The 72,089-nt window shown below is 35.6% G+C and overlaps 4 protein-coding genes and 1 long non-coding RNA gene across 5 annotated transcripts in view; 3 read left to right on the top strand and 2 right to left on the bottom strand.

Annotated features, from left to right (window-relative positions):
* Window positions 1–534, bottom strand: part of LOC130723589 (glycosylinositol phosphorylceramide mannosyl transferase 1-like) — a 4,036-nt gene extending 3,502 nt beyond the window's left edge. Inside the window, exon 1 of the mRNA XM_057574696.1 lies at window positions 75–534. Within this exon, the coding sequence (XP_057430679.1) occupies window positions 75–289 (215 nt within the window). The 5' untranslated portion in view covers window positions 290–534. The remainder of the gene's footprint in view (window positions 1–74) is intronic.
* Window positions 535–10,106: 9,572 nt separating this feature from the next.
* On the top strand, window positions 10,107–11,872 carry LOC130724000 (probable aquaporin PIP-type 7a). Its single transcript, XM_057575157.1, has 4 exons — window positions 10,107–10,508; window positions 10,709–11,007; window positions 11,291–11,431; window positions 11,550–11,872. Exons 1-4 carry the CDS (start codon window positions 10,172–10,174, stop codon window positions 11,640–11,642), a joined length of 870 nt encoding a protein of 289 aa, XP_057431140.1. The 5' UTR covers window positions 10,107–10,171; the 3' UTR covers window positions 11,643–11,872.
* A 14,889-nt stretch (window positions 11,873–26,761) lies between these two features.
* LOC130725880 (eukaryotic translation initiation factor 3 subunit F) lies at window positions 26,762–30,552 on the top strand. The gene is made up of 6 exons (XM_057577069.1): window positions 26,762–27,121; window positions 28,158–28,237; window positions 28,679–28,908; window positions 29,700–29,821; window positions 29,894–30,007; window positions 30,187–30,552. Exons 1-6 carry the CDS (start codon window positions 26,891–26,893, stop codon window positions 30,274–30,276), a joined length of 867 nt encoding a protein of 288 aa, XP_057433052.1. The 5' UTR covers window positions 26,762–26,890; the 3' UTR covers window positions 30,277–30,552.
* An 18,001-nt stretch (window positions 30,553–48,553) lies between these two features.
* LOC130724394 (probable pectinesterase/pectinesterase inhibitor 20) lies at window positions 48,554–52,281 on the top strand. The gene is made up of 2 exons (XM_057575609.1): window positions 48,554–49,636; window positions 51,345–52,281. The coding sequence occupies exons 1-2, from the start codon at window positions 48,634–48,636 to the stop codon at window positions 52,034–52,036; spliced, it is 1,695 nt and encodes a 564-aa protein (XP_057431592.1). The 5' UTR covers window positions 48,554–48,633; the 3' UTR covers window positions 52,037–52,281.
* Window positions 52,282–60,006: 7,725 nt separating this feature from the next.
* On the bottom strand, window positions 60,007–61,477 carry LOC130722784 (uncharacterized). The gene is made up of 2 exons (XR_009014101.1): window positions 61,366–61,477; window positions 60,007–60,277 (listed from the first exon to the last, which is right to left on the bottom strand). It is a non-coding gene; the product is annotated as an uncharacterized LOC130722784 (long non-coding RNA).
* Between the last annotated feature and the right edge of the window lie 10,612 nt (window positions 61,478–72,089).

The raw sequence follows: 72,089 nt of genomic DNA, 5'->3' as shown, positions 1-72,089 counted from the left end.
GGAAGATGAAACCTATTACCAAAACAAGAACAACGAACTGATGAATTAACTACGAAAAGGAACGGCTAACGAACCTGGAAAGAGGAAAGCGAGGATGAGGACGAGAGCGGTTGGCGGTGGTGGAAGAATTGGCGGCGGCGAGGAGGAGGAGGAGGAGGAGGAGCGTTAACGCAATGCAGAAGCAGAGCAAGAGATTGATCCTCCTCGCTGATTTGACGGTGGAGATCGCGAGTAGGCGGAACCTCTGCTCCGTGCGACGGTTGAAGAAGAAGCAGCAGCTCCCTCTCATCACCGCCGAGGGGACTCGTCGCGGAAGCGGAAGCCGAAGCCGAACCCTCCGAGTCGACTCGTCCGTATCAGCAGCGAGTCGACGACGCGCCGTTCATCGAGCGGGGAGAAATGTTCCGGTGCGGCGGAGGTGCAGGGAATGAAGAAACGAGTTTCTAATGAGTCGGTTAAACTGAAAATGCAGTGCTGTGTGTTTTGGTGTGTTGAAGCGTCGTTCTTCGAATCTGAGAGACATGAAAAATGATGAAAGTTCGGTCCCGTTGGTTGGGTAATCAGGTGAGGTGCCACGTGTTATCTTCATCGACCGTTTAAATTAGAACTGTTGTAGGATCTGATCTGCCGTAGTCCATAACGGCGAATGAGGATTCCATTTTCAAAGCTTCTGCTTACGTGTATTAGGACCGCATACGGATCGGTAGGGTGCACATGAGTTTGGTTTGATGAATTTTGGTCAAAATAAAATTCGAACCGATCAAAATTGTCTGGGTTGGGTTGGATTTCACGAATTTCTTCTTCGAACCCGATCCGAACCAACCCGACGAAGTTCGGATTGGGTTGGATGGATTGATTGGGTCACTATATTAAAATAATAATATATCTGAAATATTAAAAAATCTGGCAAATATTATTATAAATTCAGAAAAAATATTAAATATGTTATAATACTTTTTTTGAAAGCAAATATGTTATAATACTAAATAGCATGAAAATGACACAAAAAGTTTTACCAAATAGCATGAAATAATATTACATAAATGACATATAACCAAATATCATGAAAACATAAAACTCCATTACCAAATGACATGACATATAACCAAATATCATGAAAACATAAAACTCCATTACCAAATGACATGAAACAATATAACATAAATAGTACCTAAAAAGTGGAAAACAACACTAAATATCATGCCATGATACTGTCTCCAACATGCCAAATAATATATATAGACATGTAACAAATAACTACAAACAAATACTCTAAGTTCAAATATGACAAATAACTACAAATACTTAAGTCTCAAAGTTTCAAAAAGTCATCACTCCAACACTAGCACTCCAAGTATGAGTAAAATTATAAAAAAAATTATTATTATATGTATGGATTCTGGGTTGGGTTGGATGGATTTGAACTGAATCCGAAATCCGATCTGAACTTGGTTGGGTTGTAGTAAAATCCATCTGATTAACCCGATTACCCGATCCAACCCGCATTTTTTCTATTGGATCGGATTGGGTTGGACGGGTTCATTGGATCTACCCAGCCCATGTTCACCCCTACGGATCGGGTTTAGTGGATTTTAATACTCCCTTTGTTCTTATTTATAAAAACCAAACTAACATTTCACATCCCTTAAGAAAGCGGTTGATAGTATTAAATTTGTTCAAATTTATCTTAATTTTCCAAAATTATCTCAACTTATTTTTTTTAATTTCTATTTATCATTAATGAGTTGCATAGTGGAAAGAAAGAGAAAGATCTAACCACAAGGGGTTGCACAAGTGGTGAATGTGCATTTCCTTAAGGGATTTCACCTAGGCTTCTGGCCCGGGTTCGATCCCCTCTGAGGTAAAAAATAAAAACCTTTGTGGTCAGGGACATCACTACCGTATCCCGAGCCAGATTAGTCACGTGGGCCTCCTTTCCCCCGTGGAGACTGGTGGCCAAAGGACCAAAAAAAAGAAAGAGAAAGATCTATTAAATGAGGGTATTGTTGTCAAAACATAATTAATACATCTTGAAATTTGAATTGGTTCTTATAAAAAGGATCAAGCTACATTCTTCATTTGGTTCTTATAAATAGGAACAGAAGGAGTATAATCTTTTTTTTTTTGATAGGCAAAGAAATGCATTATTGAGAGTGCAAGAGGTACTCAACCCATAATACACAGAACAAAGAAAAAAAAGAAAAAAAGAAAAAAAATACATACCCAGTAAATACAACAAACAAATGCAGCCTACATGCTACCAATCTTCACCCCAATTACATGAACGAACCTTCCACTGACCAAACCCAATTAAATAACAAACAAATGAACAGCAAGAAACAGCCCCATCACCCAATATAACCTGATACGAAAAGCCAAACAGAACAGCAGTAGTGCAATGAATTTCAAGCCTTCCAAACACAAAATTGGGTTCGTAGACCACTCGAACAGTGAGTAAGAAAATCCACTCATATTTGCTTTATTCCAATGCAAAGACCTCCACTTGATAAGATCCATAACAGAAGAAAAATCATACACACCGCCCCTAAAAACAACGAAATTCCTCAGCAACCAAATGGACCAAATTTCAGCAAGCCAAATAGAAAGAGCCTCTTTTTTCTAATACTTATTCCAGCCAAAATCAAATTGAAACAGATGATCACGTGGCGATCTTGGAAGAACCGTTTGTATTCCAATCCAGCGGTAACACCCCCACCACAAATCAAAAGAAATCGGACATCCTAAAGCTAGATAAGCAGTAGTCCCCACAGCCGACCGACACAGCTTACAAACAACATCATCTTCCGCTTCCACAAGTTCTCATGTCTAGGAATTCTATCCAGCAAAATTCTCCATAAAAATGCCTTCACATTATTAGGAGCAATAGACTGCCAAATCCGACTAAAAGCCGGATCTGGGCTCACCGCCTCAGGTACCTGTAAAAACAAGTAAAATGAGTTAACAGTAAAAATCTCATCTGCACTTGGGAGCCAACTCCACTTATCTGGAACACTCTGAGAGAGATTGACACAATTAATATCCTCCACCATGGAGTTAAGCCACTCTTGCTCCCTTCCTCCTAAACCCCTCCTCCATCTAAAACTCCACTGCCACACCCCTGCACCCACTCCCCACAATCTTTGGCAAACTCATATTTCATCCTGGACAATTAAACAGTCTAGGATACCTATCACGAAGCCTTCATCCTGGATTTTAATATAATCAAATTCGAACGGATCCGATCCGAACACTTGAGGCAAGTTTTGTCCTAAAACTATTTGCGTTGGGATGGGTGGATTTCTATTATAATTAGGAGCTGTCCATGTTCGAGTCGGTTCGGATGGGTTGATCCGATTACTATATTAAAATAATGATAAATATGAAATATTAAAATTTGAAAAAAAAAAGTAAATTAACACGTAAATGTCAAATAGACAAATACGGAAATACCATGATTGGATTGGGTGAAGTTATGAAATATATTAGAATTATATATTTCAGATCCAATTTGATCCAACTGCACAAAAAGCTTTAGGTTTACCGACTTTGGCTCGAGCCACGGGTTGTGGGACAGCGCTATGAGTGACATATACCTAAAAATTGAAGTTTTCTCTTAATGCTTCTTATCCTCATTTACAACTATGTTTGTGCTACAAAACAATCAACCAACCATCCTCCCATTTACTTTGCTTTCTTGCTATGTTGTGTTTTTTTAAGTGTCCACTCTTATTTTAGTTGATTAATCACCAAGTTTTTGTGAAAATGAGCCTGACGTATCTTAACATCTTGTAACATTGCATTTTATTGCATATTACTTTAACACGCACCCACAACAACCAGATTGCAATCTAGCTACAAATTAGTATTGATTAAACTTATGTTCATTAACAAAATAATATACGTGTCATGGGCAATACTATATTTCAAGAATAAATCATACTTTAAATTATGTTTAGGAGGTGTTAATTGACAACTCAAATTTACTGTAGAACCCTCATTTCACAAGTAATTATTCAATCTATATATATATATATATATATATATATATATATATATATTTAGGCTTAAAAGCAGTTTATACCCCTCAAGTTTAACACAATTGCGATTCATACCCCTGTGAATTTTTAGTGCGAAGTGTAACCTACATGTTTCAGAAAGGTGCAAAACCTACTCCTCCGTCAGCCTTCCGTCTAAAACTTGAAAAAAGTGCTGATGTGGCATTTTTTAATTTTTTTTATTAAATTTAAACTTAAAATATTTAATTAAAAATTTCAGGTACCAAACAAACTAAAGAAAATAATAATTTACGGATGAATCATCTTCATCTTCTCCACACCATCGAAACCCACCACCTCCACCACCAAATCACCCTCTCACCCAACACCACCACCACCACCAAATCCCCCTCTCACCCAACACCACCACTACGACCATAAATCCCAGCTATCCACGACCCACCATCAAACCCAGCTACCCACGACCATCAAACCCAGCCGCCCATGACCACCACAACCCACCATCAAACCCAGCCACCCACGACCCACCACAACCCACCATAACCCCAAAACCCACAACCCACAAACCCAACACTAAAAAACCCAAATTTGAATGGGGAAGAAAGGGATAAACGTGTAGATCTAAAGGAAAACCACAAATCCATCAATTTTTGTTCTTCCCCCTTCAATTTCGCAGTTCAAATTCGTGATCTGGGTTCTGAATGATGATGATGGTGTGGATGATGTTCTTGGGTGTTGTTGTTGGGAAAATTGGGTGTTCTGGAAAATTGGGGAAAAGTGGTGGTGTTGTTGTTGTTTGATGTTGATGATGTAGGTGAAGAAGAAGAAGAAGGAATGAAGGTAGGCTGTGTGAAGAAGGTGGCTGCGTGAAGAAGAAGAAGGAATGAAGATGAGTGTTTTTTTTAGTTGGTCCTTAAATTGTTTTTTTTTAGTTTTTTTTTGTCCTTGAAATCTTTTTTAGTTTAAATTTAATTAAAAAATGAAAAAAAATGTCACGTGAGCTTTGACCGTCAAAAAATAGACGGAAGACGGACGTAGGGGTAGGTTTTGCACCTTTATGAAACATGTAGGTTACACTTCGCACTAAAAATTCACAGGGGGTATGAATCGCAATTGGGTTAAACTTGAGGGGTATAAACTGCTTTTAAGCCATATATTTAATATTTTGAAATTAAAATCTTAACTTATAAATGGGTTTGGAGAACCAAGCTCATAAGAGAACACCGGGGAAGAATGATTCGAGCAACAAAAATTTAACCAACAAGCACTATATGCAACCCCCAAATAAAAAGAACCAAGGGAATCCCACCAACAACACTTAGGAAAAAACATTAACCAAGGGCAAGGGATCTAGAAATAAGTCGAAAGGGACCAACCACTAAACTACGCTTAAAGCTACGAGACTTAATCTTCTCAGTAATGCCTTGTAGGGCCTCTTCGTCAAAATATTGTAAACACATCCACATTATTTCTCGATGACCAAAGTCGCCCTCGCCTTCGTCAAAACACTTAGAGGACCCTTGAAAATCGAAGGTTTAAAATGCTCCTTCTGATTACACAAGGGACCCAAAACACCCTTCCCAAAGCTAGAAGAAGAATAAGACTCCACCTCCATCCCAACAACCTTATTATTCACGTTCCTCGGTCGCCCGTGGGGTCGAGAAGACGTCACTATAGGACACCGACCTCTAACAACCCCTTCCCCTTTTCTGGCACTAGAAAAATGATTGAAGGCTTTAGAAGAGCCAAAATATTGTTGCCTAGAGGAACTCAATGGAATATTGAGAATCCATTATATTCCTCTAAGCTCTCATAGAAACTTATTAAGTTTCAAAGATATACGTCAAAACGGATACCACATTGTGACCATGAATAAAGAAAATGAGGAATATCTTTGCGTAACAAGAGTAATATCAGAAAGAAAATGCACACTTGAAAAGTTACTTGCATTCTCTTCTGGTTTATACTCTTGTATTAGTATTACTGAAACAAATGCTACTATAAATCATAAGTTTACGGGTTTTTCTATTTAACATGATCGGTTAGGCCATCCTTGTCAATAATGATGCGAAAAATAATTACAAATTCATGTGAAAATCCATTGAAGAGCCAGCATATTCTTCAGTCCAACAAATTTACATGTTCTTCTTGTTCCCAAGAAAAATTGATTATCCGGCAATAACCGACTAAGGTTGAGAGTGAATCACTTATACTTTTAGAACATAAACAAGGCGGGATTTGTGGGTTGATACAAGGCAAGTTTTTTGTTTACATGTAGTAGCATTGCTATTTCATGGAGATCTACAAAACAAACTATATCAGCCACATTAGCTAATCATGCAGAAATATTAGCATTACATGAGACAAGTCGAGAATGTGTTTGGTTGAGATATGTGATTCAATGCGTGCTTGAGACTTGTGGTTTGTCATATGAAAAAATGTCGCCAACACCTATTTTTGAAGATAACACTGCATGTATTGCTTAAACAAAGGTATGATACATCAAGAGAGATAGAATGAAGCACATATCATCAAAGTTCTTCTTCACTCACGATCTACAAAAGAATGGTGACATATAGCATCTAACAAATTCGCTCGAGTGATGATTTGACAAAATTACTTACGAAGGCTCTCCCGACTGCAACATTTGAAAGACTTGTGCTAAGTATTGTAGTTCGTCGACTCTAAGATCTCAACTAAAATGCACTGTACTCTTTTTCCCTTAACGATTTTTTTCCATTGGGTTTTTAATAGTAAGGTTTCTAATTAATGAGGCAATGTTGTACTCTTAATGGATTTAGTAAATGGATTTTCATACAAACTTGATCATAACAACTACATAAACCAAATTTGTAAATTTTTTATTAATAATTAATTTTATATATGAAATCCAAGTATTTTTTTCATTTATATATATGAAATAAAATGATGTCCCCGTAGGATAGCTCAAGTGGTAGGAGCTGGGGGACATAGGGTTGGGTAGGGCGGAGGTACAGGGATCGATTACTGGCTGGTGCAATTTATCTTTCTGATGTATCAAAAAGAAATAAAATGATATATGGAGAAATATTTATTGAGATAGACTAACCCACTTGACGTGATTTCAAAATTTTAGAGGATTAATCTCATAACTACCAACGGTAGTTTTTTTGTGAAAAATTTTAGAGTTTCAATCAATTGTGAAAAAATATAAACACCTAGCTATAATTTTACAGTGAAAAATCAATTATAACGTTTACAAAGGGGCATCCAAAACACAATACAGAGTGATGAATCAAACAACATAAACTGTCTGAGTGGAATGCTAGCTGAATTGTTGTTCAGGTCCCTAGAAGGGAATAAAAGAGCACAATGCTAGTTGTCGGGATCAGCCAGCAGAATTATTGTTCAGGTCTCTCGAAGGGAATTAAAGAGAATAATGGGAACACGCAGCAATGTCGTGATCATCAGGTCCTTCGTTGAACACCACAGAGACAGATATAAAGGTGCAATGAGGGCCATGCCACCCTATTTCGACCAGGACGGGACTGATGCATCTACTACACAGTGAGAAGTGGCTTATGCCAGACCATATTAATGATGAAGAAATTAAAATGATCACAAAACATTTGTTTTTATAAACTTTTATGCTCATTTTTTTTTCATTTCACTTTCATCAATTTTTTATTTTATTTTTGTATTTTAAGATCTTTCTATATGAGTATAATTTATTGAGGTGTGGTACCGAATGATAGTTCAAGTGGTAAGAACAAGAGGCATAAGGGTTGAGTGGGTTGAAGGATGAAAGGTTCAGAGTTCGAACCCCGGCCCAAAGAGAATCAACTATATAAAAAAAAATTGGGGTGTTAACCTAATAAAATTTCCGGTTTATTAATGTTATCCGGACAAGTCATTCAGACTATTCAAGGAACAAAATTGTTCCCAGAATATTCAAATTATATTGTTTCATCATTTTATTATTTACAACAACTTTTGTATATGTTTAAGCTCGTATATTATTTGCAATTAACAGATATACTCCTATAAACTATTTTTTTGGGTAAGCACAGATATATAAACTTAATCATTGTCTCATCACGCAGATAGAAACAAAATATATAAAGGACGTGAGCACGAAATAAGATAATTATATTGGTGGACGCCCATGTGCCGACCATGTTTTCAAAATGATTTGCAAATACTACTATGAGAAGAAATGAATGATTTGGTGGATATGGACAGAAGAACCTGATTTTTCTATGATGGCATGGGTTTGAATCAAGTATTAATATTAATGTAATATAATTAAGCTTATCATGTAAGAATTAATTGGAGTTTGTAGGAAAAGTTTATTGAAATAAGTTTAATAAATATTAAAAAAATATTTATAAGATTTATATAAAATTAAATAAGATTGTCAAAACAAGCTCTCAAAAACTATTTTTTATTTGCTTAACTAAACACTTAACAAAGTTCTCACAAAGGTTACAACTTACAAGTTAGGCTAAGGGAAGAAGAAGAAAAAAGTTATAGAGCTCCAAACGAAGTACACCATTATACCAAGTGTGGAATTATTTAATAAGAAACTTTGTGCTTTTTCTTCTGATGGGCTTAGTAGTTTTCTATTTGAGCCATGTTCTGAGTCAGAGATAATGTTTCATCATCCCAGTTATAGCAAGGTTTAGATCACCTTAACCTTGTTTTATATTCGGTACTTTTTCAGACCCTCTAGGCATAAAGCTTTCTTTTCTGTTTTTTTCTTGTGAATTTCTAAAATGGGGGAATATCAGTTATATTTGGAACTGGGTAGATCTCGTCAACATGTTGTCCCGACCGATCTTAGGAAATTCTTTTATGTTTTTCCAAAACAATTATTCAGAAACTGCAAGCTGGTCTTCATTAAGTAGCCAAGTCGACAAGTGGATATTAGATCCATTTAATTCTTCCTACGAGAATTTTAAAAATGTACAAGTTCGTTGTTAAGGATCGAGATGCCTAACCTTTTCTAACATACAGTGGGTGACAGTTAGTACTAGCTACTTGAGTTAAAAAAAAATATATAATTGCAGTAGTTTAAAATCGCTACAATTATATATTTCACTTTTATGAATTTCTCAAATAATGTTTAATTATGTACTTTAATTTGATCTATTTTCTACTAGAAATACTTTCTTCCTTGTAAGGTAATAATAAATAGACTTTTTATATTTTTCTTCCATGTTATTTCATTATTTTTCTTTTTATCTATTTGTATTTTCTATTACATTATCTATCTTTACTCATTTATCTATCATCTTCATATCATCCAAGTATAAGTGTACTTAAAGAGTGAATGTAAATAAATAAATAAATAAAAGAGTGAATATAAAATTTTCCTAACAAATATTCATTCTTTAGGACACGTGCAAATTCAAAGTCTCAAAGTTAAACGTGATTTTAGTTAACCGTATTATTTGGTCGATCGATCATATCAGCACCGCCCAGCAGTCATGGAGCGCCTCCCTCTGTCCTTATCATTGAATTTTACTCTTCAACTTCACCACCCCCTCCCTTCCATTCCAAATTCCATCATGCATTTTCTGTTCTGTTCCCATGCATGGTGCTGAGAACATGGTGGGCCTCGCAAATGCATGGCTAGAATCACGCCAGCTAGGATGGAACCACTTCTTTTATTGTTCAGCCAATCATATCCTTCCAAACAAGTCCCTGTCAATGGTGTTAATGAATGCAACGGAAAACGATTGGACGGCCAAAAGATAAGAAACCTAATCATATAAAACTCAAATATAATACTAAATCGGTAGTCTATAGTTAGCTTAACTCCTTAATATTTGAGTCAATAGTTTGATTTTTGTGCGGTAATATACATGAATATTTGTTGTGAGAGTGATAACCATTTAATATAATCTCAGCATTGAAAAGATTAGTCTCGTAACAATCTCAATTATGAAATACATTCATAAAACCTAAAATGAAAATTCAAATAGTATTATGTTATGCGTTACCCCTAAAAAGGACCCACCACCAGCCACCCTCTATCCTCTACTCTCACTTCTTAATTGTCATTAACATGAACCAACTCTCCTTATATATAAAGCATCACATTACCCTCTTTTGTGGCATCAACATCAGCTAAGAGAGTGAGAAGAAGTTAAAATTAGAAAAGGGAGAACGACATGGAGGGGAAGGAGCAAGATGTGTCATTGGGAGCTAACAAGTTCTCGGAGAGGCAGCCCATTGGGATAGCGGCTCAGAGCCAAGATGACGGCAAGGACTACAAGGAGCCACCGCCGGCGCCGCTCTTCGAGCCGTCTGAGCTCACATCATGGTCGTTCTACCGAGCGGGGATAGCGGAGTTCGTGGCCACTTTTCTGTTCCTCTACATTACCATCCTAACAGTCATGGGCGTCAATAAATCTGACACCAAGTGCAAAACTGTTGGGATTCAAGGAATTGCTTGGGCTTTTGGTGGCATGATCTTCGCACTCGTTTACTGCACTGCTGGAATCTCTGGTATATTTATTTATCAACTCTTTCCTTTCTCTTTCTCTTATAAAATAATCTACATCGCCACATATTCAAATGCACCCCACAGTGTTTAGGATAAATAGATTAGAAAAATAACACTTTATTGTTTTGAATTTTTATAGATCAAAGAGTCTGGACTATGTATGCAGTGTGTAATTAATGTTAATGTGATGTTTTAATTGCAGGGGGTCACATAAACCCAGCGGTGACATTTGGTCTGTTCTTGGCAAGGAAATTGTCATTGACAAGGGCGGTGTTCTACATGGTGATGCAGGTGCTAGGTGCTATATGCGGCGCTGGTGTGGTGAAGGGTTTCGAGGGGAAAAAGTTTTACGGTCAGCACAACGGTGGTGCCAACTTTGTCGCCCCTGGCTACACCAAAGGTGACGGCCTCGGTGCTGAGATTGTTGGCACCTTCGTTCTTGTCTACACCGTCTTCTCAGCCACGGATGCCAAGCGTTCCGCCAGAGACTCTCACGTTCCAGTAAGTTTCCTCACTTCTTAGTGTTTTATCGTTCAATTTAATTTTTTTTTTAATTTTAATCATATTTTTTATACATTTTTGCTATCTACATAGTAGTATTGTACCAAATAGCAAAAAGTGTTATTGAAATACATGTAAAATTAACACTTTTGAATGAATTAGCTATCCTGTACTAAATTATGTATGAGTTCCTATTGTTGAAAGAAGTTTTTACTATGGCAATGGCTCCAACTTTCTGAGTTAATTTACTAATTTGAAGTTTATGAATGAATGAAATGATTAGATTTTGGCACCATTGCCAATTGGGTTCGCGGTGTTCTTGGTACACTTGGCAACCATCCCAATCACCGGAACCGGTATCAACCCTGCTCGGAGTCTCGGCGCTTCCATAGTCTTTAACAAAGACCTTGGCTGGGATGACCACGTACGTTTATTCAAATCTCTCTATCTTACAAATTAATTTATAATTATTTCAAATTTAGAATTATCTGGATGAAGTTATTGATGAACCACATCGTTTGTCCTCTTTGTACCGTATGCAGTGGATTTTCTGGGTTGGACCTTTCATTGGAGCAGCTCTTGCGGCACTTTACCACCAAGTTGTGATCAGAGCCATTCCTTTCAAATCTAGTTGATTAATCAATCAAGCCAAGTTTAATAAGTTTCATTTTATCATCATCATGTTTTTCCTTTGTCTTTTTTTTAATGTAAAGAATTTTACATAATGTAATGTTATTAGGTGGTGCGTGATAATGGGTCAGTTTTCCTCTACTTTTAGGTTGGAAGACGGCCTAGTTCATGTGTTATGTATCTTGGTGATTGTGGTTTTGATCAAATAAAAATAACATCCTCTTCTTTGAGTTAATTTGTTTCTGTCCCACTTTTTCTTAGGCTTGTTGTGTTGTCGATCGCTACTGTAACTTGTGGCCTCTTTCAAATGAATATATGCCGTGTAACAAAAAAAAATGAATATATGCCGAGACTTTTTTACAAGGCTAGTTTTAATTTTTTTTTTACCAAACTAGTGCAACTTTTCATTTAATTACCAAAATAGTGTAAATCGCCACTTGAAGTGGCGATATCTCTTTTTTTTTTAATTTTTTTATGAAATCGTCACTAACAGTGCGACACCCTATTTATATTTATTTTTTGACTTTCTTTATTAGTGACGGAATCGTATCCGTCACAAAATCCTAATATTTAATATAAAAGGTATTAGTGACGGAATGTGAAGAAAGATAACATCCGTCACAACATTTCTAGCGACGGAATTCTTTTTGCGACGAAATATATTTCGTCTCAAAATCTTAGTGAATAATGAAAAAGAATTTAGTGACGGAAATTGAAGTGTACATACTTCCGTCACAAATTTTTTTAGCGATGGAGTTTGTGACGGACAGTTTTCCGTCACTAATAAACAAAGTCAAAAAAAAAAATTGGTGTCACCACTGCTAGTGACGATTTCATAAAAAAACAATAAAAAAAAGAGATATCGCCACTTCAAGTGGCGATTTACTCTATTCTTGTAATTAAATCAAAAGTTGCACTAGTTTGGTAAATTTATTTGAAACTTGCACTAGTCATGTAAAAAAGTCATATGCCGAACAGTCGAAGGCGATTGTGTCACAACTTTTCCTAAGAGAAGTTGTTGCCTTAACCTCCAATCTAGGATGCCATAGAGTTATCTTCGTAACTGATCATTGTCTGGAACTCATTAAAGCTTGCAGAGAAGGAGTTCCAATAGGCGAATACACACTTCATTGAATATATCAAGGAGATGAAGAAAGGGTTTCTAAAATGTGGCTTTACTTGGACGGAGCGGGAAGAGGAAGTTTGTGCACAAATGATGGTTCGCCTTTGCAGAAGGGATGCTTTACCTTGCAACTAGGTTATAAATCCACCATAGCTCCTTGTAGTATCCTTAAAAGGGATTGTCGATCTGCTGCACCTGCAAATCTCTAACATCAAACCCTAGTTCCTTGACAAGGAGTTCTCCTCGCATATATCTCTTATCTCCATAGATGCTACTTCATCGCTTTTTCCTGTTGAACCTTCTTGCATGAACAATCTCTAGATAATGGCATTAAAGATAGTGAAGATACCTTCGTCCTATGGCCCCTGAGTTCCTTGGAGTTAGCTAGATCGCATGCTAGCCGTTCTCTGGAGAGGAACTAGGGTTCTTATATATGGTCTTGGACTTCTTAGTTCGGCCGACTCTTCGGTTCTTTGTCTTATCTCATTACTTGCGTTAGTGTTCTAAATTATCTTCCCGTATATAATAACTAATTTTACCACGTGAGACTTCTTAGCAGCACCAAGCTCATACTAACAAGATCTTTTCTTGTCCAGCAACTTGGAACATATGGATGGCATGTTATAAGTGGTTCGGTTTTTCCACTGTGCTACCTAACAATGGTAAGGAACACTTTCTGCAACATGCCCAACCGTGGTGGTCGAAATCACAAAAGCAGGGAGCTTGGGCAGTGCACTTACTGCTATCTTCTTAGATATGGCAACTTTATATTTTATCTTAGCTCTTAGTATGCTGCAAATTAGCACTTTGCTAATTGTTTTCTTGTAATCGGTTGAAGTACTCATTGTACTTCCCTATATATATCATTTTTGCTTACCCAAAAAGGGGTTGTCTAAATAACCCTTGTAAAAAATTGGGTTAAATCACCCTTGATGAGGTGTTCCAATTATATTATAACATTTGTCTTTATAAATTCCAACTCGTTTAGTTATTCTTTTAATTTTATATTCTCTCAAGTCTTAATATTCATTTTATTAAAAAATCTATTTGCACAATGAACCAATCAATTAGAATAATAACATAGAAACCCTTTTCAAAAAAGAAAAAAAAAAGAATCCCTAATCTCCCAGTTTCTTTCACGCCTTCTTTGTTCACTCATTTTATTTGTCTACAATTACCTTGAGAATAACAGACTTGCACAAACCCTTATAGTTAGATGCATTTTTGTATGTTAATATTGTTAATTCAATTGGTAACCAAAGTATGCAATAGGGGGGAAAAGTAACACAAAACACGCATTACAGTTATGGTGTTCTTGTGGGATAGCCGGTGGGAGATGCAACAACAATTTCTCCTAGAGAGGGTGTGGATTTCTCATATTCCCAATTGAATTGGTATATCTTTTAATTGCATCAATTCAATAGCAAACAAAGAAGACGACCCAAAGCGTGGAACGGTGGAAAAAGTTGGGATTAGGGTTCTTAGTTATTTTTCTGGGAAAAGGATTTCTATGTTATTATTCTAATTGATTGGTTCATTGTGCAAATAGATTGTTTAATAAAATGGATATTAAGAGAATATAAAATTAAAAGAATAAATAAATGAGTTGGAATTTATAAAGACACATGTTACAATATTATTGGAACATCTCATCAAGAGGTGATTTAACCCAATTTTTGGCAAGGATTATTTAGACAACCCCACCTAAAAAAAATACTTACAAGATTTTATGAGTAATTATGACCCAAAACACAAAACGATTTGATAAGTAAGTCATTGTAAATTTTACGGAGAGGAGGAGACCTTGCATCGAGTATGAGCCTAATTTCTATCCTTATTGTTTTATATAAAAAATGCCAGAAAAATAGTTAGAAATTAATCGAAATTATAACCATAGAAAACATTTATTTAAGAATTTATTCATCCAAGGTATTAAAATTTCTCAAGATTTAACAAACACTTGTAGGAATGATTCCAATCACAGGAGAAGATGGGAGAAACTAGAAGCATAAGTTTTTTTTATAGGCAAATTGCATTCATGGTTTCATGGGAGGTACAAAGGGTACCCCAATCTCATTACACCACAGAAAGAACTCTTAGAAATTTAAAAGAGAGAAAGAAGAGAGGACATCAACAACATAACACCATCAAATGTAACAAGAGAGAAAAGCAAGACAGAATTACATATCAGCAAGGGAAACCAATGGCTCATTAAGGCATTCGTACAGAGCATGCTTGAAGTTTCTCTTCTTAGTTTACAACCTTCCACAAAAGCTGAAGAGCCGGTAACTCTAGATCGGCATCACCTTCAGCAGTGTGTTTATAAGCAGACTGAAACCCTCATTAATCCAATTCCAAGAATCTTTAACTCCTCTCTTTGGGATAAATTATGAGATTAGTCGCAGAATTAAATCAAGCTGCCCCTCCAGATCCCCACCCACACTCTCCTTCCACTGAAAGCTCCAAACCCACCTCCCATTTACCCAAGAACCCATATCCGCCAATTTCGCCTCTTGCTGGTTAGAAATCTGAAATAAACCAGCAAATATATTCTGAAATTTTCCATTGCCATGCCAGTCATCTTTCCAGAACAGTGTAACATCCTCTTCTCCAATTCTCCTACATAAGCAATTTTCAAACCAATTACCTGCAGTTGTCCCAACACAAGACCTTATTCTATGGATTTGAGGATTTAATTTTTATGCACAGACTACGAAAAGAGTTTTATGAATCATATTTTTCTATATTTATTGTTCTAGTGGTTTTCATTTCAACAACACGTTTAATTCATTATCATGTGCCAAAATAGTGATTTCTCATTGGATGATTTTCCAAAAAAATTCATTGTCAAGGCATAGATATTAAACTCCTAGGATGTGTTCGGGTTTTTTTTATCTTCCATTTGGAAGGCTATAGATATGGAAGTAGGTCACCCTGTCGACAGAAGTTTATGACCTAGTTTACATCAGGCTCAGGTTATGCTAGGTCAAATTAAAAAAATAAACAAGGCCAAAGTTTTTTTTAAAAGTCTATTTAGTGTGTTTGGGAACTAGCGAACGAACTGTCGTGATGCATGTCAAAGTATTTTGCTTTTAAGTGCAATACAAGGTGATGAACACCAGGATCGTTCTCACAAGGACTTGATGAAGTATTAATTGATATTAGAGTGCCACAATGAGCAACCAACTCCAATTCCTCCTCTCGTTTCCCTCAACCAAGAAGGCCTCTACCTCTACCAATTCAAACTGACACTCGACGACCCGGACTCAAAAACCAACATCGCCGGACCACTCACCAACAATGGTCTCACAAGCAAAATAAATGGTGAACGGAAGAAGAAGAATTTCAATTACCTGAGAAATATATGTTTTCGTTAACCGACGATGGAGGATGAGGGCTCACGAGTTTTCCCTTAAGCTTGTGGTGGTTTACGATCGACGAGCGGTGGAGAAGGAGAAGCAGAAAAGGGAGGAGTCAGACACGCGAAGGGAAGGTGAGATGAGAGGAGAGAAGGACAACAGTGGAGAAGGAGGGGGCGGCGACCATGTGAGAGTCGAGAGGTTTCGATCTGAGTGTGTTAGCAAGCATGAGTGAATGGATTGGTTAAGTGTTTGCCACAACGGCGAACAAAAGACAAGTCCACAAAATCAAAATAACGAACTAATATAAAGCAATCATGCAAAATAGTAGATAAATGAGATCGACCATCAGGAGGTTTCTTCCAACGCTGGAACAACTGCAAGCAATCCGTCTCAAACTGAACTCACATAAAACCCAGCTCAATAGTAGGGGTGGAAATAAGCCAAGTCAAGCCAAGCTTTGCGTGACCCAAGTTTGGCCTGCATTATGTTTTTATGGCCCAAGCCGGCTTGTGGCCTGTCAACAGGCCAAATTTTAAGGCTTGACTTGGCTTATTATAAAGCCAAGCTTGGCCTAGTAGACTACTTAAAAGCCTATTTAACAGACGTCAGACAATTTCATCTAAAGAATGTCGATAGACTGACGGACTAATAGGTCGGCGAGCTAATAAGCTTTTTTTTTATATATCATTGCAATTCCTTTTCAAATAAATAAAAAACCTATATATCATTGCATTTCAAAGAACAAAATCTCGGTTATTTAAAACAAACAAAACTAAAATTAAACATAAACAAATCATTTAATAATAATATGTCTCAAGTCTTAAACATATAAATAAAACCAATAATAATAAGTCTCAATCCCAAATAAATCCATAACAAGCAGGCCTATCAAGCCAAATAGGCTTTTATGATAGCTTGAGCTTGACCTTTTTAGTTAATTAAGCTTTTTAAAAAGCTTAAGCCCAGCTTTTTTAATAAACGAGCCAAGCCAAGGCAAGCCTCTGACAAGCCAAGCCACAAGCCCTTGTTGGGCGGCCTGACTCATTTCCACCCCTAATCAATAGCAAGCTTCATAGACCATCTGAAAGCCATCGCCTCCCCAAGGACCGCCGCAGAAGCGTACAAAGAGTGTTGCACCGCCGACGCGAGCACCTCCCCATGTGCATTCCGGACGACCTTGCCAAAACCCACAGCCCCTGATGATGCCACAACTGCGTCAAAATTTAGCTTGTAAATACCGTTTTGAGGCTTCACCCACGTCGACGCAAGAGCTAGCTGAGGATGCGCAACCGCCACCACCTCCACAGGAGAAGATGCCAAAAACTCACACCGCTACACAGCCGCGGGAATGGAGAGGACCCCTCCTGAAAAACGACCCTATTGCGCGCCTCCCACAAAGCGTAAACACCCGCTTGCCACACCGCCACTACCCGATCATCTACGTGCGTTAAGAAATCATCCATGAAGGCCATGATGGAGCTGAAATGCTCAACCCGTAGGGACAAAGATGTGCCAAACCAGAAATTATGCGCCACCAGGCAAGTCAAAAAAAGATGAGCTACGGTTTCAGCTTCCCCCTCACACAAAGGACATAGAGGGTCCACGTCGATTCCCTTGCGCCGAAGAGAGTCCCGAACTGGCAACAAAGAAGACACCACCCGCCAGGCCACCTCCTTGCAACGGGGTTGAGCCGTTGTGTGCCAAAACTTTTTCCAATTCCCCACTGAAAGAGAAGGTTGTGTCAAAGAGGACGAAACAGAGCCAAGGAGCTTCCGTCTGATGAAGGAATAGCCCAACTTGGAAGTGTAATTACCATCAACAACATCTGGCCACATGAGACAATCGTCCCCACCTTGAAAGGACAAAGGTATTGCCAAAATTTGAGATACAGTAGCTGGGTGAAAAGCAAAGTCCAATAAATCCCTCTTCCATGCTCTAGTAACAGGATCAATTAAGTGAGCCACTTTAGTCACACCAAGTTCTACAAGAATATCTTCCCTGCACAAAATAGGACAACCATGGGGGAGGCATTGATCATGCAAAATGTTAACGTGGCTCCCATCTCCAATTCTCCATTGCCCACCCTCCTGAAAAATCCAACAAGAACGCATTATACTAGACCATGCATAGCTAGGCCTATAACCAAGCTTTGCATTCATTAAATCACCATGTGGGAAATAAACGCCTTTAAACACTTGAGCAAGTAAGGTTTCTGGATGAGTATAAATTCTCCACCAATTTTTAGCCACAAGGGTAATGTTAAAAGATTTAAAATCTCGAAAACCAAGACCTCCATCAAACTTAGATCTAGTGAGCTTTCGCCAACTAGCCCAGTGGAGGCCTCTCCGTTCGACATCGCCACCCCAGAAAAACCTTGATATCATGCTCTCAATATCTGCACAAAGAGCATCAGGTAAAATAAAGCAAGACATCACATAAGAGGGAATGACTTGCACCACAGCCTTAATCAAAACTTCCCTACCCGCTCTAGAGAGAGTGGACTCTTTCCAACCCTTGAGTTTCTTCCAGACTCTATCTTTAACAAAATTAAAAAGCCGAGTCTTAGCCTTACCAATCATGGTCGGTAAACCAAGATATTTGTCAAAACTCTCAACTGCCTTTACTTGCAATAGCTGCTTACCTGGATAAGTCTCAATTCTCTGTTAAGAATTACACCTTAAAAAAGGTGTATGTTGTTATATAATGAAATTGGACTATATTATGAAGCATGTGAATTTTGAGGTGGACTTGTAATTAAGAATGTTATGATTACATAGATAGTTAATGTGCTTATCTAAAGACAACATAGATAGTTAATGTTTCTTTTATGGCCCTGTCGGCTTAGTTTACTGGTCTACATGAATGCTTTGTCTTTAACTCCCTCTAACTTTCCCTCTACATGGAAAGATGTACTTTCCACCTTAAAAAAGCATAGATCCGTTTTTCAAAAGAAAATTATACAAAAAGAAAGTAGTAGTACTTAGGGACCTAATAATTTGGAAACTAAATGAAGGTCAAGGAATAAGACTTGCTAAACTAAGATGAGGAAAGAAAGTAGAACAACCACAACTACCGTTAAAAACTGGCCAATATAATGCCAGTCATTCCATTAAAAAAACAAAAACACAATCTAGAGAGCTGAATCCAAAAGTTAAAGTTACATTATAATTTATAAAAACTTAAGAGTTTGATACAGTGAAGCATAATGACATCCCCGACAAAGCAATGCTTACTAAAATAAGGGGTAATAACTCGCAACTTGCACATATTTTCTTCAATTTGAAGTGAAGAACTATGAGTTTCTCCTATAAGTTGCTCCCAGAAGCAGATATCTCAGTGCTGCAAACAGAGCAAATTTTGTTTATTTTCAACCAATTGTTAATGCACTCAGATGGTATAGATGTTTACAGAAAAGAACTATCAAGGACTCACCATCCTCATAGTCCAACCGACAAATAACACACGAATCGTTGCTTCCATGTTGATCATTCTCGGTCTTGTACTTGACTGAAGGCAAGTATGCAATAGTATCAATTGGAAGTCCTCTGCTTTCAATTCCTACCACTTCCCCCAATGCTAGTAGCTCCTCATACGAAAGTTCGTCTAGATCAACATCCTGTGAATTATTACCATGCTGATCCTTGTCCCCAGCCTCCACTGTAATTGAAAATGATATTGTCTATAGAATTCAAAAGCTGCAACAACATTACACAGAGGAGAACCTTAAAACAAAAGACAGATTTTGACTCACTTCAAAAGAAGACATTTGTAAAGCCAAAGCAACGTAAACTGAATTTTGATAAGAGGCTAACTTTTTCCGTTAACTGTGGCAATGGCAGTTTCCAGAAATTTCAAAACAGATTGATATATGTGTCGGGGTCACCTAAATTACCTAATAGATATCCTCTTCATGCTACAAAAATAAGTACTATCGCTCCCTGATTTTCCACATGTACTGCCCTTGAAGGTTCTCAATAGGGCGTTCCACTCAATGTTAAAGATTCACCTGTAGAGTCTGTTAAAAAAGATCCAGGAGAGGATAATGCAAATCCAAGCATGTACATATTTTGTCAGAAATTAAGATGAAATTGTGGGAATGATAGGTAGCTAGCAGAGTACAGCTTGGGGTGGAGGAGTGAATCACTCTTTTAAAGTAGAATAAAAATTTGTGACCATGGGGTTCATATTCACTCTGCCGGCAAAACGGTTTTCCATTCTAAAAGTGTTTAAAGACAGTACCTTAAAAGTTAACAACTCAAATCAACTTTTTAAGATATTGGGAGCACCTTTATTATAAAAGGACTGAAACGTCATCTTAAGAAAACTACCAAACCACTTATTTAGGATATGTAATCCAAGAGGAAACATTGCAACTTGCAAGTGTTCACTCCCTTTTTGTTTTATATCTGATTGTACTTTACTATTGTATGAGATTAAGAAAACATATTAGTTGTGCATAACCTGAGGTCTTCTGGAACTGACTCAGTTCCAAACTGCAAAAATGATTGCTTAAGCTCCTCCTTCTTGACAATGAGATCCAATTACAAACACAAACCTGGAATGTAAAGGAACACATGAGTTTGCTTGTCATTATATGCATTCAACAATAAACCAGCTTGTGTATTGAATGGCCACAAATAGAGAAGAAAAAGAGTTAGACTTATAAGAGAGTTAGTGGAAAGTTAGTACTTGTAATTGTTGTAGTGGAAAGTTTTTATTAGCATTGATATCAAATTTAATGTTTAAACTGTCAACTTTTCATTTTAGGATTAATGTTTTGTATAAATCCTAACTAACTAATCATGCCCTCTAGAATTCCCTAACTGATATTAATTACTAATATGTAACCACTAAACTCTTCAATAAGCACATATAAATGAAAAAGATGTCACATTTGACCTTATAAGAGAGCTCTTCCAAAATGAGGGCATTGAAACTTGTAAATGTATGAGTGACAGTTCTTGGCCTTAAAAATTTGAAAAGAATATCCTTTTAATAGAAAGTAGGAGAGAGGTTCTGTAAATAATGAGGAGAGAATCAATTAAGATAACAGTAGCAAATTAGGAGAGAATATAGAGAATTCTAGTATTGGGGAACTTCTTGAGCCAGTGGATACTTCATAAGACGTCATTTTTGAAATCATGTACCCATATGAGGAGTAAAATAAAGAAGATAACAACCTAAAGTGAAAAACAAATTGAATTGAGGAATAAAGACTGTATCTTAGTAGAAGAGAAGAAATGAGAATAAAGAAGACAACAACCTAATGTGAAAAACAAATTGTAGAAAAATTAGAAGTCTGAACTCTGAAGTCATGACACAGAAAGAAAGGAAAAAGAAGGGTTCAGACTGCGGTTGGAGAGAACAATCTTGCGCTTTGTTGTTTTCTTCCCTCTCGCTTTGTCAAATGGTAAAAATAATTAGAAGCCTGAAATCAAAGCGGAGAAAGAAGGGAAAAAGGAATAGTTCTTACCACAGTTGGAGAGAACGATCTTGCTCTTCATGGTTTTCTTCCTTCTCACTTCGTTTTCTCGAGACGGATATATTGAGAGACAAAACTCTGCTTCCTCCCCGCAATCAACAGCAGAAAGTAAAATAAAATGAGGAAGAAATGAGAAAAGAGAGAATGATCGATAAGAATTAGCCCGAGAGAAGGGAGGAGAAGAAGAAATGGTGGAGAAGAGAGGAGAAATAATATAAATGAAAAAAAATTCAAAGCAACAAAGCAACCTATCAATGATATAGCTACAACACCCACTGCCACCACGTCCGGCTTATATAAAGATAAGACAGGTGCTACAATAAAATTTCCTCTCCATATTCTGATTTGATAAACAAAAATATATTCTATTTCTGTGAACCATAGGGTCATCATCTTTTACTCATACTGGCAATTTGCAAACTCAGTTGAGCTGCACATACATACATATCAACAAAATCAGTCAACCATTAACAACATAACAGGCCAAGCAGAATCACCAAAATGGCTAATATTGATTTGTCTATTTCCTTCCCCTAGTTATCCTAACTCAAAGTATCAAAGACTATTCCCTTTAGTCTTCACTGCTATCATCATATAATGAATTTCTAAAAAAAATTGAATTTTCTAACAGAATAATTAACGGGTAAGTGAAATTGAAAAATTATTTGTTGAAAGCGAGAGCTATGTAATCAAAATTTTTAAAGATAAGGCTTTCTAACTAAATACTTAAAGATAACCGACATCCACAACTATGAAATAATCAGAACCCTAAAATGATTTTACCTTGAATTTAAATTGTATAAATCCTTTAGCATGTATCCTTCGCGAAACAGATTTTGTAGGTGGTCATAACCAAATCATAATGAAGCCTAAAGACATTAGTTCTGCAACTTTCTCTTTAAGCCCCAACTACCTTCTTCCAGATTTATGAGATGGTGGCATAAATCTTCTAAATGGGAAACTATCTTAGCATTCTGCAGGTCTGCTCAACAATAAGAGAAATGAAAAAGGAAAACTATAAGCACTAAGTAATGAGAGAAATGGAAATTTAAAACTTCTCAAAGATATCACTCAGTACCCAACCTACACAGTTAAAAAATAAAAACAACACTATTTACAGAGATAGAGATAGAAACACATAGATGTGGGAAGAAGCCAAGCAAGCTAGTGCACAAAAAACCACTTAACTAAGAACGAAATTGATCGTCGTTCTCATCGGAAGGAAAACCTTGACGACCTAATCAGATGGTGGGCTTTGCTGAGCGGCAGAGGAAAAAAGGTTCTAAACGGCAAATGAAAATGAATGGACAAAGAGCAGAACACATCATTGTTCTAACCCGTAGAAGAAATGCAGCATGAGTTGCACAGTACGAAGGAAAAGAAACACACAGATAGTTTGTAGCAAAAGCTGAAATGTAAGTGCAAAGATATGAATTAGTGAGGAGAAAAAATAGTTCTTACCTGATTGAGGATCTTCTCTCAATGGAATGGGGATGCAGAAACTCGTTTCGCTGGTCCCGTTGGCCGTTGCCATTCGATCCAGCCATCCCGTCTTCCTCCGCGCCGCTGCTACTCATTCAGACCCTCACCAATTAAATTAACATCTGCAACTACAACTTTTTACATGAAACATCTAGAATGCTTCCCAAATCAATGCTACAATTCACATGATTTCATAAACAAAAGTAACAAGTATACTCTTTTTTTTTAACAATTATACTCAGATTTTCAAAGAATTGTAAGAGACATAATTAATTTGGAAATTAACTAATCTAATTCAAAGTGAACAACAGAGTACAAAAAGGGAAGAAAAAATCGAAGGTTTTGAGGCGATGATAGGAGGAAGAAGAAAACCTCGGTGGAAAGCGGGCTAGAGGAGGTGAGCTCTTCACCGACCTCCACGGCACCTCAATGGTCATGGACAGGAGATAGAAAGTAAGTGTCACTAAGGCAAAAGGGAAGGTTAAAACATAAAAGTGGAGCGAAAACGGAAACAGGTGAAGGAAGATGGAAATGGAGAAGGTGAAAACTGAAAACGAAAGGACTCAGGAGTTCAAGTGAGATACAGAGAAGGAAACAGACGACTATGATTGAAGATAACGGATGGTCAAGATGTAATCTCTAACTAATTATATTCAGATTTACTAAATTACCCATGAAAAAATTAAGTTCATGTATATTTATTTTTTAAATTACTGTTTTACCCTTAAGGCTGCATAAACTCTCCCTTTATAGATAGATAGATAGATAGATAGATGAAAAACTAGACATAATGATATAATTATATATTTTAATTTAATAAAATATATTTAGACAAAAATAAGTGCAATGTGAGGTTTAAAGTTTGACTGTTTAAACTTTTCAAGTGTATGGGAACTCCCTGTGATGGGGCTTCCTAGCGTAAGGTTCACTTTAGGTCACCTTGCTTGTTTGTTATTTATCGGATAGTTGTGAGGCCGCTCGACCTTATCCATGATAATATGTTCCTTTACTAGGTCATCAAGTGTATCCTTATTCCCCATCGGCTATGAGTCCTTTTGGGGTGGCTAAGATACTATTAGGCATTTTGACCCGCTTGAAACTTTTATATTATTCAAATAATTAATTCTTTCAAACTTCTATTATGTCATTAAAATTCATTCTTTTTAAATCTCCACTACTAGTATTTACTTAAATAAATTATTATATTTCCTTATGACTTTTGGTAATTTTTATCTAATTTAATAATAAATTATAATGCACGAGATGATATCCATCCAATTAAGAAATCATAAATGAAATAAAAGTTTACCCAACATTTTGAATTCAAAATATAATATTTTTTATATAAGAGAATAAATATAGTCAAGTCAATGCAATCCTTCAACCAATTATTCATCACTTAGATAACAATGAAATAACTAGCACCCACATTGACAATATTGTATGTTGTTAATTACTTTGCAACTGCCTCCTTTCTTGCAATATATTGTGCAAATGTAATTACACCATGGGTCATCCTCAGAATGTGGAATGCAACTGAGTATACGGTTGTTAGCGCAACATTTCAACTCAATGCCAGGAATGTGAGCAAACGGTAAAACATGACCCATCACAGTAGCCTCAGTCGTTGCTTTCTCATAACCTGATTCAATTCAAATTATAAGAACTACGTAGTGTAACTTACTTTAATATAAAAAATTGAATCATAATTACTAACTAACAATAAGGAAAAGAAGGAAGTCTAGATATTTTTTGTCTTAACTAAGGTGTCCCCACAGCTGATAGCAGTCAGATCGCCCCATAGTCCGCACACTTAGCGGTAAGTGGCTGATTAAAGAATTTTTTCATTCACAGGAGTTGAGATTGAAACCTTCAACTACTTGCTTAAGGAATGAAGTGCTAAACAAGTACGCCAATTCACTTCGTCAGAAAAATGTGATTAGTGATTAATTTATTTTTACTCATATGTTAGTAATTCATTACTAGTTTTGAAATTTATTAAAATGTGATCATTCAGGACTGTGCCCCTTATAATTTCCCAATCACAAGGGTATCCCCATGCATTAAATGAGATTTCAAAGATAATTTATAAGTATTACTGAGCGAGCGAGTATATATTTATGCAACAAATATTGGAATATGAAATGCCTTGCAAAAAAGTTGGAGAATAATCATCTTGAAATTGGCCTTACCTAATAATGAAATGATGATGAAAATGCTAATAAGGGGTAGAAGTCTTCTAGCTCCAACCATCTTCAGATTAAGTTGTCCTTATTTGATAATTGATTTTCTTTGATTGAATCCTGGAAGGCGGATGGGGACATTTATATAGAGGGCAAATATTGATTTCTTTTAATGCTCAATAAATTTGTTCAAAGATTTTAATTAATTTTTTTATTAATCCTAATTGTCTAAATGGAAATAATAAATGGAATGGAAGATTTTTTTTTGACAAATAAAACTAATAGATAGGATGAAATGCTTTTAAATAAACTACAACAAATTGTTTATCACCTTGGATTACGAGTTCTTTTTACTTGATTATTGATACACCTTAATTACTTAATTAACTATTTAAATAAATCAATTAAAAGTGTTGATGATTGTGATATTAGAATTTTTAATAACTACTTTTACTTTCAAAACAAAAAACAATTTAACTACTTTTAATTCGTTCTTTAAGCAAGCGACATTTCGCTTGATTTTCAACTCTTATGAATTACAAAATAAAAATTAGTTGTAAGGCTCATACTACTTAACGTGCTGCCCATAGAACGAAATATTAATCTCACAACTACTTAATGTGAGGGCATCCCAGTTAAAATAAAAAAATATTAACTACTGTGTTTTCCAATTATTCAAGTCAACTTTACTTTTTTTATATATATTCTATTTGTTTCCAGTATTTATATAATAGTATATTAAATATAACATAGAATATTATACTATACTAATATATTATATTATATATATTTTATTATAATTTATTTTATTTATAACAATCATAGAATTAGTAAAGTTTCTCTCTCACACACTTTTTCTTTTGGTCAAAGACTCAAAGGTTCCACATTAATCATTAATAAAGAAAAAATGGCAAATATATTTTTGTCAATTGAGTAGGGCAAGTCATACAAGTCTGGTTCCAAATCATCAAGGCCCAAATAAGCTAGAGATACAACATTGACTTAATAACATTTTTGGTCCCTCACTTATTATGATTTGACAGTTTTGTTCCCTCAAGGAATTTATTAGTCTACAACGTCCCTCGCGTTTACTAACTGTTGTAGTTTTGGTTTTTCGTCAACTATCATCCAATATTTAGCGGTTTTTAATGAAAAAATCAATTATAAATAAGGGTTGAAGAACAATTTCATGTTTTATGATTAACAATTTTATAGTTTCTAGTTATTTTTAATAAAGTTTTTAATCAGAAACCAGTTAAATATTGGATGGAAGTTGACGGAAAATTAAAACTGCAACAATTTGTAAATGTGAGAGGTATTGTAGGCTAATAAATTTCATTATGGATCAGAACTGCAAAATCGTGATAAGTGGAGACGAAATGTGTTGTTAAGGCTAAGCCAACATGAAAGATGACAGTAGCAAGTTGCAATGTTGAACCCAACATAAAAGATAGTTCATAAGCCCAATGAGCCAAAACCACTGGCCCATTCGAGCCCAGTTACAAACCGAAACAGAGACTAAACAACTGAAACCCTAGAAAATCGATCACAGTTCTTCCTCAAGTTCCATCCTTCTCTCCACACGTCGTGTTTGGTGCAGTGCTGAATCGGAGCTCCAAACATGGCGGCAAGCGATCGCACAGTGTTGCAATTCTCTTCATCTTCTTCCTCCTCTCAGAGCTTGTCCGCTAGGGTTCACCCTCTCGTTATCTTCAACATCTGTGACTGCTTCGTTCGACGCCCTGACCAAGCTGAGCGCGTCATCGGAACCCTACTTGGTTCCATCCTCCCCGATGGAACCGTCGATATCCGCAATTCCTACGCCGTTCCTCACAACGAGTCTATTGACCAGGTCCTTCACTCTACTCCTTCTTCATCATTATTGTTGTTAGCAGTAGAAATTTGTTAGCCGCTAGTTTTATGTGTTGGCTGCATTGTATGTTGGTGATTTTGGTGAAGTTTTGTGTTGATTGATGGAAAGAGGTTGATTGGATGGAATACTCAAACTCTGTTTCATCTTAACATGATAATGCAATGTCTGGAATCTGAATAATGTTATGGCAATTTTATTCCATCTCATTTCATTCTAATCCATCACATATCTTTCCACTTTCAATGCTGATATTGTAAATTACTTGTAGTCTGGCTCATAGTTATCGATAGGGCGCGAAATCCTGCTACTCGCAGCCAATAGCGGCCTTTCCTTGTATGGGATTTCATTTTTGGTGGTCATCCGCGACAGGCCGCGATCCTCGGTTGACTACTATGGTCTGGCTATAGTTATCATGGTCAAAGTTTCATAAACAACCCAAACTGTGCTATTTTGTTTTCTACTTGTCTCACATTTGTCTAGAAGCTCAATTTCACATTGTGAATCCAGAACTGGATTGAAGCTAAATAAGCTGGCATAACTGAAAAGAAAGTTTGCTTCAGCCTCTTACTGGCAAATCTTCTGATTAAAATTTGTTTGAATCCTAGAACTACCTCTCCTGTACTTCGTCTCTAATAAGTTTAACTCTATGTTCTGTTATGGCCTTCCTCCACCTTTTGAGGTGTTATGTTTTTCTCCTTGGGAATGAAATTAATAACTTTAGGAAGCAATAAGGCTGATAGATCATAGAACTACATAAATTTCTTCAAAAAAGTAACAAAGTTTGTGTTTAAAAATTAGTTTTAAATGATAAGGTGTATAATACAGTACTCTGCATAGTTAAAATTATTATTTAAAGCCTAGAAAAGAAGTTATGTAGTTGAAAATTTCTTTTGTCTGTTTTATTGATTTTTTTTTGTTCTGCCTTTTGAGTGCATAAATCATAATACATCAGTAAATTTTATTATCTGTTCTCACACTCGAAACGAGTTCTAATTTTTGAACTTATTATTTTCAGGTAGCTTTGGATATAGAGTACCAACATAATATGCTAGTAGCCCACCAGAAAGTGAATCCAAAGGAAGTCATAGTTGGATGGTAATTCCAGTTTATTTTCTAATTTCTATACTTTTTCGAAGTTATCACCTGAGTGCTATATAACAGAATTTTCTGTGAAGTGTGTGCCAGGAAAACTATGAAATCCACATGGCCTTAGGTTAAATGTGTTAACTTTGGTTTCTAGAAGTTCCCTTTCTTGATTATTTATTGTATTTATGTGGAGAGGAATGCCATATTTTCTCAGTTTTTGTTTTACCTACAAACATGGAAGGTTTTGTTGTATCAGAGTGGATTAAAGCAAATGTTTTCTTTTGTGAGCTTAACTAATAAATATGCATATGGACTGGATAGCAGTGTTAGGCTGAATTGTATCTTCTTTGGTTTTCCCCGACGTCTTTGGTCTTAGAAGGATGACTGATCCCAGGTTTATATCTTCTTTTCTTTACTAAAAACCAATGCTAACCTCTAAAAATAATGCAGGTATTCAACTGGCCTTGGAGTAACCGGTCATAGTGTATTAATCCATGAATTTTTTTCTCGAGAAGTTACCAATCCCATACATTTGACTGTTGACACTGAATTTGCTAATGGAGTGGGTACCATAAAAGCATATGTGTCAAACAATTTATCCCTTGGAGACAGGCAAATTGCTGCACAGTTTCAAGAAATTCCATTAGATCTTCGTATGGTTGAAGCTGAGCGAATTGGATGTAAGTATTGATTGGCATCATCTTTTTAATCATCCTTTTTCCTTTTACCTCATTCTTTTCTCTTGGTTAAGCTTTAGTTTTGTTTCTCATGTAACATATTTGCTGAAGTTTATATGCTTACCGTCATGACTCATGGATGCATCCAAAAAGAGTATTATTCTGAGTTTCCTTTTACTCAGTCAGTAACTGGCATTTCTCTGAATTGTACTTAAAGAAAATTTTATGGGGTATTTTGATGTTTCTTTAGCTTTCAATTATGGAATGTAATTGTCCATTGAATCATGCTAGGAGGACTAATCCAGAGTCTCTTGTGCTTTGTCTTTGTTTTGAGTTCTCACTGAAGTAATTTTTATGGAAATACCGACATAGAATAAGGAAATATGTAAGCTCTGTTAGAATTTTTTTTGATAAGCAAGCTCTGTTCGAATTTAAGTTGTTGACTTTTGAGAGAATGTATTAAGAGGTAGGAAGGTAGTTCTATGGGCTTATTGAGAGTTGGGAGCAATATTTATGTGAAAAATGTACTCCCTCCGTTTCAAAATTAATTGTCCACTTCCAAGAGAGCAATGAATGATGTTTTCCTCTATAATAGTTGTAGTTTAGCTGTTTAATTGTTTATATTTTATAGCACAAAAGAAATCTCATTGGCTTTCTTATTATAATTTTATGTGGTATTAATTAATTAATTAATTCATTGTTTATTAATATCACTTTCATTTATAGCTTGCAATGTTCTTTATTTTGAATTTGAATAATGGAGGCTGATTACATGTTTATTCTGATAATGGCAGTTGACACCCTGAAGGCAACCACAGTTGAAAAAATTCCCTCTGATTTAGAAGGCATGGAAGCATCAATGGAGCATCTACTAGCCTTGATTGATGACATATACAAATATGTTGACGATGTTGTGGTATGATGATCAACTTAGCCTTTTTTATCCAATCACATTTTAGGAGATTGTACTAATTGATTTTTATTTCAGGAAGGGCGTATTGCACCTGACAACAACATTGGAAAATTTATATCAGATGCTGTAGGCTCCCTTCCCAAATCGCCCCCAGCTGTTTTTGACAAGCTTGTGAATGACAGCTTGCAGGTAAGATCATGTTTTGTGTTGGTATTTAATTACAGCTATAATTGCAATGTTAGATTTTGTATGTCTGACAAAATAACCAAAATAACATTAAATGTTAGTTTCTTAGTTTATTGGTTTATGAACTTCTCAGCTTGCCTTTCATAACTTTGTTGGGCTGACAAGTGTTTCACCCGTTTCAGGATCACTTGCTCTCTCTATATTTATCTAGCATCACAAGAACACAGCTTAGCTTGGCTGAAAAATTGAACACAGCTGCTCAAATTCTGTGATTCTTCTTCTGTCTGTGAGCAGAGGCAATTTTTTCTGATGGAAGTTTCCTTTCTCGTCATGTTTTCTAGAAATGTGGAATATCAGCATTTTATACTTTTGCTTTACTTAACGTTTCATATTTTGTACTTGGCATTGCATAGGGAGTTTTGTTCTATCTTCTCTAAGATATCAGAGTAGCGTTAACTTGTCATGTATTCTGTTATTATATTTGAAAGAACATGAGCAAAATCTTTTCCTCATTCACCTATTTATTTCAGTGCTTGAATCCATGTTAATGAGCTTGTGCTTAGATAAGCTTTATAAATATTGAAGTTTAATTTTCTACTTTTGAGAAAAGCATGTTTTTTATTGTGAACATAAACAAATTAGTCACATATTTTGTTGTCTTAGCAATATATTACATTACTTAGGAAGTCTTAACGGTTGGATATAGCTTAAAGGCCATATCTAACTAGAAAGTTTCTCTTTTAATTGGACAATTAGAAAGATATTTTTTGGTTCATTAGACAGTTCGTTTCTTTTTGATTATAGTGAGTATATTTTTTCTCAGCCAAAAAAGGGTTGGCTAAGTTCTTTCTGGCTTCAATAGCATAACTTATCTTGTCTTCCTTTTAGTTCGCTTTTAATTGAAGTTCCTCTCCGATTGTTAGATGAGTATAGAACTAATTCTTCTTTTTTTTGAACTAATTCTTCAGTTATGCTATACAGAACCAAATGAAGCACAAGACGCCATCGTTTGGCACACTTTTTTTTTTAAATAACATTTTATTGAAAGGATTTGACGAAGTATAGATAAGTTTTAGGCATTGATCTTGAACCCATTGTTGTACTTGTCAGTCTGTTCGTTTCATCTTCGTCCATTGTGAATAAACGTGATCTAATTAGGGGATTGTTTTTTACACCTAATTTTTTTTTTGCACACCTCATTAACTTTTTTAATTCTAAAAATGCCCTTCAATTTAAAAAGTCACACACCTCTGTTTGGGTGTGTAAAAAACAGTCACACACCCTTAAAAAGTCTCTTTCTTTCTGCAATTCATCATCTATCTCCAAGCGTCGCTGCGACGATATCAACTCTTTCATCATCATCTATGCTCATGGGAAAATAAATAAGATTTAATGTAAAATCACAAAGCATGGCATTTTCCAATGGCACCCATAATATTTAGAGTAGTTAGAGTTCATAACCTTTATAGATGGTTAAACCTTTAATAGTTATACAAGACTTTCTAGTGTAGTGCTATGTTTAGTAGCGTCATTTTTACAACAGTTTACCTTGAAATGAGTATACACAGGTGCTATAAAAGACTTTTTCTAGTGTAGTGTTACGATTAATTACTTCACAATATAGTTAGGCATAGAAAAGAAATGCCGATCATATATCTGTTGGATTTCAGTCTCAGAAATCACCTTGAAGCAATTGATTATCACAATCAATGCTATGTTAAGAACAATCAATTTGTAAGAGAAGAAAGGAAGTCATGAAAAGCACATTCAGATCAGAAGAAGAATGAACAGAGGGAAAAACTTTATTAACATTGATCGCACAATCACAGTGCATATTACAACATTTATAGCTAATCATTAGCTGAGGACTAAAACCAGCTCAGCTCACAAACTAAAGGACTAAACTCTAAACCTTATAAAATCTGAAGGACTAATTCTAAATTACACAATATTACAACATTCCCTCCTAATTCAGAATTTCAGTTGCAGACATAATGTTCAATCCTCTACACAGTGCATTGAACCTCTCAACCCTTAAAGGTTTAGTAAACAAATCTGCAAGTTGTTTTTCAGTTGGACAATGAACCAACTCCAAAGCTCCTTTAGTCACCTGATCCCTTAGGAAATGAAACCTAGTTTCAATATGCTTGCTTCTTCCATGTGCCACAGGATGCTTAGCCAAGTCTATAGCTGACTTATTATCTATCATCAGCTTCATCACATTAGAGCTTCTCAGACCCATCTCTTCCATTAACATGCTTAACCATAGAGCCTGACAAGCACTAAACGAAGCTGCTACATATTCAGCTTCACAAGAGGAAAGAGCCACAATCGGCTGCTTCTTGGAACACCAAGACACTGGTGCATCACCACATAAGAACACATATCCAGTAGTACTCTTCCTATCATCCTTGTCTCCACTCCAATCTGAATCTACATAGCCTGTCACTTCACATTTCACATTGTAAGCCTTCTTAGGAAATAAAACTCCATGGTCAAGGGTTCCCTTGATATACCTAAGTATCCTTTTTGCTGCCAGGAAATGAGTCTCTTTGGGATCTTCCATAAACTTGCTTATTAAACCAACCCCATAACTGATTTCAGGTCTGCTACAACAAAGGTATCTCAATGAACCCACTATCTGCTTAAACAATGTTCCATCTACAGGCTTTCCTTGATCAGTCTTTGTCAATATCACACTGCAATCCACTGGAGTAGTAACTGAGTTACACTCAGCTAAATTGAATCTTTTCAATACATCCACTGCATATTTTTTCTGACACATGAAAATCCCTTTCTCAGTTCTGAGAAACCCAATTCCCAGAAAATATGAAAGTTCACCCATGTCACTCATCTCAAACTCAGCTTGCATATTACTCTTGAATTTTGCTATCTCATTCTCATCACTTCCTGTGACCAAAAGATCATCTACATATAAACACACAATCAGTAGTCCAACCTTCTTAGACTTCTGAACATACACTCCATGCTCAGATGTACATTTCAGAAATCCCAGTTTGCTAAGGAACGAGTCAATCCTCTTGTTCCAAGCCCGAGGGGCTTGCTTGAGACCATAAAGTGCTTTATGTAGCCTAAACACTTTATCTTCATTCTCTGGACTTTCAAACTCTGGTGGCTGTTTAACATAGACCTCTTCATCAAGAGGACCATTGAGAAATGCTGATTTCACATCAAGTTGATGTAACTTCCAGTCTTTCAAACTAGCAGTAGCTACAACCAACCTCACAGTCTCCATTCTAGCCACTGGTGCAAAAACATATGTATAGTCAAGACCTTCCTTCTGTTGAAATCCCCTAGCTACAAGCCTAGCCTTGTATCTTGACACTGAACCATCTGGTTTCAACTTTGTCTTGAAGATCCATTTAACTGAGATTGGACTCTTCCCCTTTGGTAGATCAACTAAGCTCCAAGTCTTGTTCCTTTCAATAGAACTGAGTTCTTCCTTCATTGCATTAACCCAGTTCTCATGTTTGAAAGCTTGTTCCAAACTCACTGGCTTAGCTTCCACAAACAGTGATAGATGTACCAACTCACCTTCATTTGTGACTTCACTGTCAGGAAAAAGAACATAATCACTGAGTCTTGTGGAAGATTGTCTAACCCTCTGACTTCTCTGGTTCACAGTAGCTTCTGGAGGTACCAACACTTGCGGTACTGCTTCAGTATGACCCTCATTCTCTATGTCAACATTCAACTCAGGAAAGTCATAGCTGATCTTGGAACTAGAAGCTTCTGATTTATCTTTATTCCATTCCCAAGTAGCTGATTCATCAACTACTACATCCCTGCTGACTACTATTTTATTAGTCATAGGATCCAACAACCTATAAGCTCCAGTAGAATGATATCCTACCAACAAAAGCTTCTCACTCTTGTCATCAAGCTTTTTCCTCCTTTGATCAGGTAAATGTCTATAACATACTGAGCCAAATACCCTTAAGTGCCTCACTCTAGGCTTGATTCCAGTCCAAGCTTCTAAAGGTGTTAAAGACTTTAACTTCCTGGTGGGACACCTATTCAGTATATAGGTGGCAGTGGAAACTGCTTCTCCCCATAGCTTGACTGGTAAACCCTTGCTCTTCAACATACTCCTGACCATATTAGCAATGGTTCTATTTCTCCTCTCAGCCACACCATTGTGCTGAGGAGTATATGGTGCTGTGATCTCATGATAGATGCCAGCTTCCTCACAAAACTGCTTCATATCCTTGGACACATATTCACCACCACCATCAGTTCTCAATACCTTGATTTTCTTCTCACTTTGTCTTTCAACCAGGGCCTTGAATTTCCTGAACACAGCAAACACTTCTGACTTTTTCTCCAGCAGGTAAGTCCACATCATCCTTGTGTGATCATCAATGAAGGAAACAAAATATTTATTCCCTCCTGATTATGTAACCTCAAAAGGCCCACACACATCAGAGAAAACCACATCCAAAGCTACCTTGGACTCCACTGGCTTGCTGTTTGCAAAGGAATTCCTTGGTTGCTTACTCAACAGGCAATCTTCACAAACTTGCCCTGAACCCTTAATCAGAGGTAGACCTTTCACCATATCTTCATGATGAAGTTGATGAAGCCCTTTAAAGTGCAAGTGGCCATATCTAAGATGCCACAATTTATCAACCTCTTCAATCTTTGCAGACAAACATTGTACTCCACTAGTATCTAGATCAACTCTGAAAGTTTTATTTCCAGACAATACTGATTGCAAAATCAGATTATGCTTAGGATCATACACTAGTAGCTTCTTCCCCTTAGTCTTCCAAGAATACCCTTTTTCTAATAGCTGCCCTAGACTTATCAAATTGTGCTTCACACTAGGGACATACAAGACTTCTGGAATGTAGGCTTTTCTACCATTCTTTTTCTTCACCAGTATTTTACCAACACCATCAGCAGTGATGATGCTATTATCTGCAAACCTCACACTGCTTTTCCTCTCCTCATCAAGATCCACAAACCACTCTTTGTGGCCAGACATGTGAGAGGAGCACCCTGAGTCTAAGTGCCAGGTATTCTCACTAAGCTTATGAGAACTCACAGCAGAATGACTAACTTCACAACTAGGATTTCTAAGCAATTTACCAGAACAAGAATTAACAGGGTCATCAGGAACTACAAACAGTACCTGTTCCTCATCAGAATCATCATCATCATGAGCAGAATATGCATGATCTTCACCATCCTGCTTGTTGCCCTTCTTCTTGTTCTTGCACTCAAAGGCATAGTGGCCATACTTCTTACAAGCATAGCACTGAACACTTTGTTTCTTTCCTTTGTCTTTCTTCCATTTGTCTTTATCATACCCTTTCTCCTTAGAATCCACCTTCTTCTTGGAGTCACCATCATCCTCATTGTTAGCAGATTTTCCAGCACCTTTGTTCTTCCAATTCTTCTCCTTGGAAGTCTTAGAGTTGCTACCCCATTTCTTCTTGCTAGTACTGCCTCTAACATACAGTGCCTGCTCAGTTTCTCTCTCAGAATCTCGCAGGTTTAGCCTCATTTCATGAGCCTCCAATGACCCTTGAAGCTCTTCCACCTTCATAGTCTCAAGATCCTTAGACTCCTCTATAGTAGTGACTATATGATCAAATCTTGTAGTCAAAGATCGAAGAACCTTTTCTACAAGCATTTGATCATTCATGGTCTCTCCATTCGTCTTCATTTGGTTTGTCAAGGTCTGAAGCCGAGTAAAGAACTTAGAAATCATCTCTGATTTCTCCATCTTCAGAGCTTCATACTGTCTTCTGAGGGTCTGCAACTTGACCTTCTTCAATTTTGCCACACCTTCGTAACTCTTGGTCAGAATATCCCAGGCTTCTTTCGACGTTTTCGCCGCTGCAATTTTCTCAAAATTAGCAGGGTTAACGCATTGATGGATTATGAACAAAGCTCTCATGTCTTTCTTCTTCAATTCCTTGTGAGCTGCTCTCTGCTCAGCCGTGGGTTCCGCCGGTAGAGCCTCCAACCCAGAAGTCACCATTTCCAGAACATCTTGGAACCCGAAGATTACGAGCATCTGGGTGTTCCAACGTTCCCAATCAGTCTTTCCATCAAGAACCGGCAACGAAGCTGGGAAATTGTCGTTCGTTCCAGCCATCACCTTCAAAGAAGCGTCCAATTCCACCGGAGCTACCAACGGAGCAAGCACCTCCGTTGTGACTGATTCACACTCCGCCGTAGATCGCCGTGCACTGGTGGTGGCTCACGTCGCCGGTCGCCGGATCGTCAAGCTCTTGATACCACTGTTGGATTTCAGTCTCAGAAATCACCTTGAAGCAATTGATTATCACAATCAATGCTATGTTAAGAACAATCAATTTGTAAGAGAAGAAAGGAAGTCAAGAAAAGCACATTCAGATCAGAAGAAGAATGAACAGAGGGAAAAACTTTATTAACATTGATCGCACAATCACAGTGCATATTACAACATTTATAGCTAATCATTAGCTGAGGACTAAAACCAGCTCAGCTCACAAACTAAAGGACTAAACTCTAAACCTTATAAAATCTGAAGGACTAATTCTGAATTACACAATATTACAACAATATCAAAGCAATAAGATATATACAAAGCCTTTCATATCAAAAATGTTTAGCCAATTATAACAGTAATGAAGAACATAAAAATCCTAATTATGACTAACATCTCAAATAAAGGAGAAGAGATGAACCAAAGGGGCTATTTGTACTTTTGATATGCCTCTGAGGTGTTTGTTCTCATTGCTCCGCCTCCACAACACTCTCACGTCTTCGTAGCAAGTCTAAAAACAAATTATACCTAAGCTTATGTCTCCCCCATTTATTTATAACCACTATATATGAGCTTGTTCTGAATGTTGTTTCACGTTTTTAACACATCCACAATCGTGCTTAGTAATTAAATTACAGAAGCACGATGCTAAAAGCCAGTACGAGCATGCTCACTTGTATACGTTCGTTCTTCACACAGGAATTTTAATGATGATCCAGCAGTTTAGATTGAAGTTCTAGTTGCTGTGAACAACATATTAAATTTTCAGACTGATCTTATAAAGAACAAATTTGCAATAGTCATTCTATGATGAGTTCTCAGAGTTAATAGCTTGCAAAACTTGCTGAGTGCTCGTTTTTGCCCATTTTCCATGCATGTTTTCCACTTGTGACCTGCCTATTGCATATTTTTTCATAAACCACATGAGTTATGTAGAGGTAGTTCAATTTTTGGCACAAAATCATGCCGAAAACATAAGAAGAATCAAGCAAAATAGACATGTATCACAAACTGTGACAAGACACAAATTCAACTTATATCCTCTCACTCAAGTTCTTAAGCTTATCTTGGATCACATGTATATTGTAGGAGGCATGCTAAAGCATCTCATGGCTTCGACTAGAGACTATCTCAAATTTTGGCTGTCCAAACATCCTAATGTCTTAGATACTCAGACCTAAGGGCAACTGTAACAAAATAAAATGATACGCACAAATATTTTCTCCCAATATCAACTAGGCATATGAGAATAATGATCCCTAACTAAAATAGTATCTGGCTATCTGCTATTATCAGATATGATCTATTATACATCAAAACATCCCTATCACATTTTTGCATTATTCCCTCCCAGTTTATTATGCTGTACTACATAAATACGCGTTAAGATAACACTCTACAAGTATTCTAACTCTAATATTTAGTTTTCTCCTTCAACGTCATAGTGCCTTGAAGACACTATATCCGGTGCCCACTCATAGCTGTATACGATGAGACAGAATCCATTCCACAAAGGAGCAGTGACGAAACACCACCCCTTTCATATTGGCACACTACAAAAAAAACGTTATTTAGTGGGGGTTTTTTAGCGGGGGTTTTGATAACCCCCGCAAATGTCGTTGCTTTTTAATAGTTAAGGCGGGTTTTAATAACCCCCGCAAAATTTTCATTAATTACCCCCTCGTTCTCGTTCTCCATCACTCTCAGTCACTCTCACTCGTTCGTTCTCGTTCTCAACTCTCACTCGTTCGTTCAACCATGGATTTCCACCGATTTGATCTCGATTTCCACCGATTTCAACCTGATTTCCACCGATTTCAACCTGATTCTACCGATTCCAACCTCCCGATTCCAACCTTCCGATTTCCACCGATTTCTTCTGTTTCGAGCTCCCTTCGATCACTCTCTTCGATCTCGCTTCTCAATTCTCTTTCAGATTGCGATTTAGGGTTCTACGCAAACGTTGATAATTTCCTCTGCACATTCCTCTCCATTTCCATAGAATCGCGATTCGCAATTTGAAGATCTGTGTTGTGCCGAGTCTTCGCGTCAAGCTTGGGTGGTGAATATCTCAGGCGGCCGCGGACGGCGGCGACGATAGCGGCGGCGGTTGGTGGAGGAGCTGGAACGGGAAGAGAGGTGGATAATTGTGATCGGAGAAGAGAATGATGTATTTGAAGCAGCCTAGGATTTCGCAGAGCATGGAGTTGTTGTTGTTGTTGTTTGATTTGGTTGTTTGCGTTTCTGTGTGTGGTTGTTGCTGTGGCTCCTCCTCCACCTTGTGTTAGAGGTGGTGATCTTGTGAAGGGAAATTCAGGTGGCTACTGTTTGCATGCAATTTTGATGGTTTCCCTCTGAGCCTGTGGCTCGGGGGATCTGAGAGTAGCTATAGCCATGGCGTCGTCAGAGAATGAGGCTTCTTCTCAGTCTTCTTCTCCTCCTGCTTCTGCACCTTCCTGTATGAACAAGTTTAGGCTCTATGAGACTCTATCGGTATGATGCTATGCACTTTTATTCTTCTTTCTAGTGTTTGTGGATATTAAGTATTCCAGTGAATTTATTATCATTGGTGGTTCTTCTTTGTTTTGAAATTGCAATGTTAAATGTTTGAATCAGGAAACTATGTAATCATTGGATTTCTTTTGTTACAGGCCTCAATGTATAGGTTCACTATTTTACAGGATGAGAATTAGTTGACTAAGTAGACAGAAGTAGATAAATTGGTAAACTAATTCCATTGTCTGATTTAGCTCTCATTCTTTCACTAATTTGATGTTTTTATACGTACCCGATTGGATGCAAACCAAAGAGCACTTATTGGAGCTTATTTAGTGCATTTTCTAGTAGATAATCTCCAATAAGCATATATACATATACCCTTTACTTCCAAAGTGAATTTGAATGTAACTTTTATTCCCTGGCAATGTGAGCATCTATGCGAATACTTCCTATTTCTATTTGACCTTGAAATGGGATTTGCCTTAAATTTGGAAGGGGTTATCTTCTGGCCTCTGTTTATGATTTAGATACTTGGTTTGGAAATATGGCCCTAGAATTACAATGCCTGTCTAATCCAATGTTTATATTTAACTCTTGATATCCCATTTGAGATATACTGAATTACGTGCTTGGATGTGCTTTTGTTTTTATGTTTGTGCCACAGAACTTTTACATGATAGGAAGGGACAAGAACAGGACATATTGGAGAGTGCTAAAGATTGATCGGCAAGATCCATCTGAGTTAAATGTGTGCGAAGATTCAACCACGTATACAGAAAGTGAATGTTCTGACCTGTTGAGGCGTATCAATGAGGGGAACAAGTCTACAGGTGGACTGAAATTTGTTACAACTTGTTCTGGAATTGTTGGTATGTAGATCCAATGTGTTTTTTATATTGTGATTTTTTGTTGTTGGTTTGTGTCTAAATTGTAACTGTCAGTGATTGGTTCCGTCATTTTATCTTGCTGAATTTAAATTAACCCAAAAGATCAGTCAAATCATGTAGAGACAGATTAAGCATGTTAGTTGTGAATGAATTGATGATGATAAGAAAGTAGCTATATGAGTCATGAGATTTAAAAAAATGGGTTGATGATAATTAGAAAGTAGCTATATGATACTCTGTGGTTAGGCTACCCTTGTATAACTTCTTTTCTTGGGTATGGCTCATCCATTTTCTTTTATTCTTTTGCAGGCCTTGGTCTCTATCATCTTGGTTTCCCAAAGGTATAAAACAGTTATCTTATGTTCTATAGAGTCTAACTTTCTCTAAGTTTAGGACTTGAGAATGGGAATATGTGATTTCTTCCCTTTATTTTGGCCAATTACTGTTGCAGCTGGCAAAGTGTGTTGAATAAATGGTGACAGGAATGTGATTATCTAAGGGCTATAGCCCTCCCTCGCCAACAAATTTTAACACTAGTGGATACCAAGACTGGAAAGGTACATTGACAATTTTATTTTCTTTTGAAAATTTATTTTTACTGGTCATGGCCATCAATAGATGTTATGATAGAAATAGATCTCAAGCAGAGTCTAGAAGAGGAGAAATAGCAGAATGTAGGGGATCACTACCCCTGATAGAGACTGTTATTGTAACAAGATAGCTGATAGTTGTTATGGTTAGTTAGTTGGTAGAATAGTTAGTTAAAGGGAGTAGGCTAGATAATGAGTGAGGAGAGGCTATAAATAGTGGGGAAGGGGTAATAGGTAGGGCAATTGGTTGACCAAGGTGTTTTGTGGAGAGTGTTATTTCTCGAATACCAGTAGGCATTGTACTCTTGGAGAGTGAGTTGTTTCAGTAGTAACCATTCCATTTGGGTGCTCTATCTGATCCAGTTTCTATCAACTGGCATCAGAGCTTCTTTAAACCAAAGCACGGTTCTAGTTTGAGGTCATTCATATAATTTTGAGCTAATCATGAGAAAGTAGTAAAATTGATTTTGCCTCTTCCAACATGGCCAAGCAACTGCAGTCAGATGTTTCTTGTACTGCATAAATAGACTAAAATGAAAAGGAAATCCATATCAAAGAAAACATGGAGATGTAGCACACTTGTAGCATGTGGGGTCATTTGCATTTATAAACATGTATTTCTTCACAAATCATGATGATATTTCTGTCTTCCACAGGAATCAAGAGTGATGTCAGGACAAGCTCTGGTATGTTTTTGACTCCTGAAGAAAGAAAATACCCTACGATACATGTAAGTTATCGAGTTTAGTCTTCCTTGGCTCTTTTGTTTTGTCTCTATGTTCAATTTGTCATCAAACCAGTGTTAAAACCTGAACTGTACCAGTTGATGTGATAATAAAAAAGATACTGAGTTAACCTTTGGCAAATTGACTAACACTACCTAAATTCTAGTAAAAGAAGCAACTCATAGAAGATTTTAGGATAGATGGAGTGTGTGATTTATGAGGAGAGAAGATGAATGGAACCAATGGGAGTAGTTGGAAAACCCTGTTATTACAAACACCATGACATTGGTTTTCTGCTATCTTATTTTTATATGTAGCTTTCTATATGGATGGCTGGCGTGGAACAACAGCTACTACAAGTATTTTCATTGCTGCTTCGGTTACAGATTGTCTTGATGGCTATATTGCTCGCAAGGTACTCACTCAAACTGAATTCAAATACGTACCAGACATTCCTTTTTCATTGTTCCATGTTTGAGATGTTTATCACTTGTCTTTTCTATATTTGCAATGCAGATGAAGTTAAAATATTCATTTGGTGCGTTCTTAGATCCCGTAGCTGACAAGGTATCTATTACTACTCTTTGGACTACTTGATGCTTACATACAAGTCTCTTTAAGTAATAACATATTTCGATTCCTCAGAATCAATTCTGTCACCCATAAGCTTCTCCCACAACTGGTTTTGGCTTTGCGATAAATAGTAGAATGATTTGCAAACATACTATAAGTGACATGTCAAAACCGTGCTTTCGTTATTTTCTGTAAGTGAATGATTTTCTATTGAATGCAGCTTATGGTTGCTGCAACATTGGTTTTATTATGTACTAGACCTTTGTCTGTTGATGTTTTTGGACAAGCACCCTAGCTACTGACTCTCCCTTCAATTGCCATAATTGGTAGAGGTAATGCTACTTAACTTATTGCATCTTTGATTTCTATGACATGCAATACCTTCAAGGTATTGCTCACAGGGAACCTTACAAAGGGTCGCACATCATCACCAAAATCATGCATCTTCATTGTTATGGATTCCTTATCCCTTCTCTCTGCTGTTATTTTTTCTATGATGTTCAATTTGTAATGTGTCAATTGGCTCTTATTCTAGGTTAAAAATGTCCCTAGAATAAACTTTGGTAGCCAAGGCAAGTTTAAAGCTGTAAATAATCTCTTGCATTTAAGGGGGTTGAAAACTCCCGTTAAAAAAAGCTTGCGGATAAGGGAGGTTTAAAACCCCCGCTAAAAAACGCCGCTAAATGTATATGCAGGTACCAGGGTTTGCTGAAAAACGCCGCTAATAATTTGTGGCGAGTGTAACTTCGGGATTTTTCAAAACCCCCGCTAAGTAACTCGCGGGGGTTGAAAACCCCCACTAATTGCAAGAAAAAAATCCCACTAAAAAACGTTTTTTTTGTAGTGGCAAACATACTTATTCAGATTTAATTTGGTAATCTTAGACCATAACAACTGCTACAAAGAATTCTAATATATATTTGCTTACGGTCACATGCCGAAGCCATCAATCATGACTTGGTCCAAATCTAATGCGCGAATTAAGATCCAAATGCAGATTAAATATCTAGAAAAACGACTTAGTCTTTGTAAAAAAAATCCCTGTTTTTAACATCTAAAAATTCAAACGAGTTAACTTGGTTGTTAGGCATTCACACACTAGTTTTAATACTTGTTATAACTTGCTAATTCATAAATTATACGCAAATCAGGCATCTAACTTAAATTATCACATCGTGCTCACGTCCCTTCTTTTAGGTTTCTTTGGGTAAAGTCTATGTACCCTTTGATTCTCCTACACTTGAACAAGTGGTGTGTGCTATCTTCACAAGAAGCTTCGTTTTTCCAACTTGTAAAGAGGTCAATTCATATTAAATCTCTACTTGTTACTTCTTTACTTTACATATAGTACATTGACTTCCTCATAGTTTTACTTATAGTGAGGTTTGGTAATTTTTAATCCATTAATGGGAAATGAAGCCCAATACTCAAGTTTTCAGGGATAAAAAAAGAAAAGAAAATCACACAATTTTACGCCTTGCATGCTTCTTCAACGGTTAGCACATTTGGTCTTCCGAAGACTATTACAAAAAATTTGCCATATAAAATACGGATTTATATGAGACAAGAACTCTGATGACAAAAAAGAAAACGTACATTTTTTTAAGTATCACGCGACCACCAACACTATATTAATCAGTAGTAAGTAAGCTAGACTCCTATAAGTAAAAACACATGTTCGATTCCTAGAAAAAGATATTTGTTAGGAGAGCTATAAAAGTATTCACCCAATCGATAGTCGTGAGACTGATTCACCGAATCACCACCAGCACACTAAGCAGTAGAGAATTAACCAAAGATCTTTTTTCCATCGCAAAAGTTGAGAATGAAACCCTAATCACTTACTTAAAACTAAAGAATATGCCCATCTTCTAGCTCTTTCTGGATGAAGTTAAATCACCCTCCGCAATTAATTGCTTTTAAACAATATTACTTAAAGTCTCGGTGAAAAAATAGCTTTAAAATAAGTGAATTAAAAAGAACAACTGGTTTTTTATTACAAATTTATAAATAATATTATTTTCTACATCTAATTAGATAATTTAAAATTATTCACAGATTTCAGATTCAACTGTCACTTATTTATAAACTGAGGGTTCAAATTTTCTAAGTCCGTAAAATCCAGTTGGTAGGAAACTTTTCTTGGGGAGATCCCCCAACGCTTCTACTAGGAGTAGGCCTCTGGTCATCTCCCGAACATGCCACTAACACACTGTCCAATAGTGAAGACTGTTCTACCATTTTTATTTAACAAAAACGACATCTTAATAAATTAAGTTTAGAGTTTAAAAATTTACATTTTGAAACCGATTATGATACGTAGATACAAATTTTATAGTATGGACACTTCAAATATGAATAATTATATCTCACACCTCATTTTTAAGGTGTGGAGAGGTGAAAGGAGAGAGAGATAAGAAGAAATGAGAGAAAAAGTAAAGATGTGATAGGTGATTTGATTGATTAAGAAGAGAGAAATAGATAGAAAATGATGGTGGAAAAGGAGCGGAGCTATGTATGAATGATAGCTATACAACGTGTTCGAATTCGACTTTCCTGCAGTCTAATAATTCTAATTTTTTTAAGTAAAAGAACCTTAATTGGTTGATCTTGATCAGTACGGACAAATTTGATTTAAGTATGTTGATTTTACGCGTACAATCATCCTTTTAAATTAGAGCTGCCCGATTAAGAGGAGATGGTCACATACCCCTTATATTAGTGAATGCAGTATTCCGTGATGGTAGAGAATCATATTCCATTTTTTTCTCCATCTCTTACATCTTGTCACATCACACTATTATATAGACTTAATTTTTCTAATATCTCTTCTCTTCTCATTTTGAATGTTAATGACTTCTGTGGTACCCATAAATTTTTTAGGTGTGATACCCGCATTAAGTGGCGTAGTAGATTATTGTCATGTGGTGTTTTAAGTTATAATTTTATTATTTTGTTGAAAAAAGGTGGAGGGATTTACTGTCGCAGTTTGAAAAAGTTCAAGGACTCAATGATTTAATAACATATTGTTCTTAAGTCTGTTTATGTTCTTCAATGCACGATTTGAAAATTAGGGTTTCAAGTTCAACTTGCAACTTTGAGAGATCATTTAAGTTCATTTCGTGCCAGGATCCTTTTCCTCTATGCTTCACCCATCATATGAACTTCCAAACCTTGATTCTTGAGACATACCTGGGATGACAACAAAAATTGAAATACTAGAAGGACCCGGTTAAAACATAGCAAATCACTTGAAACACAAACTCTACAACTGCAAAACTATTTCATCATGGAGAATCACCATCACTCCATAACCTCTTCCACACTCTTGAACACCAACATGATGGCCCTCTCCCCCTCAACCCCTCCACCAAGTTAACTCCATCACTGAAATACTATCCTAGCAACCGCATCCGCCACCGTGGATTCGCCCAACTCCACTGGGAAATTGCTGGAGCCAACATTCCTTGTGTCGTTCAAACCTCATCACGTTTATTGTTGTCAAAACCACAACAAGTAAACCAAACGCTCACATGCGCCGACATCGAGCCCAACCACCGATTCACCTCCATTTTCGGAGTATCAGAGCCATGAGTCGAGTCCCACCGCGTCATCAGTGAAGAATGAAATCGTGAAATTGAAGGGTAAAGAAAGAGAAAGAGAGAATATTAAGCCTTTCAACGTTATCAGGATCATCGACGTCAACAAAAACTCAGATATGCATCGTCATCGAGCCCAGAGCCACCACGATGAGACCTAACACGTCATCAACGAAAGAAAATGAAATCATGAAGTTGAAGGGTAGATAAAGAGAACGAGAGAAATCATATAGCTAGTGCGAGATCTGGAGATCGTGGTCGGCGAAAGAAGAACAAGATGGTTCTGGTGAGGCTTATTGACGACGATGAGAACAGTGCATACTCCGGTGCCTCTCTTTGGAACAAAATTTTAGTAATAAAGAAGAGATGAAGGGGTTGGAAACCGTGTGAATTATTACTTAGCAAATTAAATAATGAGAATAATATTAACATTTAAAACTTATAAGAAAAATATTAAAACAAAAATGCTAATTCAATCACAACATGTATATTTTTTATTGTACAGATCATTTGAAGTATCACACCTTAATCTTGGTTTAAGTATCACAACAAGCACCTTACCTTGAATGTTTATCGACATTGATTATCTCCCCTACATTTTCCTTTTGAAATATACTAGTGTTCTTTTTACCCGTGCGTTGCACGGGGAATATGTTTATTGTATTTGATACATCGATCATATTTTAAATTATAAAAAAATTTAAGATACTAAAAATGTAAGAAAAATCTTAATGAAGCAGATGATAAACACATATTAATCATGGAAAAAAAAAGAATGTGTCTATTGTATTTGATACATCGATCATATTTTAAATTATAAAAAATTTAACATACTAAGAATGTAAGAACAATTATAATAAAGTAGATGATAAACACATATTAATCATGGGAAAAAAGAATGTGATAGTAGCACAAATTAGGGTTGTGAAAGATAAATCATAAAATATGACATCATTTTGTTTATTTGAAGTCATAAAATAGCAATATATCAGATTTTGTACAAAATTTACGAACCTTAAACCGACAAAAATAATTTTGCATAGATTTCAAATTAGCCAACATAGATTTGTTTTGACAATAAATTTTAGGTGCAGAAATTTCTCCTCTCCATTTATAATTGAATGCATTCAGTTGGTATCTCATTTGATTTTATTTGTAATTTAACACAATATCAATCAATTAGTTTAGAGTATAATGATTGTTTAAAAAAAATATAATGATACTTTTTATATAAAACAATATGTCACGTTACATATGCATAAAAAAAACTCTAAAGTTAAAAAGAATATTTTAAAATTTTCAGTGTAACACATGTCAAAATAGGAGAAGGATTTACTTATACATAAGTGGCAACACCTTGAAACATCATTACAACAAACATTGATCTTTGCATGCTCTTTTTTGCCACCATTTATCAAGAAGTGTGGTCCTTTAGAGCTGTATAGTAGCCACCCACTGTATTTAGAATAACACATTTTATACTATTCTTGGTGTAGAACTCATGCTCCATTTCTTGCAAATCCATCACATATCATCAATCATCGTCATGCTTCTTTGGTAGTTGGGAGCATCAATGTCTTTCTTTTACTCTACAACATTGGGAATGATCTTAAACTGTGCAAGATGATGCATCTGTTATAGAAAAAAAAATACCAAACCAAATTGCAAACCAAGCAAGAGCTTACATTGCACATGTGAGATGGACAAAACAGATTGAGAGGAACAATGAAATAATGTTTAGGTAGTGGAAAACAATTGAATTACCAAAAAAAAAGGTGAGCAGCAGACATGCAAGTCCATAAAACCCGGATAAGAGTTAATAATCTTTTTATACTAAGCAATCAGAATGTGTGAAGACTATAATAAATTTATTCCCTTACCTAAAATTGGGATGAGAAGTGATATCCATAGAGCTCAGCAAAGTCCCTATCCTCATTATATGAACCAAGAACTGTTCATTCTGCCACCAATCTTATATCCTAACCCCATTCCACATCAGATCAAGAATTGTAGTAAAAAAATGGAGACGAAAAGTATAATGAACCACATGCTGGAAAAGTTACTTATTTGATCAGATTAATAATTCTAAGATCCAAAATCAACACAAATCAGTAGTTATAAATTTATCAGCAAGAAATGAGATAGCAAGAGAAAATGCCATAAATTGGTGAATGAAAATAAGGAAATTTTATATGATTCATTCTCCTTATCCACATTCCCTTTCCATTCAGCTCATTAACTGTGTTAAGACTTACTTCCCACTAAGCAAAAGTTCAAATATCAGTTATGAAGCCAAACTAAATGTAACTTATGAGTTATAAAGATGCAGCTATGAGTACAACTAATACCCATGGATGTGACAGGTATAAAGATGCAGTTCTCGGACCATAACCCCAAACATTCTTGAGCCATATAGGAAACTGCCTGAAAATCAAATAGAATCAGACATTTAGTTAAGCAAATTTAGAATTTTAACACATGTACTAATTGAAAAAAAGCTTCCACTATTGAGATAGTAAAGCAAAATAAAAGAGACTATAGCTATGTCTAAAAGCGATTTACAATTGACAACAAAAAAAAGCTATTAATTAATAAGAAAAATAGCAAAATCTGGAATTGAAAGCAATCATATGAATAAGTATCTTACCTAAATCTCATTTCTTTAACTGGGATCCTGGGTCAAATTTGCTGGACGTCCCTTCTTCTGAAAGAGTTTCTCTGCCTTCATGATGCTGACATTGTAGATGAAGTTTTGACAGCCAAAACTGGAAGACAATGATGCAATTAAATAAACTTGCAATGGGAAGGATAAAAGCATGTAAGTCTACTATCAATTGGCCGATTAAGAACATTCAGAATAAGGGTTGCATAAGAGAAAGCATCACAACATTAGTTTATTTAAGAGATATGGAAGCACCACCAACAAATACTAAAGCATATATGAAATTAAACAAAACAATCACAAAATAGGGAACAATGAACAAATTAAGAGAAAATTAAAGGACATGGCTTTTAGGAATTGAATCAACACTACCAAATATAGTGCTCACTAATTAGGTCAATCAAATTCAGCAACAAAAAAACCTTTAGGAAACGAAGCATAAACATTTATGTCAAACACTTACCTCTTTTCGCGGGGGCCCCGTACGCGTGATCTATAATCAGACTATATACCACCAGTCCATTACTTAGACAATCTCCATGTGACAAAAAACAAAAATGACAACTATCAATCAATATTTCTATAACTTCAAAAAAAAAAATCAATATTTCTAAGTATGCAAAGTCCTTCTAGTTGACTATATTAATATGGAACGCCTTCATGCTTAGATCATCAATCATTTTCTTAAGATCTAATCTTCTTTCTGGTCAATATATAAGGGGCCTCAATTGGCATAAATTCAAGACTCACAGAACATGCATGTTCTTCCCTCATAGCTAACATCGCTCCTTATTCCTTTGTTTTTTACCAACCAATGGCTTTCATAAACTTTGCCCTTCTCACGCTCTGCATTTCGCTTATTCTTTCCATCTTGGCATCATCATCCATAGCTTCCAACCCACCTATAGTTCCCCCAGAAACTATTTGCAGATCCACTACAGATCCTTCCTTCTGTAAAACAGTGCTTGCAAACAAAAACGGCACCGTCTTTGACTATGGCCGCATTGCTGTCACAAAGTCCTTATCCCAATCCCGCAAGTTCTTAAACTTAGTGGATTCACACCTTCAAGATAAATCATCTTTGTCCCAACCCACAATTTCTTCTCTTGAAGATTGTCTTTTTCTTGCTGAACTAAACTTTGAATACTTATCAAACACTATTAACACCGCTAATAAATCTAGTGATGTTCTTCCCTCTTCCCAAGCAGAAGAAATACACACGTTACTAAGTGCTGTTCTCACAAACCAACAAACTTGCTTAGATGGCCTAGAGACCACGGCTTCTGATCAGAGAGTGAAGAATTATTTATCATCCTCGCTTTCTAATGATACAAAGCTTCATGGTGTCTCACTTGCCCTCTTTGTGAAGGGCTGGGTGCCTGAGAAGAAAATACAAACATCATGGCAATTTAATGGGAGACACTTGGGTTTTCGGAACGGTCGCTTACCATTGAAGATGTCAAATCGAGCACGTGCCATTTATGATTCTGCGGTCTCTAGAGGCCGCGGGAGAAAACTGCTTCAAGCGTCGGGTGACAACCTAAGCGTCACAGTGAGTGACATCGTGGTTGTTAGTCAGGATGGAAGTGGAAATTTCACCGCTATCAACGATGCTATAGCTGCTGCACCAAATAACACAAATGGTAGTGGTGGCTACTTTCTTATATTTGTCACCGAGGGTGTGTATCAAGAATATGTGTCTATACCAAAAAACAAGAAGTACTTGATGATGGCAGGAGATGGGATCAATCGAACAATTATCACCGGTGATCATAATGTTGTGGATAATTTTACCACATTCAACTCTGCAACATTTGGTAAGCAAATATTAAGTACTGTGCACATGTTCATGTCTTTATAACCTAGGAAGGGATTTTAAAATTATATCTTTGGCTTCAGCCACAAGTAAATGAATTTTGACATGCATGTTGCAATATTTTGTTTTCCAAAATACAATTTGTATATAAATTTTGTCTGAATTTTTACGAAGTACACTGGATACACTTGCATATGTACTGATTTGCAATTATGACATGTCATAGCTTAAAGAAAAATATAAAATTGAAGGAAATTGTCATATTAGTAAATATTTAAAAAGTGGGAGGTTGAGCTTTTTATTTGACAGCAGCACAACCTAAGTTGTGTTTTTCATAGAATAGATTAATAGATTAAGTTCCTCTATCTTTATTTGATATCTCATTTTTCGTCCTACCAATAAAATTATTTCATTTTAATTAAAAAAAATATGGATATATACTTATAAACATACAATATATAGTGTGGTTTTTAAATGATGTCACCATTTTATTAAGAGTTTAATTTTGATGCACCGACGGCGTAAAGTTTTTTTACACCGTCAACCAATCAGATTTCAAGGATGTGACATGTCAATTAAAGAAATTAAATGAAAAGAGAGATTTTCTCACATCCTTGAAATCTGATTGGTTGACGGTGTAAAAAAACTTTACACCGTCGGTGCATCAAACTTTTTCTCTTTTATTAATGTTAGGAACGAGACATCAAATAGCATAAGAGTTAACCATAAAAAAAAAAATAGCATAAGAGTCCCTGAGGGTTACCTCAAGTGGTAAGATATGTGGGATATAAGCGTTTAAGAGGGGAAGGTTTGGGGTTCGAATCCTGAAAGAGAAATTTGAAGGGATTTTCTAACTTACTAAGAGCATCTCCAATGCTAGTTCTTATTTCTTAGTTCTTAGCACTATTCATGTGGGCCCGTATTGCCACATGTGTTTAAGCAATTCTCAAGCAATTTTGTTCTAACCATGAGTTCTTAGTTCTTACAACTATTCATTTGGTCCCACCAACCACATTATTTATACTTTTTATTTTCATAATGTAATAAAACAAAACTCATAAAGTAATAAAGTGATTTGGATGAGAGAGAAATAATTAATATTTTAAGCTAAGAACTCAAAAAGCAAAACATCTTATATAAGAACTGAGTTCTTATTTTTAAGAACTAAGGAGTTCATGTCAGCACCTCCAATGGTAAAGCTCTTAGTTCTTAGTTCTTAACTCCAAAATAAGAACTAAGAACCTTGCATTGGAGATGCTCTAACCTACTAACTTCCTCGTAGTTCAAACCACCACAAATTCATGAGTAAAATAGTTAGGGTATATTAGTGACGGTTGCAACCGCCACCAAGTAATGAAGAAACCTAGCAGAGGTTTGAACCGACATAAAATCAAACACAAAATCATGCTGACGCACTAAAATATAGCAGCGGTTAGAATTTATATCGGCAACGCCTTCCTCCTTATTAATTTGTTTGTAGTATGAAAATTTCCATCAAGCATTTGCTAAGTTTAGGGAGAATTAACATATTGGGTAGTCGCTACACAAGCGAAACAATTTCTTTATTAGAATAGTATTCTAAAGTTATATTTTCCCTCCTCAAAATTTGGTTACTACCATCTCTAATGAGAGTATGAGACATTGTTAATTTTACTTAATTCCTAATTCTATCACAAAGAGCACCTCTTATACACATATTCCATGTGTAGCTGTTGTAGCGCAAGGGTTTGTAGCAGTCAACATAACATTCCGAAACACAGCTGGGCCAAGCAAGCACCAAGCAGTTGCTGTAAGAAATGGAGCTGATCTGTCCACCTTCTACAGCTGCAGCTTTGAAGGGTATCAAGACACTCTGTACACACACTCTTTGAGGCAATTTTACCGTGAATGTGACATCTATGGCACAGTTGATTTCATATTTGGAAATGCCGCTGTTGTTTTCCAAACTTGCAACATCTATCCACGCCTCCCCATGAGTGGACAATTCAATGCCATTACTGCTCAAGGTCGAACTGATCCAAATCAAAACACGGGAAGTTCCATACATAATGCCACTATTAAAGCTACTGAAGATTTGGCTCCGAAGGTTAGTACAGTGAAAACATACCTTGGGAGGCCATGGAAAGAGTACTCAAGGACTGTGTATTTGCAATCATTCATGGATAACTTGATAGATCCCACTGGTTGGCATGAATGGAGCGGAGATTTTGCATTAAGTACCTTGTACTATGCAGAGTATAATAACACGGGACCTGGTTCAAACACTGTGAATAGAGTGAATTGGCTAGGCTATCATGTTATTAATGCTACTGATGCAGCTAATTTTACTGTGTCTAACTTCTTAGATGGGGATAATTGGCTGCCTCAGACTGGTGTCCCATACTTGAGTGGATTGATATAGCTAAATAGACTTACAAATTTTCAACTGTTTGACCATTGGTAACAATGGGATTTAGCGACGGTTTTCAAGCCGTCGATATATCGTCAATAATTACGTGTTTTATTGTAGTGAAGCTTTGGTGTGCTTTTACATTCTTTCTAGTTGGATTTGAAAACCTACTCTATTTTGTATTTTTATTTAAGAGAGTTGAAATTAGTGTGAGGATTCTTGAACTGATTAAACGATGAAGCATGAAGCGATTGTAGATCCCGTTTTCTGAAGAACATAAATCTCTATCACTGATTAGTTATTGGCTTTTGGGATTTTACGATGAAGATTGTTCTTGTACTTTTAAGGGGTGATTGTAACTTATTAACTTGAATAAATCGAGTTCTAGACGATTGTCTATTAGAAAATCACAAATTTTTAACCCTTGATTATGGTTAAGATTCAACCCAAAGACTCTAATAACAAGTTAAATATATCTTTTGTGACCAAGGACATTTTGCTGCACTTGAAAGATTATTCCCCAAAGATTGACTTTTTCTCATATTTATTTCTAGTGTACAGATTGACTGAAGTAATATAAAATATTTTTGAATCCACAAGGATTGTGATGTAGATCAATTCACAAGAAATTGTCGTGTTTAGAGCAAAAAAAGTAAACAAAAATAAATAATTATGATTTGTGAAAGAACTTTGTAACATGAACTGAATACAAAAGAGAATTGATTATGATTAGGACTAGCACTTGGGACTTGCTTTACCAAATCATGTTATGCTCACAAAGACTAAGTATGTAAGAAACTTATGACAACTTATCTTTGGGGATTTAGCCTTAATCTCAACTTGTTAATTCCTTACACAAGCAAAGCTTTCAATTTAATTTTATAAGTCTAATTCCTTAGCACTTAGATAAACTAAATTGAAGATTATAGTTCATGAAAACAAGCCAACATTGCCCAATTCTACCCTTATTCCTAAGGTGTAGAGAAAATCTAATCAATCTAAATCCAGATTCTTATCTTAACCAAACTTCAACGTGTGAAAAGAATAAGCATGAAACATGGGTTAACTCAAGATTGAATAAAAACTGAGAATAGATTCATAGATAAGAACTCATGTTCAAACAAACCTCATAAACTATATCATAAATAGAAAATGATCCACATCCCAAGTGCTAAATAGAAACTAGCCAAAACATGGCTAAACACGGCATAATCAAAGAAATAGAAACCTAGAACAAAACACTAAGAAGCAATCCAAGAACAATGCTCCAAGCCTTAGTTCAGAAAAACCAAGGTATCAAGATAAAAATGAAAAGAAACTAAGTAACTGACAAGCCACGCATGAGCGTAGCTCTATGCACACACATGTGTGGCCAAACTCAGCAGATGTCCTCTCCTCTGTCGCTTGCCACGCATGAGCGTGACTCATTGCACGCACATGCGTGGGAGGCTTCTCAGCAAGCCTGCCAATTTCCCTTGCCACGCATGAGCGTGACAAGCCACGCATGAGCGTAGCTCTATGCACACACATGTGTGGCCAAACTCAGCAGATGTCCTCTCCTCTGTCGCTTGCCACGCATGAGCGTGACTCCATGCACACTCATGCGTGAGTAGCTTCGGATTTCAGTTCTCATCAACTCAAGCTTTGACTTTTAATGCAGTTAAAGGTCTTCATTGACCATCATTCCCTTCACCCCAACTCTAAAACCTCTTCTTCAGTTTTAACCATCATAAACCTTTGCCATTCTTCCATTAAGAGATTTCAAAACTCCTCATCATTAGCATTAAAAAGCTGCACACTCATCAAACTTCATCAATACACAAATGTAACTTAAGAACATCAAGTAATGCAGCTTGTAACTAAGAAATTCAGACTATCATTCAGCTCTTAAGAACTTTGTCAACTTTACCCTTACTTTCTCTAACACTCTAATCAGGGATTAAAATATAATTAACCAAAACTAAGGACTAAAAGTGAAAAAAACACCAAAAATGATTAAAAAGCAAATAACCATGCTGAAAATGTATGAAGACATAAACTAAGTCTAAAAACACGGCATGAGACTAATAATGATAAAAATAAAGAGAATAAGGAAAATAAAACAAAGTAAAAAAAAACCCCACTATACATCGTCATCAATCAACTATGCATCGGTATCTCTGATATTTTGAGAAAAGCACAGTAGAATTCACCAATGTTTATGCTGGACTGGTTTTGTTCCAGTGCAATTAATTATGTTGCTTTTGTGAAACAGTGATTTATAATTAACATTAGTCCATGTCTCTCCCTGATGTTTTTCATGCCCTTTGAAACAAACTGAGTAGAATCTCAATGCATAATTAAAAAAGAAAACAGGGTTAATAGGTTGTTCAGTGTCACTTTCACTGACAATAACATAGATTGGTGGAGAATTTTTAACATTAAATTCTTGGGCATTTAACAATTATTTGGTCGCTAAAATGAAAACATGGGACTATGGAAGTGAGAGCATGTAGTTCCCCTTTCGGGATTTGTAGGACTAAATACTCAGCATTCACTTGGATTTTCTACAGCTTTAAAGGGAATTTCACTATTCACATCTATAATTGCAAATTGCAACATATATACTGTTTTTCCCTTGCGTTGATTCTTGAGAAATGTCTGCATTCACTTCCAATCCGGTAAGTCCAAAATTGTTTGGTATGTTAGCAAATTAGGGAAAATGAAGATTTGATTAATTCACAAGTCTCTTTCAATTGAAACAAGGTTGTAATAACAATTGTGCTACAAGTATTTTAGCTAGTGTCGACATTCATACACTAATTTGTTTTCTTTAAAGAAAAATCATATAACACTCATTTGACATTTTCTTTCCAACACTTTATTTTATTAATAAAATCATAAAATGTATGTAACTTCATAAAATTAAGTGTGAGACTGATATATTTAAACCAATAAAAGAGAAAGTGTTGAGAAAAGAGTATGGGATGCGAATAAGTAACATTCATCTTCTTTAAATCTTATAGATCGGGAGTGCTGCTAAGAATGTGAACATGAATATGTTTGATTGACTATGGTAGCATCTTTGGCTCGCTTCTAATCTTCACATAATACCTTTTCCCACTACATAAATTATTTTCAGCAACTTCTCCTAGAAATAGAATTATACCACTTTAGATTAACTTTTCTTTCATCATAGTCAATTTTAACATAAAGTTACTGGTATTATTTATTTCCATATATGGATGCACTTACATCTCCCACAAATATAAAAACCACCGATTTTTTCTAACACAGAGTACTCAGCGGGCATGATAATCAAACTTGAATCTGGGATTCCCAATCTTGACCCGACTTTAACAAGGAACACCCTTTGATTGAATTTTTAGACAAATTGAACCCAAAAAAGCGGTGATGACAATAGGTTTGGGGGTGTTAATACCCTCCCATAACCGCTATAAACTCATATGTATTTTAATAATATGATGGAGGTGGGGAGTGCTAAATGTGTCCCCTACCTACTTTATGATGAGTTATGATTCATTCGCACTTCCATTTATTTTTTATATAAATATTTTTAATTAAATCATTTATCACATTTTTTTTTCTTTTTTTTTTCTTATATTTCTTCATATGAGGTATGAACAAAATAATATTCGCTCTATGACCATCCCTACAACTCTGTATGTTTGTACTAGAATCCAGTTAAACAGAATATGGTATTGGAACTTGCAAGCTACTTTTGAATTCTATGCTTAGAAACCCACTTTCTAAAGCAAATTAAAAAGAGTTTCCACGTAAACCAAAGACACAATCACTCACACCTTTTGTCTACTGCTTGCTACTTTTTGACGGACTCATTAAGCACATACATATCATAGTGACTATGTTAATGAAATAGAGGATTGACATTACAGTTTTTAGTGTAATTTTAATTTATTTAAGAAGGTAATACAATCGCGATTGTAAATTTGCAATGCCAGGTATTTTCATTGAATTTGTATGCTGTGGTTCTATAAAAAGCAGAGACTGGAACAAACACAAACGCAGTGGAGACAAGAAAGTATAAAAGGCCCGGCGGAAACGGAGACGGCGTCCTACATTAATATTTCAAGCGTGCTATTCTTAGTCCTAGACTTCTAGCCTGGAACTTCTATGACATGTTCACAAATGGGGAATATTATAGTAATCTAATTATAAAATTAAGTTGGATAAAATAATTATATTTGATATTCAGTTTAGTTATTTTTAAAATAGAACAAAGTTAGAATGGTTGCTGATATTTTTTTTTCAAGTACCAATGACATTTTCATGAGTAGAATTGACAGTTTTTTTCTTTCTACTTTGATTTTTTAGTAGAAAAAACGGACACTTGAACATGTTTTTTTATATTAGATTTTAGGGAAAGTACAGGGCTATAGGAGGATATTAGATTTTAGGGTTAAATATGTTTTTTTTCTTCAACATGTTGGAAAAGATGAGGATGAACAATGAGAAATTTATAAACTAAGTCATAAATTATATTCACTGTTATCGCGAGTTTTTTTCTAAATACTTTCTCAAACACTTTCTAGAATTGAATAGTCTCTTCCGATAATAAACCGAGTTATAGAACTAGTGAGATCAAATTAACTATATGCCAAGGAACAAAAAGGGGAAGAAGACATTGTTGTTATGTATGTCTCCTCATCATGAGAAATATGCTTAGGCCTTCTGGAGTTGTGTCGGGTGTTTGTGGAATGAATTTTTTTTGTTGCCTCCGGTTTTCTAGATTTTGGAAGAACAAGGTGAATATGATGAATATATAGTTTTTTTAAGGTTTTGAATTTCTGGGTTTAAGGATTTGAGTTATGGAGAAAGAGGAAGAAGGTGGAAGAGGAAGAAGATGAAGGTGGAAGAACAGAGACTAAAATTGATTAAAATATTCTTCAAAGGACTAAAATTGATGTGAAAAAGTCCATGTGGCCATCCTCAGCTGACTAGGCTTGCAACTTGACCGTTAACCGATCAAAATTGAGCAAAATGACTTAATTTGATTAAAAAAAATTCTAGGGATCCAATTTGATGCGAAAATTTTTCAGGGACTCAATTTGATTCCCTTTACAATTTCAAGGACCAAAATGTTATTTAAGCCTATTTTGAATTATAACTATTTTCAAGAGTATAAGTGAAGTGATTAAATATATTATGTGAAAGCTTCAAGTCAACTCTTGCAAGATCAAGGAAAGCTATCAAATCGTCTAAGAAGATTGCACTCAACGTCTATACAAGCTTAGTCAAAGCTTCATGACAAAATATGCAAGAACTATCCAAGCAACTTGATCGTCCATCTAAAGAGAAGACCGCACTCATAAATATATATATATATATGCTTCGTCTATCTCTGAAGCTGATAAATGGAAGTAATGTCTAGAGAAAAGAGCACCACATTCAAATGGAAACCTCTCTGAAATTCTTAGAGAAGAAGATCAAGTGCAAGAGTTCAAGTAATACTCTATGAAGCACATTGATGACAACAATATCAAGTTTCCTCTGTCTCACTCATACAAAAATTGGAGAAATGGAATCAAGTTTATTGTCTTTGCCTACAAGCATCTATTTATTTCACAAAACACAAGACAATCCATTTCTGAAGAAGATTGGTCAAAGGTTATCGTCAAAATCAGAATGACCAAAAGAAAGAAGAAGAGAAGAATATGTTATTATATTGATGACCCTAGTTCAGTAGTGTTTTTAGGGTCATTTTTTTGTTTGTTTTGAGTCTTTTTGTTGAGTCTCATGTAGTGTTTCATACATTCTCATGCATTTTTATCTTTATTTGTGTTTTTACTTTGTTTTGGTAATTTTGTAGTTTTATAAGGACCTTTCTTGCATTTTAAGTAAGTTTAGGACTTGCATATCTTTTCCACTTGACTTGAGGGTCCATTGTGCTAATAAGCTCTTGGAGCTCCTAGATATTTTCTTTGCTTTGTTCCCAAGCAGCTAGGTCTGAAACTGATGAAGAAAGAAGGTCAAAAGGCTTGGAGAATTGAAGAGAGGCTTACAGAGGAGTAAAGGAGAAGATCAAAGGGTTTCCCAGCGTGCTTTGGGCATCAGGCCAAAGTTTATGTTTCCCTAGAATGGAATTGGGGCCTGAGCGCCCCTGTTGAGCGCCTAAGCGCCAATTGGTGCAAAAAGTATATATTTGTTGTTTTTTAATTGGCGCTCAAGCATGCTTTGTGCACGCTTGAGCGCCCAGACTCGTGCAGTTTGCCTATAAATAGGATTTTAGTCATTTTCTTTGGGATCTCTGGTCATTTTTCACATTTCTAAATAAGTTAGAAGTAAGGTTTTGTCTCTCGAGCTTGAGGAGCTTTCTCCAAGTCCTATGTTCCAGGTTTTACCTTTCTCTTCTTGTATGGATTTCATGGCCATGTTTGGCTAAACCCCTTTGTGCTTTGAGTTCTTTGTAAGACTTTGGATGTTTTAGTTATAATTCCTTTTCTATTCATGTTGTTCTGAGTAAACCCTTGAATCACACTCCTATGCTTTATCTTTTAAGCTTGAAGGCATGCTAGTTTTTTGCTTTTCTATAATCTTAACGGAAGTTTGTTATAGATTTGAGACTTGTTGTGGGATTACCCCTTCTATGCTTGGTACTATGAATAGAGGAATGGTTGGAGTTTGTTGGCCTGAATTGCATGCTTAGTGCTTCTAGCAATTGTTTAGGTTGTCAAGGAATTGTGCCTATCTTTTGACTCGAGAGAGTTATCTATGTGAGGCATCAATAGATGACTAATTAGGCTAGAGCATCAAGGAGAGACTTCGAACTTTGTGAGTAGAAAATGTTTGCTAAAACTGAATTAGTTGAGCAAGAACCCAAGGCATCCTCATTTCTGAATCTCACACATTTACCTTTATTAGCTTGATAATAAATCAACTCAACAATCAACCTTAAACTTGAATATTGAACTGAATTCGCATTCCAATTTCCTGTGGTTCGATAAATTAAAACCGGGTAGATTTTGTGCACTTGCAGATTGACCAACATATATTTAGATTTTTCTTACTCCATTGAATCTTTTCTCCATTTTTATTTGCATCTGAATGCATGTGGGTGTTTGGCTAGTTCTTGTGCAATTGAAAGATTGGTTTGAATTAGGGATCTAGAAAAGGGTTGATTGGAAACTTTTACACCTTAGACATAAAGCGTAATCGCGAATTCTTCAACGGAAAGAAAATTGGATTCATGTCTTATTTTTGCCCAAGGACAACACCTAATGTTCTTCTGCGAATGATATTATGGAGTTCTCCTCATCTTCGGAGGTGGTTTATAGCCTTAATTAGCTTTGTAAGTGTGATAGAGTTGTGTGAACACGGGGGTATGTGTACCTACGAAAGACATTTCGCCGCTCAAATCCCTAAGAGTAAGGATATAATCTCAACGTCTAGAATACAGATTTTGATAAGAATTAATAGTGAGTTAAGTAAATGAACGATCACACATGTATTTATAGGCTAGGGATCTCTAAAAGTTTATGGGAAGTCCATGTGATGGGTCTTCCGAGCGTAAGGTTTATTTTGGACTGACTTGCTTGTTCGTTGTTTATCGGATAATTGTGAGGCTGCTTGACCTTAACTAGGGCAGAATGTTCCTTTACTAAGTCATCAAGTTGGCCCTTATTGTTCCCCCTTGCATGTGAGACCGTTTAGGGCAGCAAATATGCTATTGGGCACTTTTTCCCTACCAAAACATTTGTATAATTCAAATAATTCCTTTCGAACTTTTGTTATAACATTAAAATTTATTCTTTTTAACTCTTTACTTATTGTATTTACTTAAAAAAAATTATCATATTTACCTTATGACTTTGAGTCATTTTTTAATTAAGAATATATTTATAATACACGAGATGATATCTAGTCAATAAAAAACTCATAAATAAGATAAAAGATCACCCAACATTCTGATTCATAATATAATATTTTTTATGCAAGAAATTAAATATGGCTAACTCATTTCAATCCTTCAACCAATTGTCATCACAAGATAACAATGAAGTAAATAAAGTAATTAGCACCCACAATGACAATATTGTATGTTGTTAATAACTTTGCAAGTGCCTCCTTTACCGCATTTCCATGTGCAAAGGTAATTACAATAGGGTTCATCCTCAGTACTTGGAATGCAATGTATACGGTTGTTAGCGCAACATTTCAAATCAATGCCAGGAATGTCAGCAAACGGTAAAAGATGACCCATCACAGTAGCCTCAGTCGTTGCTTCCTCATAACCTGATTCAATTTAAATAAGTTCATTTAAGAATTATACAGCGTAACTTACTTAAATAAATAAAAAATGAATCATAAATACTAACAATAATGAAATGAAGAAAGTGTGAATTTATTTTATCTTAAACGAATTATCTCCACAATCAAAGTCATTGGATTAATCTCTCGCCTTATAGTCAGCACACTTAACGGTAAGTGGCTGATCAATGATATTTTTCATTCACAAGAGTTGAGAATCAAACAAACAATTACTTATTTAATGAACGAAGTGTTAACCAGTACGTCAGATGACTTGGTTAGAAAAAGTATGACTAGTTATTAATTTATTTTTACGTACATGTTAGTAATCAACTAGTGTTGAAATTCATTAAAAAAATGATCGTTCATGAATGCGCCCCTTATAACTTCCTAATTTTAAGGATATCCCGCATGAATTAAATGAGACTCCAAAGATAATTTTTCATAATAAATTCTAACTCTTATGATCTCAATAATCTGAACCCTTAAAACAAAGTCAATGAACTAATAGGGGTCATATTCAGACATTGGAATACAACTGAGTATACGGTTTTTAGTGCAACATTTAAACTCACTACCAGGATAGTTGGAAAATGGTAAAAGATTACTCGTCATAGTTGCCTCACTCGTTACTTTCTCATAACCTTATTCAATTTAAATTAAGTTCATTTAAGAATTATGCAGTGTAACTTACTTAAATATAAAAAAAGTGAATCATAATTACCAACAATGATGAAAAGAAGGAAGTGTAAATTTTTATGGTTTTAACCAAGGTATTCCCACAACCTATAGCCATGAGACTAAAAATGTAATTGTTATAATTGTAACTAAAAATAAATTATCTCATTTTTTTGGAAATATCTAAAACATTCATTTTTATTTAGGTTAAAAATCATTATTTTAAGCTAAAAAAACATGCCTTTATTTTTTGAAATATTAGAAAAAAATTAAAATTACTTTTTTTTGCCGAATAAGAAGTATCACTAAGCAAGTATATTTTTATGCAACAAATATTAGAATATGGATTGTTTTCCAAAAAAGTTGGAGACTAATCAACTTGAAATTGATCTTACCTAATAATAAAATGATGATGAAAATGCTAACAATGGGTAGAAGTCTTCTAGCTCCAGCCATCTGATTAAGTGATCCTTGGAACTATAATTATATGATTTCTTTTCTTTGATTGAATAGTGGAAGAGGGATGGTAATATTTATATAGAGGGTAGGGACCATTTTTTCAACGCTCGTTAAATGTGTATAAAGATTCTATTTAGTTAAAGAATCAATATACCGAAATAAAAGCATTTATTAAAGTAGATAGAGAAATAATAATAATAAACAAACATATAATCAAAGAAAATGTTACATAGTTTTTTAAAATATTAAATAGTTTTTTAAAATATTATATTATATTATTTTATATTATATTATATTGTATTATATCATATTAGGACATATTGGCTTGACTGCTTTGTCATGTATGTTTATAGTCTCTTTATCTTGTATTCAGCTTGAACTCTTCTTTTTTTATCTTTCCACCTTTTGATTTTGCTCCAACATCTCTTCTTAATCAAATAGATGTTGATGTCTGATTTGAGAAGCCTTTCTTCAACGAGTATATTCCTTATTATCTTTTGACTAAGGTGTGATTGGATTTAACGTTGACGGCTTAGGATAAAGAGTATTCCCAATGAAGTGATGTGAACAATTTCTTGGAAGATATGTGATGTTCTTCTTTAGTGAAGTAAGTTGTTTTATAGAGGATTTCTGATACAATGTGTTGAGGCTTCAGCAAGTTTCTGGGGTGCGTATAACGTGCTCCACTCAATTAGGTGGGGTACTCAAACTCCATCAAATTTTTATGTGAAAATACTAGGTTGTCCTTGTCTTCAACCTTCCAACCATAGTTTTGCACCTCCGCCCCCGCCGTCGCATCGTCCCAAGTCTCATCTTCTCCTCCACCCAATCAGCCTCCATTGCTCTCACCGCTCCTCACCTTGGATATCGTTGTCTCCGCTGTCAAACATGTGGCTAGTAACGAGCTTTCCTCGTTGCAGTTAGCTCATGCGAGGATCTCCAACACCAACCTTCTCCCAATGTCGCCACACATAGCCACTTGAGCACCGCCAGCCAGCAGCAAAATCGTTATCTCCCTTTCTCCCCTAATGTTCTGAAGATTGAGGGTCCAAAGCGAATTGAGACCCAATTGGACCATGAACTCGAGCCAGTCAGTGAGATCCTTAACCATCATCCTCATCTCATCCTCTAGTGTTAATTTCGGACTCTCCATGACCGCAGCACCTCTATCTTTCTATTCTGGTTGGTGTCGCACATGAAATCTAATCTGGGTTCTTCCCTTTGAGTCATTTTCTTAGGCTGATTGAGGACAAATTTGAATGGTGGATGAGGCTATGTGCGGTAAGGGTGTAGGCGAGGGGTGGAAAACTTGCAATTGATGAATCCGATGACTCTGGCGAAGACGGTGGTGGCAGAAAAGGAAGGTGGAAGAAAAGACGGTTGCGGAGCTGTGGAAAGCGATGGGGTGAAACAAGAAGTCATGAAAATGTACCACCCATCACAGCTCTAGCCTCTAGTCGCCGCCGCTCACCTCCCACCGCAGCAGCACTGATGAAGTTCTTCCCAACCATTTTTTTTGAAAAATCAATTAATAATATGTTTCAATAAAGGTCTTGGACCACATTACAACAATTAATTCCTAGTCAGTACGTAACCCACGCAAAAGGAAAGATGTCCTCTGAGAAAGGCACCCCAATTAATTCTAGTCAAGAGCCAGCGTTTGGAAAACTCCTCTTCTATCAAGCTATTCCCTATTATGCAGAACTTGCAGTTGCAGTAGCAGTAACCCACACAAAACAGGGGAGCAAAACAGCATAAGCCAGATCAATATACAATCTCAGAAGTCAGAACCCATTAGAGGGTATGAATGTAATTGTAATCAACTATCTTTCATCAATCTCTACCGTTAATTTTTTTAATACTATATCCTGTGGTTAATTTTTGTGGTGTATGGATACACCACCAAGTTGACTGGTGTCCATTATACGCACCCAAGTTTCTGTACATAAAATTTTTGCATATGTCCAACTTTCAATTGGGCATGTTGTACCTTCAACGGTTTCATGCTTCCATAAAACTTTAATATTTGATGTACCACATCTTTATTAAACTATTTGTGTTAGACGATTAGTGCTCCAAGTTGTGCGTAGTCTGATGAGCTTGAGTGTACTATTACTCATTAAGGGGATGATTTGACTCAGATGTCCTTTGTTTCTTGATCGTTCTTCAAATCATATGACTGTATATAATAGGCGTTGTAGTATATTCACATTTTTAACATTGAGAAACCATTCTTCCTTATCATATGATCTTTTATGCATGTTTCAAGTTAAACTTTGAGCGCCATGAGATCATTAACTTTTACAACTATGTGTGTTGTCATCATTAAAACTAACCCTAATAAGAGAGACTCATTTGACCTTACAGTATATGTCCGGTAAGTGATTAAACCACACTAACATTCTCACTTATCCTAATAATGACTTACAAAAAGTCATCTGAATATTCACTCCAAATTACATACGAAAATTCTAAGAAAAGTAGAAAAATTCTGATGTGTTTCTTTGGACTTCAATCTTCAAGTGCCCCTATGGTTCTCATCAGGTTCTATCTGCAATTTAAAAAGAAAAAAGGTTCTATCTGCCAAAAAGAAAACAAAAGATGAAGTAATTAATTATAAATCTCAACATGAATTTGGTGCCGTAGCTAGTATTGAAAATAGTATTGCAGTTATCTTCAGCCATAGATAATGCTAATAATTATGATTTAGCGTCAGTCGTTGTCAATGGTGTGTAGTATCAGTTTAGAGTCGCTAAACCGAAGTTATATTGTTGTGAATGCCAATTGACCGACATAAAGAATTAGCTTCGACCCGTTTAATATCTTCCCCGACATTGAAATTAAGTTAATGCTAAATCGGTTGTAATGACGGTTTTTGGAGACGTCACCTTAATTAGAGTATTTTAACATAATTTAATCATAATTGAATAATGAACTGTGAACCAGTAAATTTTGCTGTTGAATGTGTAGTCCGATTTTTAACTTTGTTTAGCTGCTCGATAATGCATTTCTAAGGACAAATGGCTAGCTGCCTAACATGCAAAGATGAGTTAACAACATCCGTCCAAAATAAATAGAAGTTAGAGAAGGCAAGCCCCTGTTGCCAAGTATGAACAGACAATATGACACTCGTGAATTGTAGAACATCCTCGGGAATGGATGGAAGTGCACAGAAGGAAGTGCACTCTGTCCTTTCTGGACTACCGTGCATATCTAAAAGTTCTTATAAATTATAAATAACATATTAAAACTCATGCATAATGATTCAGCTTTAATCGTATGAATGTTTGAACTTTGAAATACATATGCTTCTCATCACCCTCAAACTTTAATTAAATTAACATTGGTCGAGTGCATTTCGGAAAAAAAAACATTGGTCGAGAGGACACTACTAGAAAAAGTTATTTTCACATCAGGGTTTTCACAACGGTGGATGAAATAACTGATGTGAAAGATAACGCAGTGGCAATATTGAAATTATAGTAAACTTTTATGAGAGTTTTCACATCAGTTGGAAATATGTCTGATGTGAAAAGTAATTAGTAAACATTTTTTACAACAGTTGATACAATAAGCGATGTGAAAGCTAAATGCGGTGACATTTTTGAAATTTTAATGGAGTACTTTTCACATCGGTTATAATATAACCGTCGGAAAAAGTCCCTCTTTTCTTTATTTTTCACATCCGTTATATTATATAACCGATGTGAAAAGTACTTCATCCATTCACGAAAAAACCTTAGGTCCCTCTTTTCTTCGAGAACTTCCTCCACCGTTTCCTGACCTAAGTCACAACCATCACCTCCTCTCTAACGCTGGAGCTTCCTCCACCTTTTCCCGACCTCCTTCCGCCACGTCAATCACCTCGACCTCTCATTCCTCTCCTCTACTCTCACAATCCTCTTCACTTCGTGATTTTGATCTCTCTGGCAATGGTAAGCGCTTTTCATCGTCTCAGACTCCCAATTCCAATTACACCCATCGTTACTCCTCCTTCTTGCTCCTCCTTCTTGAAACTTCTTCAGATCAAAGGGTTGTTTTCGCGGAATATTCCAATTCCTTGTTTGGTTTCGAGTTTTCATGAACTTTGATAAAGTGAAATCAACATTCAGCCCCACCGCCTCGCCCTCCGACTCCGTCGCGCATTCCTTGTTTGGTTTCGACTGCTGTGCGTTTGGCTTCAGGTACAATGGTGTTTTTGCTTCTTTTTTAATCGACGTATATTTGCTTCTTCTCAATTCGATTATGTTACTGTGATTCAGTTTCCGTTCCTGGGATTCAATTCTTGAGAGATGTGAATCAAAACCCTAATCTTAAACCTCTTCGACTCTTCCGTTGGTGGTGGCGCCGTTGGTTTTGTGTTCCTGCTTCGAATCGATTTGTGTTCCAGACTGCTCTTGTTCAGTTTCCGTTCCTGCTTTAAATCGATTTATGCAGGAATTGAATTTTGTAGTCTTTTGAGCATTCATTCTTTCATCTTTCTACTCTGCATGATACTCTAAGCCATAATACAACTTTAAGGTCTCACCATTTTGCAGATGCTGATTCACTTGATTTTGAATTGATTGATTCATAGGCATGTGGTTATACACTTGAATAGTTGGATTGAGTAAATATTTTCAATGTACCCATGAATGAAAGAGAGGTGTGTGATCAGAGCTCAAGGGTAGTTGGTTTCTAGGAAGTCTTTTCCATGATATATTGTATTCTGTTAGAGTATGCAATATACTTAGTCATTACAAGCTGATAATTTATTATGTGAATAGACTCTTAGTGGGTTAGTTTCTATACTCAGGCTCTAACTAATTTTATTTCTGTTAAAGAGCTCAACTTGTACAGGGATTTATATACCCTCATTCTACTGATTATACAGGGATTTATATATCCTCATTCAAACAACTTATAGATAGGTCATAAGATACATACATAAGTACTCATTGATGCTCTGTTGCGGTTCAATTGATAAGACTTTGAGATCATAAGTTACATGTTGATCTATTTTACTTAAGTTTAAGCTTAAGGGCATCTGAGGTGGGCTTAATCTTCTGTTTAATTTAACATCTTACTGAGAATTAGTAGTTTTTCGTCACATGGTTATGGTGGTAGAAGAGTAACATTCAGATGTAAAGATAAAATTTAGTTTGTTAAAAATTCATTTCATTGTGGAAATAACTGCTTCTCATTGTCTTTTGTGTTTTGTAGTTCAGATTTCCTCAAGCTAAGAAGATTAAGCAAAGTTAAAAGCTGCCTTCTGGAGACTAAATATGATGTGATGCTCCTCCTGGTCTCTTCGGAACTGCTGGAAATGTTGTCATTAACATTGGAGGTGAATAGACCAATTTAACTTTCTCTTAGAAACACTTCAGCTTCAGTTGTTAACTGTGTTGTTGAAAGAAAAGTAAATTTATCATTTAAGGACTATTTTCGTGTGTTTAGCACTGATTTTACTACATGTGATTTTTGGGATTTAAGTGGCTTTGGATAGTGATTATATCTTACCTTCCGACTTGAGAGAGCAACCTTCATTATAATACCAGTAATAATTTTTGAATTTCACCAGAAAAATTATAAGAACACAACTAAACTATAATAGTAGATTCGCAAAGAAAAGCACTACCAAACCTTATACTCCTCTTAGCCTTTTATGCTCCTGTTTTCCATTCATAGGATCAATAAAGTACTGATTTTGTTTTCTTTATAATCTATATCTTTATATTAGTTTTTTTTATTCATCTGCACACACACATATATATATATATATATTGATTTTCCTTAAGATATGATTTCTCTACATCTTTATATTGGTTTTCTGATTTATATTTTGTTTTCTTTATAATCTATATCTTTATATTAGTATGTGTACTCTTGTTTGCATATTCTTCTAAACAATCTCATCTTTTCTATAGTCTCCATTAGAATGCTATTCTCCTTTTAGATTTGGATATGTTCTGATTGCTGAGGATGTAAATTTGTATGTCTAATATGGTTGTGAAACTTCCATGTTTTTGAATTCTTTGAGGTGGGGATGTAGATATATTTAGCTATTGGGGCTACTGTTTCTCTAATTTCCACCATAGCTTAGAGATCAGAGAAGTTATTTGGCTTAGTAGCTGAGCACCAACCTCTTAGGTTTTTTTTCCTGTGTTGTTCTTAAGATCTTGGCAAAGCCAAGAATATGCCGAAATCATTTTGTTCTTTGACGCACTTAGGGGATAGTTATGACCATTCTTCTCCATATTCATGACATTTGGCAGTAGTAGCTTTTGAGTTTTAGTGAAAATGTATTCCTTTATAAGTGAGATACTAGCATATGATATATGAGTACCTAAAGCCATAATAAATCTCAAGTTTCTAGGAAAGAAAGCTTCATCTATATTACTCCATACAAGTGTAAAAATCTAACTGTTTTTGAGATATTATTTGAATTTAGTTATTGACTTGATTGACTTGATATATCTAATATCTTATATAGTGCTACTTAGTGCAGGTTTTTTTGTTAGTGACAAGAAAATTTTACATGTTAGTATTGATTTGTGGCTTTATTGTTCTATTGTTAGTGTCAGTTTCCTAACTGATTGGTACTTGTGCCCCTGTACAAGAAACTGATTGGTACTTGCTATTTTATATAACATGTAAAGCACACAATGTTGCTATGGTTTTTGCCACAAACATGACACAGGTTTGTTTAAGCCTTGCTGACTAGTGTTGGGTCATTTTCTTATCTGATAGCGGTGGGCAGTAGATTATGCAATTAGAGTGTGTTGTGTAATTGCTAGGTTCTATCTTTGTTTCTTTGTTGGGTTATTGTGTCACTGTGTTAGTTTTCCAGATATTAGTTGGCTCTTGTGCTAACCTTTTCTTCTCATTTTCATGAACCTTGCCTCTTCATTCAAGCATCTTCTTAAAGTGATTCTTAGAAGTGATTATGATGCTTTCTACATAAGAATCAATTAGATTTCTGATTCAGGAGTGATTTAATTTCACTTATTGTGGGTGGCATGACAGGATTTCGGGTGAGAACAAGCATTATGGGATACCAACCAATCCTCTGTTGTCATCTTGCATTCCTGGAGGTTCTTCAAGTGGTTCAGCTCTAGCGGTAGCTGCTGGCCTAGTTGACTTTGCTATTGGTGAGTTTACTTGGTTACCACTTTCATGTTCCATCATTCATTTCAAAAAATGCTAATCTGTCGATTTATTTATTGCCATTTATTGACTTTGTATTTAAAGTTTGTGCCTAAACAGTCTGAATTAAAGTTTGGGCAACTTATTTTTTACATTATAACATGGATTGTTGATCTCTGTATTTATTGCATCTGTTTATAGGGTTCAAAGTTGCTCACCTCCGCTGCTCTCCTAATTTATGCTTATGGTGCTGGTGGCTTTCCTGCTTGGGGCATTAATTTGCTGAACTGTTGCTGTTTTGCTGAATTGTTGCTGTTTAACTATTTTGTCCTAATTTCATGAGTTTAAAGAACTAGAATTGCTGAATTGTTCTAGTTCTTTTAGGCTATTATGTTTTCTTTTTTGCTGGGACCTTGGATGTTTAACTCACTTGAGAGAGTGTGTTCTCAAGATCTCTATTTATTTTAATAAATTTTCATTAAAAAAATATGTATATTCAGGTCAAATTCGTGTGAAAAAAAAAACTGGTTGAGCATTCACATCGGTTTTCAGTCTAACCGATGTGAAAAGTATACATTTCACATTGGTTGGATGACAGAACCGATGTGAAAAGTGTACATTTCACATCGGTTGGATGACAGAACCGATGTGAAAAGTGTACATTTCACATCAGTTGGCTGACTTAACCGATGTGAAAAGTGTACATTTCACATCAGTTGGTTGACTTAACCGATGTGAAAGGTATACTTTTCACATCGGTTATAAACCCGATGTGAAAAGGTTATGAGATACCACATCAACATTGTTTACATCGGATAAAAACCGATGTTAAAACTCAAAAATACCCGATGTGAAAACTAGTTTTTCTAGTAATGGGAGCACGGCAGAATTTCATATGTGATAAATTACAAGTTTGAAATCTCACTCATTTACACCGTCGGTGCATAGAAATTAATCTCAAATTTAAGTTTATTATGAGTACTCTTTAAACTCGATAACCATTTTGACCCAATAAGTTCATTAATTTCATTCTTCTAGATCGCTTGGTATACTAGCAAGATGGTTTTTATTGTTTTTTATTTAAATTTGATTTAATGCATTAAGTAGAAGGCAGAAAACGTAGATACCGGTAAATCAATTTGGATCAAGGAAATAAGTATTTCGAAAACTTCCTCAATCACATAAAATCAAATTAAAGAATAACTAGTGTTACGAATAAAAAAGTTCAAAAAAAGTGTTACGAATAAAAACTAAATCAACAAAATCAAATGAAAAAACTAAATCATGACAATCCAATATATTATGTGTAAGCTAGCTATATAAAAAACGTCGCCCGAAAGTCTCTTCCAACCATAATAAAGGAGCATACATTCCATCATCCTAATCTTGCAGACATTTCATCACTTCAAATCTCAGGTCACATAGAAGGACAAATTTCGAGCACAAATATCATAATATTTCAATCCTATCCCACATGTTTCCCTCATCCACAGAGGCCAGAACATAAAAACTAATACATTTACATATATATCATAGCGGATTAAATTGCATCATAAAGTAAACAAAAAGGATAAAGAGGTTAATTTGAGCTAGTCCCTATTCGAAAGACAATTACCAAAGACAGGAGCAAATGACATAAGGAAAGCCAAGTTGCCCAACTTTTTGTTTGTCATGATTTGTCCCTCCAAATCTCACTATTGAGTTGCTTTGTTGTCTTTTAGTTTATGTTCCCACGTCTTAAAAAGAAGGTTTCCATGAAACCTAGTCAACCTAACTCAGTATCTCTGTCAGTCTCCAATGTGATCACAACGGTCCAACATAGATCAAACAATGTAACTTTGACTTTCACTTCCTCTGCCACTATCTCTCAGACTTAAATATGTAACAACTTTAATTTAACCCGTTCTTCATGAACTTTAGCAGACAACAACTTCTTTTAAAAACAAACTTTGGCTTAACTCACATGTCGTGATGGAGCTGGTTTTATCTGTTAAATATGTTAATGCAGCATAAAGCACATAAGGCACCAAAGTTAATTAGGATTTGCACAAATATATATGTACGTGTTTTGTAGATTGATTAGAACATGGCATGATAGAATATATAGATTTTGGCATATGTTTGGGAGAAAATATTGGTAGACACTTTGCTAGCTAGCGTTCAATAATGAAGAGACCATAAATTTTTTTTTTTGAAACATGAGACCATGATGGAATATAATGAAAACAGAAGAGAACAGTATTGTTAAATATAATATATTGTGTTGGATAACTCCCAAAAATTATAACAGTAAGTTTAATTGCATATATAATCGTCATTATAATTAAGCCCGTCATTGTGAATATGAAAAATATTGTGATGGTCATTAACCATAACAAAGTGGAACGTTAAGAAAAGAACATAAAATATGATTGTAAAATATGATTGTGAAGATTTGAAATCGCCACAAATTTTACTTATATTTTCGTACATGAATATTGTAGTAGTTTCAGATTATCGCAATCGCATTTTTTTTTAACTTTTCACTCTGTGGTGGTCAAAACCCCTAACAAAACTAGATGTCAGATGGTGCCGCATATCTTCCACAATTAACGTTTGCGACCCTAGATTAAAAAAAAAAAGAAAGATGAATAGAAGGTGGAGGTAGTGTTGAGATGTGTAAAAATCAACATTGACATAAACTAATTTCTCTCATAATCACTTAAAATGAATGTGTTTCATACATGATTGCTTGAATGCCTTATGTTTCCATGTAATAAATTTTTAAAATTTGTAATTTAGTCCTAATATTTTAAACTAAAGACTATATGATATTAAACTTTTTCATTTTAAAAGGATACCGAAACAACGCATGTCGTTCATATAATTGATACATACATAAATTAGAGTTTTTTTTATGGAAATAAATTAGAGCTCAACACTTCAACATAACATAAATGAATAAGTGGTATATTTTAAAACATAATATATCCAAATGTTACTTTCATATAGTACAAAACTTTGTGTTAAATGCCCACTGTACACTTTACTGAAAAACAGAGTGTTATGTCTAACTAAGCAGAACAGAAGAACTAGAGAAATAAAAAATTGAACCATATTCCTATAGTATAATGAGCTACGTGTAGTTTAACAAATATCATTGAAACATACACATTGTCTGCTCCAAGACCAAAACGTTGAATAGTGGCTGCTTTTACGCATGTCTTTATCTTTTCCATTTCTTTATTAGCACAAAAAACCAGGCCAAATCAAAACCGATCAAACCGCATTATACAGTTTCAAATCACACACACACACACATATTCCCTAAATTCAAAGAAAACAGAAAGATGAAATTATAAAAATAATTTAACACTCTTTCTTTCTGTATTGGTAAAAATTCATGTAACATTTAGTAAATTAGATAGTTCATACTTTCAATTTCGTGAAATCTAAATAAATTTTAACCAACAAAAGTATGGTAGAAATAGAGTACCAAAGAAAGTGTTGTTAGCACAACTTTTATAAAAAATTGAGTTGTCTAATTGATCATAGG

This window comes from Lotus japonicus, chromosome 6 (assembly GCF_012489685.1).
Source record: "Lotus japonicus ecotype B-129 chromosome 6, LjGifu_v1.2".
NCBI lineage: Eukaryota > Viridiplantae > Streptophyta > Magnoliopsida > Fabales > Fabaceae > Lotus > Lotus japonicus.
Note: the sequence above shows the minus strand (reverse complement) of the source record. Positions and strands in the feature narration are given on the sequence as shown.

What these genes read in the sequence shown, in the direction of transcription:
- LOC130724000 (XM_057575157.1), top strand. Translation starts at nt 10,172, where the DNA reads ATGGAGGGGAAGGAGCAAGATGTGTCATTGGGAGCTAACAAGTTCTCG. An exon ending in CTGCACTGCTGGAATCTCTG is followed by an intron (nt 10,509 to 10,708) that starts GTATATTTATTT and finishes TTTTAATTGCAG; the next exon opens with GGGGTCACATAAACCCAGCG. An exon ending in ACCTTGGCTGGGATGACCAC is followed by an intron (nt 11,432 to 11,549) that starts GTACGTTTATTC and finishes TACCGTATGCAG; the next exon opens with TGGATTTTCTGGGTTGGACC.
- LOC130724394 (XM_057575609.1), top strand. Translation starts at nt 48,634, where the DNA reads ATGGCTTTCATAAACTTTGCCCTTCTCACGCTCTGCATTTCGCTTATT. An exon ending in ATTCAACTCTGCAACATTTG is followed by an intron (nt 49,637 to 51,344) that starts GTAAGCAAATAT and finishes TTCCATGTGTAG; the next exon opens with CTGTTGTAGCGCAAGGGTTT.
- LOC130725880 (XM_057577069.1), top strand. Translation starts at nt 26,891, where the DNA reads ATGGCGGCAAGCGATCGCACAGTGTTGCAATTCTCTTCATCTTCTTCC. An exon ending in ACAACGAGTCTATTGACCAG is followed by an intron (nt 27,122 to 28,157) that starts GTCCTTCACTCT and finishes TATTATTTTCAG; the next exon opens with GTAGCTTTGGATATAGAGTA. An exon ending in AAGGAAGTCATAGTTGGATG is followed by an intron (nt 28,238 to 28,678) that starts GTAATTCCAGTT and finishes AAAATAATGCAG; the next exon opens with GTATTCAACTGGCCTTGGAG.